General features: G+C 44.8%; 1 protein-coding gene and 5 pseudogenes across 1 annotated transcript in view; 3 read left to right on the plus strand and 3 right to left on the minus strand.

Annotated features, from left to right (window-relative positions):
* The window catches only part of LOC125525355 (putative L-type lectin-domain containing receptor kinase S.5), a 1,077-nt gene extending 717 nt beyond the window's left edge, over window positions 1-360 (plus strand). Inside the window, exon 1 of the mRNA XM_048690357.2 lies at window positions 1-360. This exon is cut by the window's left edge and continues 717 nt beyond it. Coding sequence (XP_048546314.2) covers window positions 1-97 — 97 coding nt within the window. The 3' untranslated portion in view covers window positions 98-360.
* A 2,949-nt stretch (window positions 361-3,309) lies between these two features.
* Window positions 3,310-11,068, plus strand: LOC147956955 (F-box protein At5g07610-like; annotated as a pseudogene).
* LOC147956956 (uncharacterized) lies at window positions 3,636-4,907 on the plus strand (annotated as a pseudogene).
* A 3,204-nt stretch (window positions 11,069-14,272) lies between the features above and the next one.
* LOC147956957 (putative disease resistance protein RGA4) lies at window positions 14,273-24,605 on the minus strand (annotated as a pseudogene).
* A 26,102-nt stretch (window positions 24,606-50,707) lies between these two features.
* On the minus strand, window positions 50,708-51,603 carry LOC147956958 (uncharacterized; annotated as a pseudogene).
* A 1,451-nt stretch (window positions 51,604-53,054) lies between these two features.
* Window positions 53,055-62,087, minus strand: LOC125526540 (disease resistance protein RGA5-like; annotated as a pseudogene).
* Between the last annotated feature and the right edge of the window lie 10,002 nt (window positions 62,088-72,089).

Here is a 72,089-nt window from a genome sequence, read left to right on the forward strand (position 1 = left end):
GCAGGACAAGATATATCTGGTGTTTGCAGGTTCCACTGGCAACTTCACCCAACTGAATCAGATAAAGTCGTGGAACTTCACCATGATAAATGAATAAGCCTGCGTTTCTTTGGCCTTCGGGCGGCAATTAGCGGGAGATGGAGCTATCGGACGTCGGGTTGCTCTTCACGGGAGGGGCTCGACAACACAACAGTTTCTGCTCCATGACCTCTACTTCCATCATGAGGAAGTGAGTATTGTGGAAAGTTGTAGTATTGTATTGAGAGTGTTGAGTGTTCACTATGGTGTGCTTGTGAAGTTGTACGTTACATTCTTGCTTGTTTTCTGGCCGAATAATTTTATACATGTATCAGTTCTTTTTAATCACTTAAACAGGACCTATCAAACCAATGCTCTGACGATTTCTTAGCATGTCCATTTTTTGTCTTTTTACCCTGCTATAAATTAAACTTTTAATATACCAAAATAAGATTCTCAGATAAAATGAAAGACATATTTTTGAGAGATTGCTTGTTGATCTAATTAAGAAAGAGATTGCAATAGGATTCTAGACAGAAGCAATTATTGGTAAATTCAATTGCGACGAAACATCGTGTGCGATTCAACTAAAAATTGTTAGTCATGACCATCATTCAATTTGTTGTGCTCGATGTTTGGCCCCCTTGTGTGTATTTTCTGGCTGACTGGCTCTGCCATTATTCTTGAAGAAATTTAGGGTTTGAGAAATAATAACTTGGTGATAGTTTGTAGCTTACCGACCTGTCCAAATCTTTGTGGCTGTCATGGAAAATGAGTGAAGCTTCTGACGGTACCTGAAGTCTCAAGCTTTTCAATACAGCCAACATCTTCAATTCTTATATATTCCGTACACCTTGTTCCAGCACTCTTCTTGAACAAATAAAGGGCTTGAGAAATACCATCTTGCTACTAGTTTGTAACTTACTGACTTGCCCGAACCTATGGTCGCTAGAAATAGATCAAGCTTCAGGACCGGAAGCTATTGACACCCAACCTGCCAGCCGCCGCCGCACCACCACACCGTCTCGACACAATTTCACCTCTGCTTCACCCCTTTGGCCATGCCGACCAATCGCGCCCACCTGGTGAAGTACCCACACACGGGCTTCTCCCACCATGCGCCGGTAGCGCGCCACCCAACATCTCCATTGGACTAATCCTGCTCGAAGCCGTTTGAAGTATTTCACGGACACAAATTTGAACTAGTAACTACTATCAAACGAGCTGTTTGGTATGCTAATGAGAAGCTCAGAGGATGATAAGCAAGAAATTTACCATGTCAGAATTCCTGCAGCAAGCATGCCAATTCACACTCATACTGAAATTTAACAGCGGTGTGTAGAGCACAGAGAATTCAAAAAATGTTCACAAGTTTTAAAAAATGTGCACGATTTTGGAAATTGTTCGCGATTTTCATAAAAGTACATGAATTGAAAATTGTAGTGATTTGGAAAACAAAGTTTTTGAAAAAAAAACTGTGAATGTGAAAAATAAATAAAGGAAAAAAAAGAAAACAAAAATCAGAAAAGAAGAGAAATAAGAAATGTAAAAGAAAAAAGAAAAAATAATAAAAGAAGAAAACAAAAGAAACACGAAAACCTGGTTCAGGGAAGGTTCAAAACCGGTGGGGAGAAAACCTCTAGAGAAAGGTCAGACAACGAAGGGAAAGGCTCGGAGAAGGTCATCTTCGACCCAGTGGGCCCAAGGATGTTGATGGCGGACGGCGCAGTCGACAGGCTGGCATCACCCCCACATCTTGATAGAGGACGGATTCAAAACAACTGTTTTCACTCTTTAAAAATGTTGCAAATTCAATAAATGCTCATGAATTTTAGAAAATGTTTGAAAATTCGAAAAAATGTTCATGGATTAAAAATATTTCAGGAGTTCAAAAAATGTTTATGAATTTGAAAAGAAGGTCCACAAATTTCAACAAAGGTTCACGAATTTTAAAAATATGCTCATGAATTTGGGAAATGTTCACGATTTTAAAAACATATTTATGAAATAAAAAAATGTCCATGCAGTTCAGAAAACGTTCGTGAGTTTAATTATTTTTCTCTAATATCAAAAAAAGTTCGCATGTCATAAGAAGTGTTCATTAATATCAAAAAATTGTTCATGAATTTGGCAAATATTGTCAATTTCAAAAAATGTTCACAAGTTTGAAAAAAAGTTGGCGATTTAGAAAGCATTTTAGAGAGTTTGATTTTTTTTCATTAATTTAAAAATTACTCCCTTCATCCCATAATATAAGAGCGTTTTTGACACTAGACTTGTGTAAAAAATGCTCTTATATTATGGGACGGAGGAAGTATTATCGAATTTGATAACTGTTCACAAGCTTCTAAAACTATTCACAAATTTGAAAGTTATTCAGATTTTTCATAAAAGTATATGAATTGAAAAAAATCCTTAGTTTTTTTGCATTTTAAAAGGTGTGTGTATGTGAAAAAGGGGAAAATATAAAAAATAAATGTAAAAGAAAAAAGAAAATAAAACTGAAGAAATAAGAAAAGAAGAATGAAAACCCGGTTTGGGGAAGTTTCAAAGCCGATAGGGGAAAAAACCTCTAGAGAAGGCTTGGATGAGTATGGTATGGCTCAGAGGAGGTGCTCTTGGTGGTTGACCCAGTTGGCCTGCTGTCAGCGGGCCGGCATCACCCCTACCGTCTGATGGAGGACGCGCATGAGCACTTCCACATCTCGATGGTGGAGGAGCACCTCAAAGGGGAGGTGCGGCTTGAGGTGGAGCACGCGCGAACGATGTGGCCCTCGTCGAGCTCTACGACGGCCCGTCCCTCATTGATGGAATGCGCGCCATTCTTAAGTCCATCGAGGATGAGTGGGCAGTATCGACGAACCACCGCAGGATCATCCTTGGGTTTTATCTATGAAGAATGAGGTGTAGTTGTAGCTCGTTTGCAATTCTATGTTGTTGCATGCTTTTGCATAATTTTGAAGGGTGAGTTAGACGCATAGGGGCCAAGTAGAGTAAAAAGCCCAACCGGACCAGTTTTTACACCTCCGACCGGACTGGGCTTTTTTTTTCTATCCAGTTGCTACCTGTGGAGAAGAAAAGCTTGAGCGTCCACATTCGTCCTCCGAGAAGCTCGTCGCCGCCGGCTGCATCCCCGCCGCCCGTTGCCGACCTAAACCAAGGTACTACCTTTTCCAACTCACCACGCCGAGGTAACCACCACCGGCCACTACCTGGGATTCTCAATTTCCCTCGGCCTGATCCATGATTCCCTCTCTCCATCTGCAGATCTGACCCCTGACTAGCCCTTCCATGGAGGAGGCGGAGAAAGGGGAGGTCTTCTAGAGGAACGCCAAGCCAAGGCTGGACAGCCATCTGGGGGAGACCTCGGATGGGGCCGGCGTGTTCACCGACGACATCATCCTGGAGATTCTCTTATTGACAAGTGTACATTGTATTCTACTGTTGTACGTAGTATGATCTTATATTTCTGAATCTCTTTGCCCGTTGGCCTGCGTGCCTATTCTCACGGGCCCTTTCCCTCTCTCTCTCGAGGTATATATGTTGTAATGTGTAACAGAATAAATCAATGATAAGGAAACAATCTTTCAACTTGGTATCAGACTCCAGGCTTTTCCATGGCCGGCACCCAACCTCTCTCCTCTGATGCCTCCTCGCCGGCAGCCACGTCGCCGGGCTCTCTCTCCGCCTCGACGGCCCCGGCCGCCCACACCTCCGCGGCCTCTTCTCCGGCCTCGTCCCCACCGTTCATCTTCGGCACTGCTCCCTCTTTTCTCTCCAACTCCACCGCCGCATCTGGATCTCAGTTTGCTCCCCTCTTCACCTCCAGCAACCAACCCCCCACCCCACCCCCAGCTCCTGCCACGCGCGGCTCCATCTTCCACGACCATATCACAAATCACATCAAATTTTTCTTCACCCTGCAGATCACAACTATCACAAGTGGAAGACCTTCTTCCTCATGGTGCTCGTTCGCTATGGCGTCACCTTCCTCATCGAGCAACCACCACCACCCAACGCACCCCCCGCTTACCTTGAGCTGGATGCCCACATCGTCCTGTGGATCTACGCCACTCTCTCCGACACCATGTGCGACAATGTCGTCGGCGCCACCACCACTTTCGCCCTGTGGCACAAGATCAAAGACTACTTCCTTGCCAACCGCGCCGCCCGCTTTATGATCCTCAATCGTCAGTACCGCAATCTCAAGCAGGGGGACCTCTCTGTCTCTGAGTACGCCCGGCGCATGAAGCAGCTCACCGACGCCCTCGCCGACATCGAGCACGGCGTCACCGAGGTGGACCTCACCACGCAGTTCCTTCACGGCCTCGACAAGCGCCTCAAAACCATTCGAGTCATTCTTGGTGACCAGACGCTCCCCTTCGACACCGTCCTCTCCTGCGTCCTCCTGGCTGAGGAGTCCCAGGCTCAACGCGCGGCGGAGGAGAGCGCCTCGGCCTTTGCCATGTCCGGTGGTGGCTCGTCGAGCGGCCCCTCCAACACCGGTGGACGCGCCCTCAGCGTCCGCGCGGATCGGCCATCCGGCAATAGCTCCGAGCGCTCCTCCGGTCCTCCTCCTTCTGGCCGTGGGCGCGGCGATCGCTCTGGTGATGGTGGTGATCGTGGCCGCGGACGCGGCCGCGGGCGTGGGCGTGGCCGTGGTGACAGCGGCGGGAGTGGCCAACCTCGTCCAGCGCCGCTCTCTCCGTTCACCGGCTACTTCGCCCCTTATGGCATGGCGCTCCCGGCCCTGCGCTCCGGCTGGATCCCTCCCAACGCCGCTGGCGTGCTTGGCCCTCGTCCAGGTGCTCACGCCCAGGCCTACCATACCTACTCGCCACCGACGCCGCCTGCACCGTACTACTCTCCACCACTCTTCCTCCCCATGATTTTCGTCTTACCGATATTCTTGTTTCTCCTTCTGTTGTTACTAGCTTAATTTCCGTTCGCAAGTTCACTAAGGATAACTCTTGCTCTATAGAATTTTACCCGTGTGGTTTTCTTGTGAAGGATCTTCGCACTCGGAGGGTTCTCATGATCTCCGTTAGCCATGGTGATCTTTATCCCTTTGTCGGCAATAAAACAGCTCGGGCGTCTGCACTACTCACCCTCACCACCGCGGATTTGTGGCATCGTCGTCTCGGGCACCCCGACGCTCAAACTCTCGCTTCTCTATCTAAAGATTTTTTTCGTGAATGTAATAAGGCTCCCCACTCCCCTTGTAGTGCATGTCAACTAGGCCGACAACCACGTCTCCCTTTTCCTTCCTCTCTTAGCAAAACTTATGCTCCTTTTGATTTAATACATTGTGATTTGTGGACATCTCCTGTTATTAGCTTCTCTGGTTTCCAATATTATCTTGTTGTGTTAGATGACTTTACGCATTTTTCATGGACATTTCCCCTCCGAAACAAATCTGATACCTCCACTGTTCTCCAACACTTCTTCACTTTCGTTTACACTCAGTTTCACACGGTTATCAAAAGCATGCAGTGTGATAATGGCGGCGAGTTCATTAACGCATCCCATCGTTCCTTCTTCTCCGCCAATGGCATCGCTTATCGCTTCTCATGTCCCCACACTTCCCCGCAAAACGGCAAGGCAGAACGTATGATCCGTACTACCAATGACATCGTGCGCACCCTCCTCCTCCAAGCCAACCTTACTCCTCCCTTTTGGGTTGAGGCACTTCACACCGCCACATACTTACTGAATAGACGACCATCCCGTGCCATTGCTCCCCACACACCTTATTTCCTTCTTCATGGCGTGCCCCCCTCCTACGATCACCTCCGTGTTTTTGGTTGCCTATGCTTCCCAAATTTGTATGCCACTATGGATCACAAACTTGCCCCACGCTCGACTCGCTGCGTCTTTCTTGGCTACGCCCTCGAACACAAAGGCTATCGCTGCTACGATCTTACTACTCGCCGTGTCATTGTGTCTCGCCACGTCATTTTTGACGAAACCGTATTTCCGTACACAGCACACCCCCCTGGCCACACACCCCCTACGTCCACAGAAAATCCCCATGCACCACCTGCCCATCTCGCTTTCCCGGATCCCCAGGCGGATCTTTCCGCCGGATTCCCAGGCGGCCCACCACCAGCTGGCTCTGACCAATCGCGCGGCCTCTCCCCAAACCCCGCATCGCCCGTGTCGCCCGTTTCCCCCGCCCATCCCGCCTCGCCTGCCGCGCCGGTTCCCCACGACCCGCCTGCCTCCCCCACGAGCGCACCTGCCTCTCGATCCACCTCGGATCCACCACCCACCAGCCCTGCCGCCCCTTCCAACGGCCCCACCGTATCCACCTCCGATTCCGCTGCGTCCAGTACCCCTTCGCCACCTCTTCCCAAACACGCTGTCCCAGTACAGCCACCCCAAAACTCACACAAAATGTCCACCCGAGCTAAATCCGGCTACCTTATGCCCCGGCGCTTATTTCTTGCTGATACGTCTGTAGGGGAACGTAGTAATTTCAAAAAAATTCCTACGCACACGCAAGATCATGGTGATGCATAGCAACGAGAGGGGAGAGTGTTGTCTACGTACCAACGCAGACCGACTACGGAAGCGATCACACAACGTAGAGGAAGTAGTCGTACGTCTTCTTCCCGATCCGACCGATCCAAGCACCGTTACTCTGGCGCCTCCGAGTTCTTAGCACACGTACAGCTCGATGACGATCCCCGGGCTCCGATCCAGCAAAGCTTCGGGGAGGAGTTCCGTCAGCACGACGGCGTGGTGACGATCTTGATGTTCTACCGACGCAGGGCTTCGCCTAAGCACTACAACGATATGATCGAGGTGGAATATGGTGGCAGGGGGCACCGCACACGGCTAAGGAACGATCTCAATGATCAACTTGTGTGTCTAGAGGTGCCCCCTGCCTCCGTATATAAAGGAGCCAAGGGGGAGGGGTGCGGCCAGCCCTATGGAGGCGCAGGAGGAGTCCTACTCCTACCGGGAGTAGGACTCCCCCCCCCCCAATCCTATTCCAAATAGGATTCCCAAGGGGGAAAGAGAGAGAGAGAGAGAGGTGGCCGGCCACCTCTCCTAGTCCTAATAGGACTAGGGGAGGGGGGAGGCGCGCAGCCCACCATGGGCAGCCCCTTTCACCTTTCCACTAAAGCCCAATAAGGTCCATATGGCTCCCGGGGGGTTCCGGTAACCTCCCGGTAATCCGGTAAAATCCCGATTTCACCCGGAACACTTCCGATATCCAAACATAGGCTTCCAATATATCAATCTTTATGTCTCGACCATTTCGAGACTCCTCGTCATGTCCGTGATCACATCCGGGACTCCGAACAACCTTCGGTACATCAAAATGCATAAACTCATAATTACTGTCATCGTAACGTTAAGCGTGCGGACCCTACGGTTCGAGAACAATGTAGACATGACCGAGACACATCTCCGGTCAATAACCAATAGCGGGACCTGGATGCCCATATTGGCTCCTACATATTCTACGAAGATCTTTATCGGTCAGACCGCATAACAACATACGTTGTTCCCTTTGTCATCGGTATGTTACTTGCCCGAGATTCGATCGTCGGTATCCAATACCTAGTTCAATCTCGTTACTGGCAAGTCTCTTTACTCGTTCCGTAATACATCATCCCGCAACTAACTCATTAGTTGCAATGCTTGCAAGGCTTATGTGATGTGCATTACCGAGAGGGCCCAGAGATACCTCTCCGACAATCGGAGTGACAAATCCTAATCTCGAAATACGCCAACCCAACATCTACCATTGGAGACACCTGTAGAGCTCCTTTATAATCACCCAGTTACGTTGTGACGTTTGGTAGCACACAAAGTGTTCCTCCGGCAAACGGGAGTTGCATAATCTCATAGTCATAGGAACATGTATAAGTCATGAAGAAAGCAATAGCAACATACTAAATGATCGGGTGCTAAGCTAATGGAATGGGTCATGTCAATCAGATCATTCAACTAATGATGTGACCTCATTAATCAAATAACAACTCTTTGTTCATGGTTAGGAAACATAACCATCTTTGATTAACGAGCTAGTCAAGTAGAGGCATACTAGTGACACTCTGTTTGTCTATGTATTCACACATGTATTATGTTTCCGGTTAATACAATTCTAGCATGAATAATAAACATTTATCATGATATAAGGAAATAAATAATAACTTTATTATTGCCTCTAGGGCATATTTCCTTCAACGTCTACCACACCCATCTGACCTATTCCACCCACATACAAATCCGCGCTCAAGGATCCCCATTGGCGCCAAGCGATGCTCGACGAGTTTAATGCTTTAACGAATAACTCTACTTGGTCTTTGGTGCCTAAGCCTGCAGGTGCAAATGTGGTCACGGGCAAATGGATTTTTCTCCACAAGTTCAATACTGATGGATCATTGGCTCGGTACAAAGCACGGTGGGTTGTCCGTGGGTTCACTCAGCAAGAGGGTGTGGATTACTCCGAGACTTTCAGTCCTGTTGTCAAGCCGGCTACCATTCGGGTCGTGTTGAGCCTTACCACTTCTCATTCATGGCCTATTCATCAACTTGATGTCAAAAATGCATTTCTCCATGGTAAACTCAATGAGACAGTGTACTCCTCGCAACCGGCTGGGTTTGTTGACTCCTCCAAGCCGGATCATGTCTGTCTTCTTCGTAAGTCTCTCTACGGCCTCAAGCAAGCTCCTCGGACATGGTTTCTTCGCTTTCAAGCCTTCTTGCTCTCACTTGGGTTTTGTGGTTCCAAGAGTGACACTTCCCTCTTCATCATGCGTCATGGCTCCTCTCTTGCATATTTGCTAGTTTATGTGGATGACATCATCCTTACTGCCAGCAGCTCCACCACACTTCACTACATCATCTCATCTCTCAAGAAGGAATTCGCCATGACCGATCTTGGTGCCCTTCATCATTTCTTGGGTATCAACGTCACCACCAACACCTCCGGCCTTTTTCTCTGTCAACAACAGTACACTCTCGAGCTTCTTGAGCGGGCTAAAATGCTCAACTGTAAGCCCGTTTCCACCCCGGTTGACACCACCGCCAAGTTGTCCTCTCACGATGGCCAACTTCTCACCAACCCCACCCACTACCGTAGCTTGACCGGTGCCTTCCAATACCTCACTCTAACGCGCCCCGACATCACCTATGCGGTGCAACAGGCTTGCCTGTTCATGCATGCACCACGCGACATTCACATGCAACTTGTGAAGCGTATTCTCCGGTATCTCCGAGGCACCTCTCACTTTGGTCTTCAGCTATTTCGGTCACCCTCTACAGATCTCACCGCTTATACTGATGCGGATTGGGCCGGTTGCCCCGATACTCGCAAGTCGACATCCGGGTTTTGTGTCTATCTTGGCACCAATCTTGTCTCCTGGTCCTCTAAGAGGCAACCCACCATTTCCCGTTCGAGCGCGGAGGCTGAGTATCGCGGTGTTGCAAATTGTGTGGCTGAATCTTGCTGGCTGCGGCAGCTTCTTCTTGAGCTTGAGGTGCCACCGACTCGAGCTACTGTGGTGTATTGTGACAACATAAGTGCCTCGTATCTTGCCAGCAATCCGGTTCAACACCAGCGGACTAAACACATCGAGATCAACCTGCATTTTGTTCGCGATCATGTGGCCCTTGGCGAAGTGCGGGTGTTGCACGTTCCCTCCAGCTCAAAGTACGCGGATGTGTTCACCAAGGGTCTCCCATCACAGATTTTCCATGAGTTTCGATCCAGCCTTAACACCCTTCCACATGGTGTTCCGGCTGAGGGGGGGTATTGACAAGTGTACATTGTATTCTACTGTTGTACGTAGTATGATCCTATATTTCTGGATCTCTTTGCCCGTTGGCCTGCATGCCTATTCTCACGGGCCCTCTCCCTCTCTCTCTCTCTCTCTCTCTCTCTCTCGGTATATATGCTGTAATGTGTAACAGAATCAATCAATGATAAGGAAACAATCTTCCAACTCCTCTCCCGCCTCCCCGCCAGATCCCTCCACCGCTTCAAGTGCGTCTCCGTCCCCTGGCGCGACCTCATCACCGACCCCGCCAACCGCAAGAAGCTGCACCAGGTCCTCGTCGGCTTCCTCTACATGTCATTCCGCAGCGTGCACCACCACCACCACTTTGCCAGTGTCTCCGGCGGCGCTGCCCCGTTCGACCTTTCCCTCCCTTACCTGCAGCCAAACAAGTACAAGGACATGGAGCAGGTAGACGCCTGCAATGGCCTCCTTCTCTACCGCGGCTGCACCAAGAATTTGGCGCCCCTTGGGATTGGACAGAGGATGATTGCCGTTTTGTCGTGTGCAATCCTGCCACTGGCAGCTGGGTGGAGCTGCCCCCTCAACCTCAACCGCAAGAGCCGGCGAAAGGGCGTAGCCGTGTCGCAGGTCTGGCTTTTGATCCGGCGGTCTCATCCCATTTCCATGTTCTTCGTTTCGAGGAGGCAGACTCATCGAGCGTGACAGGAGTGAGCATCTACTCGTCACGGACAGGAGCCTGGAGTCATAGGGACAGGGTGATGGCTGAGGAAGTTACACTGTCGTATACCACTAGATGTATCTTTGTTGGCGGCGTGCTCTACCTGATGGGCTTCCTTCCGAGCACCAACAACGACCATGTGCTGCTGGCAGTGGACATGGCTGGGAAAGTGTGGAAGACCATCAGTGTGCCGCATGCCTGAAGATTTGCTATGATTGGAACGTCCCAGGGGTGCTTACACTATGCTATAGCTTCCAATAACAACAACATCCCAGTTTCTGAGATAGAACTCTGGTGCCTCAAGGATTGTGATAATAAGGAATTGGTCCTGAAACGTACTGCCAGCATCGATAAGTCTACAGGCATGACTATGAAGAATTACAGGGTGATTGGGATCCATCCAGACTGCGACACCATTTTCTTGGTTCCATGTGGAGGTCATACCTTGCTACCGTATGATATGCAACATCAGAAAGTTGGATGCATCCTTGATCTTGAGAAAAACAGCACATAACGATTTCTACCCTATGTTCCTTTGTTCTCAGAGTCATTAGGAGATGCAAATGGGCGGTAGCTTTACCTTCAATGCTTCCTCCAAGAATTGGTTTTTCTATCGGCTGAACTATTTGTGTGTACCTCTGAATCTACTTGAATCATGCCACTCAATTTGCTGGTGCTTACACTCCTCTTGCTTGGTTTTCAGTTCAGAGCAATGCCTGGTAAACCTACAGATTAAGCACAATGTTAACTCCAAAGAACACCGTTACTCTTGTTCTTGTTTGCCTAGCACTGGCTATTGTTCTTGACATGCACGTATTAGTCCCATAACAATCAGTTATTATATTGTAACCATCCTTCTTTCCGTAACAATCAGTTATTATGATTATCCCAAATCCTATTGCAGATTGTGAACCTGTAGTTTACTAAAAGGTTCAATCAGAGTAGTTACTGGTGTGATGTCGACTCAACCTTATTCATTCAGTATTTTGCTAAAACACTGCCTTGGAGCAGGTTCTTTTTACTTATATTTGCTGAATTCAGTAGAGCTTTGAATCTGTTAACCACAGAGGTATTGCATTAATGCCAAAAAAATGAAATAAAGGTGCAAGCTTTGATGGGAAGATTTTGTGCTTGGTGTTTGCGCGTTTGGTCCGTTTTTAATAATTCAGGTGATAAGACAAAGGTGTGTAGCATATAAGCTTATGCTTCATATATGAAAAATAGGATTTGGGCAGATGCCAGGACAGGGCATTTACTGTGCTGGAAGTTTGACAGTTGATATGGGTGCTCTTGTTTCTAAATTGAACTCTAAAGTTGTTCGACTCTACCTTTTGTCAAAAAACATATGTAGTGTGAAGTTTCATCCGCTTTCGATGAAACTTCAGCTTGATTCTCTCCAGTGCGTAGCAACTTTGTTTGCAATCTTATTTCACAGTAAGAGAATGAATACAATATTATTTCTGCTTATTTCAGCTACCAACCAAAGTACAGTCAATGCATTTACACCATAACTTGTCAGCCTTCTTAGCTTATAATTTTCGGACCTCATTTTGACAGAGTCGTGCAAGTTAGTGAAAAATGCAACTTTACTTATCAATTGATTATTTCTGCACCCTTCTTACGATGTTGCCTAGGTATCAAGTGAATGGATTCAAGTAGATATATTACCTTTTGTCAGAAAAAAATGGCAACTATCTCAGAACTCAGATTGATGTATTTTTGCGAACAGTTATGATGTTTTGTTTTCATGTTAAGATATGCACTTTAATATTTGGGCGTTCCCATTGGGCCGTTCTGATCTACTCCCTCTGTCCCATAATATAAGAACGTTTTTTACACTACACTAGTGTAAAAAACGTTCTTATATTATGGGACGGAGGGAGTAGCTGCCTGATGATTACCATCGTTTGCTGGTGTACAGCTATTAGCCGTCTGCTGCTACTACTAGTACGGCCACCACCACCAACACTGTTCGGCTGTTGCTGGCATGCCTGAACTATTTGACCCTCCTGAACTCTTAATTTCCATCCGCCGAGCTGCAAATATGAAGTATGAAACAATGCTCCGACTTATCATCTTGTATATTAAGAAGTATGAAGGCCTGGCAGATCGAAACATTGCTCCGACTTACTATCTTGTATATTAAGCTACGTTTTCATATTGTTTTCCGCAACCCCGTTTGCTGACTGAATGCTGATGCTTTTGCAATGTGTCATGGGTCTCTCTGCAGATGATTCTGCAGTCCTGATTTGATGACCGAATGGCATACATCTTTCTGAAGCTTGCTATATAATATATGTGAAGTTATTTTTGCAACCTTGCTTGCTGGATATTCATGCGCCTTTCTGAAGTTCTGCTAGCTACTGTCCGTATTTTCTGCGTGCACGTTGAGAAGATAAAATGTATTATTAAACATGGTAGCTGATTCCTTGTGTTAATTCAATTGGAGCTCTTCAAATGTATTATTTTTGCAAGCACCTGTAAGATGAAGAAGGGAGTGATTGGATAAGCAAAGATTCATGTTGACATATAGTGAGAGCTGCCTATGGGTTTTATTTTATGATGGAATGAGACTATGTTTCTGTGAAATAAACTTCTGGAGAATTTTTTTGAGTTCCCTTGGTAAATGCAGATATATTTTGCACATGTATAAGAACTACTGTCCCACATTATAAGACATTTCGGAGGGAGCACACACCTGGGCAGCACAGAGCAACAAGATCATAGATCCCAGTTGAAATCACAGCAGTCTCGGGAAACCATCTCAGGCTGTGTTTGTGTGTTAGCACAAGAACAAGCAATAAACAGAACCAGTGTCTATCATTGCACAATATTATTACAGACAATTCGAATCTGAAAACAGAACATTATTCCACGCCCCAAACTATTATGATGGAATGAGACTATGTTTGTGTGTTAGCACAAGAACAAGCAATAAACAGATCATCATTTATTGGAAATAAATATATAGCTTCTGTGTTCATCGCCCCAAACTATTACAACCAAACAAATGCAGAGGCCATCATTCCACGACATCACAAACCATATGAAACAAGTGAATTTAGTTGTCATAATTCCACATTGTTACAAACCATATGAAGCAAATAAATCCAGCGTTAAACACTGTTAAAAAACATCGGTTGCTCGCAGCAATGACATGTTGCATTGTCTGCAAACGCATGATATATAGGACGACTTCTATAGAACCTAATGACAAGGTATACGTGGAACCAGAACTCATCACCCGGTCAATCGACAACATATATCCTACGAATGATAGGGTTTCTCCTTTAGCTACATCCACAGTATGAAGCCTGGTATTTCAGTCAGGGAATGTATTAAAAAACTTAAGAAACAATCGTCCTAATGGTTCTTAACTTGAAAAGGTAGGAATCAAAGGCATTTATAGAAGTATATACCTCTCGACCCATCATTTTCAACGGGAGAGCAACTTCATAATTAATGTATAAATTCCTTCGCTTCAACGTGCTGAAGTTTTTGCCAGTTTGGACGGCCTATTTGTTTGCACGAACTCATGAACTCTCCATTGCAGCAAGACACTTTAAACTTCTGAAAGTGATTTAAGATACCAGCATAGCCAAATCGTTAGGCTCTTGAGGAACCTGAGCTTATTCATATTGTCTGGCAAGTGGCCCCAGCAGCATTCAGCAATTAAGAGATGGCGAAGTTGAATGAAATGCTCAAAAAGTTCGGGAGCAGGTCGCAAACGACTGCAGTCGTGGAATATAAGTTCATGTAGGTACTTTGGGCCACCGTTCTACTCACTCACCATCCAACTTGGGTACCTCAGACTTTGGTACCTCCAGATTTCCAGACTTTTAAGATCCTTGGGTGGGCAAAGGCCCTCAAGTACCTGTGCTTGAACTTCTGGTGTGCAAGCTCTATCATTAACCCAGAAAAGTCGCAGTTCGGTCAGCCCTTTCTTATCAGCTAGCTTTGCTTCATGTGCTTCCTTCTTGCTTTCAACATTTTCAAGATTTTGGATCGTCAGAATGGCCCGAAGCTTGTTTAGGTCCCTCAGCTGTTTTAACTCATACCCATGTTCCCTCCTTACATCAAAAGTTTCTATTGTCTGTAGTGATATTAACCTGCCAATGTTCGGAATATGCATTGTTATTTCGCCGCCGATGATATGCCTCAAGTTGGTGAGGTTACCCATGTTTATATCAGATGAAACTTCTACATCACTTGCATAACCAAACATTAGCACCTGCAGATGGTAAAGACTGTCTACTGTTTTTGGTAAATATAGCGCTGCTTCGTAGAACACTAAAGCAAGATACCGGAGATGCTTTAAATGACCAATAGCTGCTGGGATTTCGAACACACTTATTTCATCGATCAATGTCCAGGAGGTTTCAATGGCCAATACTCGCAATTTCTGCAGCTTCTCAAACACTTCCTCAAAGAATTCTTTGTCAGCCGGTGCAAGCTCCATATGATCAATAATGAGAGTGCGTAGGTTTTTCAGTTTAATAATGTCCTCAGTAACCATTGCTCCATTCGCAACGAAAAGTTGGCGAACATCATGAGGAACTTCTCTGCTCGAGCCATTCTCGATTCTGAAGCAATCACTCCCTGCTGCATTCTCGGCTAAATCATGCATAAGATCGTGGACTAAATAGCACAAACTGCCCTGGTAGTATCCTCCTGGTTGCACAAATGAGGTTGCCAGTAACTCATGGAAGTAACCCTGACCAATAGCTTCGATATCCTCCTCTGCATTAGTGCTCTGTATGAACCCCTCTGCCACCCATAGTTTAACTAACTCATCAAGGTTCAAACGGTATCTTTTGGGGAAAATACTGCAGTAAGCAAAGCATCGCCTCACCTGCTCATCAAGATGCTGGTAACTCCACCACAGGGCCCCTGTCGTCTCATTCAGAAGGTCCCGATCTCGAACTTCTCTCCAAAAGTCGACATCATTTTGTCTTTTACGTAGATGCCCTTCCACTGTGCTGGCTGCCAGAGGTGATCCTTTCAGCTTCTGTGCAATTTCAGCCCCAATAATTTTGAGTTCCATTTTTTTTTGATAAAGGACTTTTCATTGAATAGATATATCGAGGTGATACAATCATATAGAAAGAAAGCCCGGCCTCTGCATAGCTAGATGCACACAGCCAAAACGTCCAGAGCACTCTAAAAATAAAATAATTTGATACAATGCCAAGCAATAAATCGTGTCCAGCCTAAGGAGCGGTAGATCCTATCCGTAAATCACACCGCCATCCATGGGGGTAGAAAACCTCCCTGGTCGTACGCTCCAGCCGGGTAGACGCCATCATAAAAAGGTCCCTGTCCTCCGGCTTCTGCAGGATAGACCACGTACGGATCAATCGTGTACAAGCATGAATAACCTGCATAGGAGATGAGACACTTTTGTTGTTAAAAACCTCATTATTCCTGGAAAGCCACATTGCCCAGCATAAGGCCGCCGCTCCCACAAGAATATGTGCAGAAAATTGTTTATCAATACCCCGCAACCAGTTGCCGAACATATTCCGTGCAGTACGTGGTGGGTATAAATTCGAAGCTACCTGGACCACGGCCCAAACTGCCCGCACGAACTTGCACTCAAAAAATAAGTGTTTGATAGACTCGTCATGTTGACAAAAGACACATGACTTGGGCCCATGCCAGTTTCGTCGTGCCAGATTATCTCTAGTTAGAATGACTCCTTTGTTTAGAAACTAGAGGAAAATCTTCACTCTTAGAGGAATTTTTAGCTTCCACAATTTCCTGTTATCTACCGGAGCATCACAATGTACCATTGCATCATACATGGATTTGACCGAAAATTTGCCATTCTGATGCAAGTTCCATCGAAAAATGTCCGGCTCATCTGACAGTTGAATGTCATCTAGGCGAGTGAGTAATTCATTCCATGCTGCCAGACGAATTCCCAAAAGATCCCTACGAAAAGAAATATCGGGGTTTTGTTGTCCTAAGACTTGTTTGATCGTGACAAATTTATGTCTAACAATCCTATACAAGCTCGGATATTGCACCATTAGTGAGTTGTTCCCTAGCCAGGTATCTTCCCAGAAACGAACCTGAGAACCGTCCCTAACCGAGAAGGTCCCAAATTGGAAGAAGAATTCCTTGGCCTTCATGACACCACTCCAAAAATGTGAATCCCCAGGTTTCCAATAAATTTGAGAAATGGCATTGGATCCCACATACTTGTTGCGAATGATTTCTTGCCATACTCCATTCTCAGTGAGTAGTTTATAAACCCACTTGCTGAGAAGAGCAATGTTTTAATCTCAAGGTCTTGGATTCCCAGGCCCCCTTGACTTTTAGGTCTGCATAATACGCTCCACCTAGCCAGTCGATATTTCTTAGTTTCATTATCACTCTGCCAAAAAAATCTGGATCTAAAATAATCGAGTCGCTGTAGAACCCCTTTCGGCAGGTGGAAGAAGGAAAACATATATAAAACCATGTTGCTTAGGACAGAATTGATCAAGATCAATCGCCCCCCATACGACAACAGTTTGGCCTTCCAACTGGCTAAACGTTTCTCAAGTCTCTCTTCCACATGCCTCCACTCAGCAATAGTTAGACGCCGACGGGAATACCCAGATATCGAATCGGAAACTGCCCAAGCTGGCATCCAAAAATGTCGGCATACTCGGGTGCTGATTCTGCAGCCTCGCCAAAGCAAAAAAGTTCGCTCTTATGAAAATTAATTTTGAGACCAGAAAGTTCCTCAAAAGCACATAAGAGCACCTTAAGATTTCTTGCCTTCTCTAAATCATGATCCATAAAAAGTATCGTGTCATCCGCATATTGTACGATGGATAGACCATCTTCTACCAAGTGTGGAATGACCCCACTAATTTGACCATCCAGCTTAGCCCGCTCAACAAGGGTAGCTAGCATGTCAGCCACAATGTTAAACAGAATAGGAGATGCGGGGTCACCTTGACGAAGCCCCTTTCTTGTCTGAAAATAGTTCCCAACGTCATCGTTAACTTTTATGGGCACACTACCTCCAGATACAAAACTCTCTACCCAGCGACACCATTTTTGTGAGAATCCCTTCATGCGCAAGGTTTGCAACAAAAAGGGCCACTTAACTTTGTCGTAGGCTTTCTCAAAATCAATTTTAAGAATGACACCGTTCATCTTTTTCTGGTGCAGTTCATGAACAGTTTCGTGCAGGACGACCACTCCATCTAATATATTGCGTCCTTGCATAAATGCTGTTTGAGTGGGTTTTACGACATGGTCAGCTACATTGTTCAACCGGTTGGTCGCTACCTTCGTAAAAAATTTAAAACTTACATTCAGAAGGCAAATCGGTCTATATTGCTGAATACGACTAGCCTCCTTAATCTTAGGCAATAGGACAATTTCCCTAAAGTTTAAACGGGAAATATCAAGATCCTCGGAATGCAGCTGGTTAAACAACTGAACCAAGTCTTCCTTAATCACGTCCCAAAAGCTTTGATAAAACTCAGCGGGAAAGCCATCCGGTCCCGGCGCCTTGTTGTGTTCCATCTGAAACACCGCGATTCGAATTTCCTCCTCAGAAAACGGAGAGGTTAGGAATTCGTTTTCCGCTTCAGTAACTTGAGTAATATCGTGAGTAATGGATTCGTCCAGCTGGAAATTAGATTCAGGTGAAGGCCCAAAAAGGTCTTTGTAGAACTTAGTGATAAAATTTCTAAGTGGTATATCCCCCTCTATTCGGCCTTCTTCTTGATCAAGGGCGAATATACGCTTCTTTCTATGCCTGCCATTAGCTAGCATTTGAAAGTATTTCGTGTTATCATCACCTTGCACCAGCGAATCTGCTTTGCTACGTTGGTACCATTTAATCTCTTCCTCGCGTAATATGCGGGCAATCTGCGCGTTGAGATTACTTTTTTGCTCAATCTCAACAGCAGACAGAGACCTCACCTCCGCTATTTTATCAAGGGAATCAATTAAAGTAGACAAACGCAATTTTTCTTTTTTGTAAATGTCCGCAGTATGTTTGGCCCATCCTCGGAGGAATCGACGCAAGGCGCGGATTCGATTATTCCATCGTTGAATGGGTGTGTTACCACGAGACTGGCGCGCCCACACCTTCTTAACTAGTTCATGAAATCCCTCTCTAGTGAGCCATCCTAGTTCAAATTTAAACTGGTGACAGTTAGAACTTGGGATTGGTTGTCCAAAATCGGTTAGCAATGGAGCGTGATCCGATAAGGCCTCAATTCTTTCTAGTGCCGGAACCGAGGCTAGGGGATATTTTTATTCCCAGTCAGTCGTAACTAGCACCCAGTCCAGTTTTTCGAAGGTTTGCACCGATCGGTTATTGGCCCAGGTATACTGACGACCACACATCGTGATCTTCCTCAGATCGAGGCTGTCAATAACAACATTAAAGAGGAAGGGCCACCTAGTGTCAAAACGATCATTGTTTTTTTCCTACCGATACCGAAGGATATTAAAATCCCCCCCGATTAACATGGGATGGGGATTATCTCGACAGGTGTTGACTAATTCTTTTAGAAATGCAGATTTAAATTCCTCTAGAGCGGCGCCATATACAGCTACCAGGCTCCAGATGAAGTTGTCGGACTTATTTCTAAGGTGGAATTTGATATGATACTCCCCCTTTGACATGGACAAAAGTTGTAAGTATGTAGAGTTGATACCTAGCAAAATTCCCCCGGACCTCCCGGTCGGTGGTAAGACGTGCCATACGTAATCAAAACCACATGAAAAGTGGTCCAGATCACGTGTTGGAAAATCACGTTTGCCCGACTCAGTGATAGCCACAAAGTCCAATGAATGGTCCTTAACACAATCGGCAATGTGTTTGTGTTTAGCCAAGTCGCCAAGACCTCTCCTATTCCAGAACATGCCTCTCATGATAAACCAACTTTATGTTTAGATCTCTTTACTTTTTTAGAAGATCGCCCTCTTTTCTTTGCTGAGTTAGACTTATTCTTGCGCACCGACGCGACAAGCTCAAAAAGCGTAGTGTCGCGTACTGTATCTTCAAGGTCTACTTCAGTCGCGTCATTAACCAAATGAGAGAGAAGCTTGCCTTCATGATTGGCATCAGCATCCTCCGCCTCCTCATCTGACACGAGAGGGTCGACAAAGCTCGATAACTTCGGAGCAACCGTAAGCCGGTCGAACTCCACTTGTTTTAAAGCTTTGACCGAAAAATCTATCTCATTCTCATTACGTCCTAGTGACACCCCAAGTCTAGTAATATTTGAAGATACTTTGGAATTATCAAAAGACATAAAAGACTTGCGAGAGGGAGTACCTTCGAAGTCGAGGTTACGAGCAACAGTCCTACGCATGGCCTTCACCATAGAATCCTCGTCGGTGGCTGCAGATCCGTCAGCCCCAACATGATGACGCCCGCTGCGCCTCAGCGATGGAGGAGTAACATCCGCCTCGAAGTCCATCATATCGACTCCGCCAGGCATAGTTGGCTGCTGCAACGACGAAGAAGAAGAAAGAAGGGGCTGCTCCTCAGCCTCCTCAAGTCCGGGTGCCGGCACCCCCTCCCCCGGCGGCGGAGGAGTGGATGATAATGTGCGAAGTACAGCCATGGCAGACTCCTGGCCAGCTCGAACGGACAGAGAGAAGATGACACCACGTCGAGTCGGAGAAGCCGGAGTGGGCGATGATGACGACGGCGATGAAGCGGTCCTCTCCGGCGCGGGTTGCCCACGACTCCCCTCATGGGGGTTAGGCGGTGGCGACAAGCAAGCCGACGATGGCGGCATCGAGGACCGGGGCGCCACCGGAGAGGGCGGTGATGACGACGACGCTGGAGTTGTCCCCTCTGGTGTAGACCGCCCACAATTCCCCAGGTGGTGGTTAGGCGATGGCGACCTGGGAGCCAAAGATGGCAGCGTCAAAGACCGGGGCGCTGATGACGAAGGAGAAGCAACCCTGGACGAAGAATCCGACCCCGACGGAGAAGCCCCCCTTATAGGCGGTGAAGCATCCGTGACGGGTAAGCCACTATGAGAGTTCGGAGGTGTGACGGCAATGGCGATCTGCATGGGCACCACACCACCCGATGAAGAAGGCATCGAAGAGTTGTTGGATGATGAAGTGGGTTTGGACCTCTTGCTTGGATCATTGTTCCTCGCTGTGTCCTCCCTGTCATGCCCCTTGTCGCCCCCTGAATCATCGCCATGCTCCCATACTCGAGGCACAAAGTCACTATCAACGCGGAAGTCTGACTTTTCAAGACTGTACCGGAACTCATAACCTTTCCTTTGAACCACCACGTCTGAAGAGAGAGAATCAATTGTGCTGCTTTTAAAAGCATCAAGTTTCAAAACTGCTACCTGGATACGAACAATTCCTCTCCGGCGCAAACAGAGAAGGTCAACATCAAGAGTAGCACCAATCACCGAGCCGACTGCCCAAAGCCCCAAGAAGTGTTGGAGAGCGTGAGGCACCCCATGCACATGAACCCGGATAGGAATCAGCTCGAAACAGTGTGGTATCCTCTCCGTATTCCAAGGCTTGAACTCGATAGTGACATTGTGAGATTTGATGAAAACTGCAAAGCCAGTCACCCTCTGTAACACCTCCTCACTCGGAAAGGACATGAGAAAAGCGTCTTTGCCATGCGGAATGGCCTCCCACATCCACTGCTGCTGATACTGAGCAATCTAGCAACCTCTGCCTCCACGATACTTGGAGTGATAGAGCCACCAGAAATAGATACCAACGCCGTCAATGAATCCTGTGGTGCAAGATCCTCCCTACAAACATTATCAGGCATCTGGAAGAAGGCCATACTTTCAGTTCCATATCCACATAACATCGCCACCTGTTTCGGCATCTTGAGAGCGGGACAGCGCCGCATGGTCATCGGATGATTATATTTGTTACAAATAAAACAGTACTGTTGTGTCTCGCAGTCATCAGATGTGTGCCCTGCAGCCTGACACTTCGAGCACCATACCTTCTTAGGATTAACTATCACCTCGGCTGCCCTTGAATTTTGGTTTATAGGCTGTTGTTGCAACAAACTGGACTGCAAAGGGGTGTTTTGCCCATAACCCACTGCCATCATAGACGAAGAAGCGGGCACCTGCATCAAAGGCAGCATCATAGGGGTCGCCGATGGATTAGCGGTAGGTGGTACAGGAGGTTTGTGTCGACCACCCTTGCCGCCCTTTGGCTTCCGAGGGCGTGCGGCCGCATGAACGCCGGCAGCAGATGGAGCTTGTGGCATGCTGGCATTGAAGCTGGCCGGCACCTGCATCCCGGCAATACCAGAGTGTTGCATGGACTGAAACTGTTGCTGTTGCGCATAGCCCCCCGTTGGTTGAAGAAGGAACGGCTGGTGCTGCACATACTGACCCTGGGCAGTGAAGAACGGCTGCGGAAATTGCGGCTGATACACCGGAGACTGCTGCAGAGGCAGTTCCTGTGCCTGAGGCTGCTGCGCCGGCACGAAGCCACCCGGCGCTAGATGCGTCTGCGCCGCCTGCACCGGTTGATAGACGCCCGGAGCAAAGCCCGGCGCGCCGCCCGTCGACGAAGAAACCGGCTGGGAAGACGTTGCAGGCTGCAAGTGCTGGCGATCGGTGGAGATGGCCGGCGGCGCGGAAGGGTCGCCGCGCATCATCGTTGGAGAGGCGACGACGGCAGCGAAAGAGCGATTGAAGTTAGGGTTCGCCCCCAGCGTTTTCCTGGTCCACATATGACCAAGCCAACGGCCAAGATGAACCATCCGGAGTGGACGCACACGATACACCTGCATGCCTGATGCAGCCGCCGGTGCAGGATCTGAAACAACAGCGACGTCCACAGCCCGTCCAGGATGGCCGGAAGACGACGAAGGCCCAAGGATCACCGGCGGGATTCCTCCATCGGCGAGACATGCTCGCGGTAGAAGATCACCCACGTTCTTGGCGGCGACAGGCGAGGCGGCGGAACTGGGCCGATCCAAGGCTTGATCAGAGGCCTCGACCGGACGGGGACTCCAGAGACACCGCGGGAGGGAGCTGCAGCCGTCTCCGCCACTTTCGAAGAGGTTGCTGCTACGCCCTCCATCGAGACCGGCGCAGAATCTCCATCCTCGGCTGACCTGGAAACAGAAGAAACCTCACCTGCCCGACGAGCTGAAGGTCGCTCCCAAACCCTGGACGCCGGAGTAGGGTAACCGATATCCGCCCAGAACTCATCCGCCAACTCCTCGTCAGTTTTCCTCCGGCGAACTGCAGGAAGGGGGGAGGCGTCACCCGTATGCGTCGGCTCCTCCGCGTCGGAAGAACCTAGGCAGGAAAACCGGGATCCTAAGTTGCCCGGCGACGCCGGCGACCAACAAGGTGCCAGGGTCAGTCGCCGCCGAGAGGCGATCCGCATTTCGCGGTCAGTCAGTCCAGTTCCAACACATTTTCTTGATAATCTGGATCATCTGCATTTGCATCTTGAAGGGCATAATACAGGAACAGTTCCAAGAAGACTTGATCATCCAAGGGGCGTATCGGAATAGCAGTGCGTGCCACACCAGGACCAAGATCTGAAAATGCATCTTTGTGGCGACTTTTCGCAAGGATCTTGCTTCCTCTATTTCCAGATTCAATGGAGAGAGTAACTTTACTAGTGTCTGCTTATCATCATCCTTATCGCACCAGATATCATCTAGTACCAATAGGAGTCGTTTGCCCTCTAGTTTCTTCTCTAATTCGTTTTCCAGGACATCAAGGCTCTTGTAATCAGGGCATGATTTATTGTCCATTGAAGCTGCCTCAAGCATCTCCTTGAAAATGTCACCCACACTATAGTTCTGAGAAACATGAATCCACATAACAAGGTCGAAATAGCCATTAACTTTCTCATACTTGCAAACATGTTGTGCGAGGGTTGTCTTCCCAGATCCTGGCATTCCATGAATGCCAACTACCGAGAAACAGTTACTATCACTTGAGCTTGGATTGAGATCAACATTTTCATTACGAAGCATTGTTGTTATCTCCTTAAGATCCTCATCTCGACCAGTTACCTTTCCTATTGGTGCTGAAGTGGTGCGTGTGCGTATATTTTTGGCAGCAACATTTTTGCTCTTGCTCGACGGCGTTGCCAGTGCAATAATTCCCTGTGCTGCAACAATTAGTTCTTCTATCTTGACCATATTATCCTTCAAACGATGACTTAAGTCTCCTGTGAGAGTCAAACTCGGTTCGATACAAATATCCTGCAAAAGCAGTCTGGGACGGTTGTATCACAGAGTGTGCAATTTGTGTGAGTCTATTGGTCCCGACCTTGGTGAAAATTTTGAAACTTACATTAAGAAGACAGATAGGCCTGAACTGCTCAATACGAACGGCCTCTGTCTTAGGCAGTAATGTTATCGTTCCAAAATTTAATTGAAACAACTGAAGCTGTCCAGAGAAAAAATCATGGAACATCATAAGCAAATCCCCTTTGATAATGGGCCAGCACTTTTTATAAAACTCCGTCGGAAAACCATCCGGCCCTGGAGCCTTATTGTTCTTCATTTGTGAAATGGCCTCAAACACCTCTTTCTTCATAAATGGGGCAGTTAAAATATCATTTTCGTCCACCACAAGTTGAGGGACATCCTCAACCATGGACTCACCTAAGGATACAAAGTTATCCTTCGGAGGCCAAAACAGTTGCTTATAGTACTCTGTTATATAAGCTTTTAGGTTTTCCTGTCCTAAAATTGTCCCCTCATCCTGCTCAAGCTGAAATATTCTCTTTTTTCGATGTTTGCCATTTGCAATCATATGAAAAAATTGAGTGTTGTCATCCCCTTAGACTATTTTGCGAGCCTTAGAGCATCTCCAGCCGTTGAGCCCCCCAGGAGGCATTTTTTCGCTGCCTAGGGGACTGCCGGTGAAAACTTTGGCCTGGGGATGAAACAATCTCTAGCCATTTCCACCCCAACCCCCCAAGCGAGGCGGTGCCCGTCTTCCGCTCTGCGCTCCGCAACACACTGGCGAGGCCGTGAGCGCCGTTGGGGCCGTCGCTGGCCTGGCGTCCCTGTCCAACCACACGCGTGAGGAGATGGTTGTGTGCGATTGCATCGAGCTGCTCCAGTACTCCGTCGACGAGCTCGGGTGGTCACTCGACGCCATGGTTGAGCCCCTCGACGGCGCGGAGGGAGCGTTCGCCCAGAGCTGGCGCGGCGGCCCGAGTCGCTCGCCGCCACGCTCTGCGAGGGGGACCGGGGCACGCCGCTGGCCGAGCTGAGCTCGTCCGAGATTGAGACCTGATGCAGAAGATGCGCGGGGCCCGGCGGCGTCGAAGACGAGCTCAAGCGCGTCCGTTCCTGGCGGCGGAGGCCAAGTACGCGGCTGCCTCACCGGAGCCCTACGGCAGAGGCCAAGTACGCCGCTGCCGAACTCCTCCCCTGCTTCCTATCGTTGTCGCTGCAGCTCTGCTGCTCTGCCGGGTTGCTGCCGCTACACCGAGTGCCCCGCGCCCCGCCCGCACCGGCGCGCGCCCTGGCCGCGGTCGCGTCAAGAACGGCAACGTGTGGCGGCACTACTTCGAGCCGGCGGGCGCGGTGGTGGAGTACGACGGCGTGCCCTTCGTGGCCATCGGCGAGGAGCTAGGGATGCCCGACCGGCTCTACGAGCGCGTCGACGGCCTTCGTGCCCACCTCCTGGTACCTGAGCTCGGCGGCGGCCTTGGTGGTGCGCAAGTCCAGCAGCTGCAGCAGGAAGGCGCCATGCGCGCGAGCCATAGCCAGGGAGGGAGGAGCGCCTGTCGCGCCAGCGGCGCAGCTGAGGCGGCCGGGCGGCTTGGCGTGGGAGGCCCTCCGACGACGGAGAGGAGAGCCGTGCGAGCAGACGGCGGCGTGCGGCGGACCGGCGGGGGCCAGCGGGGGAGACGCGCCACGGAGCGGACGAGCGGGGGCGAGCAACAGCGAGGGAGGCACGTGGTGGGCCTTGCCAGGAGAGAGAGACTAGAGAGGCTGACAGTGGGCCTTTTGCAACTAAAGTTAAACACCGGCGCCCCCAGCTTCCTGGGTTTGCCCTGCGTGTGCCGGCTGTATTTTTTGCTTACTCTGGCGAAAAGTGAGTTCGTGAGGGCACGGCTGGGGCATTTCTATGTCGCCAGTGCTAAAAAAAGGCTGTTGGGGGGCGTCCTGGGGGCACGGGTGGAGATACTCTTAGCTCGCAAAGCCCACTTCAATTCCTCCTCACGAAGGAGTTCTTTCAGTGTCAACTCCGCCTCCACTTTAGTCTCCGGCTCTGTGGTATCTAAAAATGGAGCACTTAGCTTTTAAATCTAGGGATTGAATAAGAACAAGGAGCCTTTCCTTCTCAGCCTCATAAATCCCATGCATATGCTTAGCCCATCCACGAAGAAATCTTCGTAGATGCCTAATCTTATTCTGCCATCGTTCAACAGGAGACCTCCTTCCTGAATTTTTAGCCCATTCTCTTGCTACCAGATCCAGGAACCCTTCCCTTTCAAACCACACTAATTCGAAAGAAAATAAGTTTTTATTCCCCACATGGGTGGCCTCGCCAGAGTCAACTAACAACGGGGTGTGATCCGAGATTGCGTGCGATAGCGCTTGAACTGTTACCAGGGGAAACTTCTGCTCCCATTCGACGCTAGCAAGGACACGGTCCAGCTTCTCAAATGTCGGATTTGGCAACGAATTAGCCCAAGTAAATTTCCTACCAGAAAGCTCAATCTCTCTAAGATCCAAGCTTTCGATTATGGTATTGAATATAAACGACCATCTGCCGTCAAAATTATCATTATTCTTTTCTCCCTTCTTCGAATAATGTTAAAATCGCCCCCAACAAGGATTGGGAGCTGCTCGCTACCACAAATACGGACCAGATCAGCCAAAAAATCGGGTTTATGCTCTGGCTGCACTGCACCATACACTGCCACCAATGCCCAATTAAACCCATCGGCCTTTGATCTAACTCGGAATTTTACCGCAAAATCTCCCATTACCACACTCCGGACTTCCAACGACTCACATGAGCAGCAGCAGTGTGCTGACCTGTTGGAACCTACGCGCCGGTTGCCGGAGATGGGGGAAGTTTCTTACTGTAAGTGGGATGCAATAGCCGGACCGGAGTCTGGAGCAGTATTAGCGAAGGCAGAATGGTAGCTTTGTGGTCGCGGGTATGGTATCAGTCGTTGTAGTAGGCTTGGTCCTCAAAATTTCTTTTCCAAAGCAGCAGGGTAGGACGAAATAAAAAACATAAGCTAACTACTAATCAACGAGAAGACTTGACATGGTTGGACTAAGAATATCGATATGGAGCCTAATAGCAAAAAATCAGATGGACTGTACGAGGCTTTTGACATGATTGGGCTATAAGATTGGTCCTCTGAATTATTGTCTGGCCCAGCAGGGTGGTTGGGTGAACCAGTGGTGGAGGATGGTACAAATTTTTGGCAGGAACTAGTCAAAAGCACAAATTTAATAAGGAGTGCTAATCAGTGTGAAGCCTTGACATTGAGCACCATCGATGGGGACAGCCCATGGAATGTGTGTGTGTTGCTTGAGGATGACCCAGACGACAGATTTTTACACACATTAACCTTGGTCATGGAATGGAAGCAATCATGCATAAATCTCACACTCAAGTTTATGCCGTGAATTCTTCAAGGCCGGCAACTCTGATGGCAGTGTTAGAAATAAACCATGATGGGTATGCACCCAGAGTACGTGTGTGCGTGTGTGTCACGATGGTGTACGTGCGTGTGTGTACAGTCGTGGCCATGGCGAGTTGGTTAGTCCAGCGCATAGTGTTTAGTCCAGGTGGTTAGTTGGTTAGCTAGCTTCGTGGCATGATAGGATAGTCATGCATGTAGTTAGTTAGCTGGATAAGTTGTTAGCTGGCCGGATAGACTTCATGGTTAGTTAGCATGCATCACAATAGGGGAGGTGGCGTGTGTGCCAGCCTATAAATAGAGGCCGATCTGAGTTGGTTGCATGTACGTGGTACGTGCCACAGTTTGAGCTGGAGAAAAACGCTGTTCGTCAGCGAGGCGTTTGTCGCCGCAAAACACCTATGCGTTTACTTCTTCTTCTACCTCTGTCCCCGAAAACCAGTTCGTGCTATCTAGGGTTAGACCCAACAGGCAGATTTGTACAGATATTAACCAACTGGCTGCTGTTTGTACGATCTAAACTATGAACAGAGTGCGCCAAGAACAGAGTGTATGTAATATAATTAACTGAAAAACTAGGAACCAGACGACTCGGAGAATGAATGGATGATAATGAAGACCTCCAGCAGCCTGCGGATCTCGGCTCGCTCCCGGTGACCGTCCAGGGCTGGCCCATATATATACGGGGCCCTGGGGCAAGACAAGAACAAGGGGCCCTTCTTGACAGACAAAAGCCCAGTTGTTTTTCGAAACCAAAGTAAATATGGAGTACATAGTGTTGATCTTTGGACTGTAAGACTGAGAGTACTACTATTTATCCATCAAGAGGACCCTATAATAATAGTAATGAAACAATATAGCTCCAGAAAAAATCAATTTCCTAATTGTCAGTGGACACATCTTTTTTTTGGCAAAACAAATAGCCTTGTCAGAACTGGTTGCAACTTAAAACCTTTCTGTTTTCATGACATATAAAATTAAGGACTGTGATATTTGACACATGTGTGGCAGATAGCAAAACTACCACACACCTCATTTCTTCCATATAATTACATGCAATTAGAGTGACTCACTCTTCATTCACGTTCATTCCTTCCTCTAATTTCATACATGCACTAGATGACAAAAAAACTGACGTCATCCAAGATACTCTCATATTCCAAAAAAATTAAAATGTTTTGTAGCTCAAACCATCGGTCTGATGTAAAAACCGTTTTCATATAAAATATTTTTTGCGACGAGATCTTTGAAACTAGATCCCATGTTGGTATGCTTTGACAACTTTTTTTCGGATCAAAAGTTACCACGCTTGGTCTACATAAGTTACCACACCTGTTCTATGCAAGTTACTATGCTATTTTCAGATAAATTACCAGGGTTATGTTTTTCAACAAGTATTTCCCCTTGGTAAAAATTATTACGGTATTTGTACGTAATCTATTAGGTCAAAAGTTACCACCCATGGGATATGCAACTTATCATGCTACTTTCACATAATTAAGTTACCGGAGATATTTTTTCAACAACTACCTTTTTTCCCCTTGGTCAAAGTTACTGTAGTGTTTGTACGTAAGTTACCGGTTATGCAAATTTTACATTATCGTGCTATTTTCACATAAATTACCGAGCATATGTTTTCAGCAACAACTTCTTTGCATTGTCAAAGTTACCATGGTGTTTTGTACATTAATTATCAGGTACGCGGTTCGTATATTACCGTGCCATTTTCACATAAGTTACCGGGATTATATTTTTCAACAACCTTCTCCCAAACCATGATGTTTGTATGCAGTTCGTTTAATACTGGGCTATTTTCACATGAGTTATCGGGGGTATTTTTCAACAAATCGACCTCCCCCCTTAAGTTACCGCGGTGTTTATACGTGAGTTATCAGGTATGAGGTTCATATATTACCGTGCTATTTTCACCTAAGTTATCGGAGGTATGTTTTTCAACAAAATTTCCCCCTTGGTCAAATGTTACGGCGGTGTTTGTACTAAGTTATCAAGTATGGGGTCCGTATATCACCATGCTATTGTTTTTCAACTTTTTTCCCCTTGTCAAAAGTTACCGTGGTATTTGTACGTAAATTATCGGATATTCGGTTCGTATATTACCGTGTTATTTTCACATAAGTTACCGGGGTATGTTTTGAACAACCTTTTCTCCCGGTAAAAAAATTACCGTGGTGTTTCTCGTAAGTTGTCGGGTATACGGTTCACATATTACCGTGCTGTTTTCACATAAGTTACCACGAGGAAGGGGTTATGTTCTTCAAGAACTTTTTTCCCTTTGGTCAAAATTACCGTGTTGTTATACGTAAGCTATCGAGCATGCAGTTCGTATCTTATCGTGTTATTTTTACATAAGTTATCTGGGGTATATGTTTTCAACAACTTTTTTTCTCCCGGTCGAAAAAGTTACCGCAGTGTTTGTACTAAGTTATCATCTACGTGATTTGTATATTACCGTGCTATTTCCACATAAGCTACTGAAGTTATATTATTCAACAAGTTTTTCTGCCTGTCAAAAAAGTTACTGCGGTGTTTGTATGTAAGTTATCGAGTATGTGTTTAGTATATTACCATGCTATTTTCACATAAATTATGCGGTGTGTTTTCAACTACTTTTTCTCGGTCAAAAACATTACCATTGTGTTTTTCCATGAGTTATCGAGTCTGCGATGCGTATATTAGCATGCAATTTACATAGAAATTATCGGGTTATGTTTTCAAACTTTTATCCCTCTTGGGTTAAAAAGTTATCAGGGTGTTCATGTGCAAGTTATCGTATATGTGGTGTGCATATTACCAATGTGTTTAGACATAAGTTACCGTGATATGTTTTTAAGCAACTTTTTTCCCGGGCCAAAAGTTTACACGCCTAGGCCAAGTAAGTTACCACGCCTACCGTGCATATATTGTCATGCTATTTAAACAGAAGTTAGCAGGGTATATTGTCAAAAAAAAATCTTGGGTCAAAGGTTACCAAGGTGTTCGTGTGCAAGTTATCATATCTGTGGTGTGTATATTATCAAGGTATTAACATGAAATTTACTAGGGTGGGGTTTTGTTCTTAAACAAAAAATTTCCAGAGCCAAAAGTTATACAGAGGCTAAGTAAGTTACTATGCATACAATGTGTATATGATCATGCTATTTGCATAGAAGTTACTGGGAGTATATTTTTGATATTTTTTTCCTTCGGGGCCAAAATGTTACCAAGGTGTTCGTGTGCAAATTATCGTATCGGTACTGTGCATATTATCAAGGTATTTACATAGAAGTTACCGGGGTAAATTTTTAAACATTTTTTTTCCTGGGCAAAAAATTACCATGATGTTTGTACTTGATTTATGAGCTTTGTGGCATGTACATTACCGTCATATTTACATAGAAGTTACACGGTGGTATATTTTCATGAACTAGGTGCGGTACTAGAGCTGCAAGCCATGTCATGCATGAACCAAAAACAACAGCAATTCATCATCATGGATCCAAAAAAAGATGCATGTTACACATCCAAATGAGCGTTATGATTTTGTCTTTACTACTACTGTAATAACCAGAGGAGCACATTGCAAACTGTTGATATTTACATTGTTGATCTGCTCCCTACTGATCTTCTTCCGCATTGACAAGATCAGGTAAATGTAAGGGACACTCATCATCTGCATATTAGCATATGCCATCCCACCATTAGGCACAACAGACAAATAGTTCAGACTTCAGTAGATTCAGAGATCGCATGATCTTCAGTCGCCTTGGAGGAAACAAAATCATGATGAGAGGTCCAAATCCATAGCCCAGCTTCTTTAATTAATCTTGATGGTACCATCAACCAGGAAGACAAGACTCTCGGTTGAACAGATAGTAATGCTCTGAAAACAAACACCTGTTTGAAAGACGGAGAAACCTGAACTTCAGAGAAATCCATCACAGGGACCTGAGTAGAGCAGAGCCACCTCGGGCAAGAGCAGTATATGCATTTGCAGAAGAATGGAATCAGCTTGTGGAACAGCGAAGTAGGAGAGGTCAAAGAGACCAAGTCACCAAAGATTGGAACGTCACCTGGTCGGTCATGGCCGCCCGGTCATTAGCGTCGCCACCGCCACTCCCGCCCTTCCTCTCCATGACAACCCACACTATCATCTCCCTCCGCACTGTCGCAGCAGCTCGCCTGGCCCCGGCATTTTCCTCGCCTCTGTTTGGTTTCAGGGCGAGGTCCATACCTGTCTCTCGCCTACATGCATGTGCCATGCTCCCGACAAAAATCCCCGACCCTTCGCCTCACCGGGGGACTCCGGCCGGTGAAGCCACCCGCGTTGGGCGCCGCCATGGCTGGGCGCCGGCCGGTGGAGCGGGCCGTGTTGGAGGGATTGAGAAAAGGTGCGGGCGTGCGGCGGTAGGAGTCACGCGTGGGGCAGGATGAAGAGGCGCTCGCCGGGGCGGGGGCCAGGGAGCGGATCTGGCTTGGGCACGATGGGGCGTTGGGTCCAGACGCGGCCACGGGCTCAGGCTTGAAGCCTGGGAGGAGGAAGCGGAGGAAGGCGCCGTCGGCTAGGCGTGGGGGAGGAAGACGGGAGGAACATGACCGGAATATGCAAAATCAGAAAACGGGAAAAGAGGATCGTGCCTGGATCGCGATCGAAGGGCTTGGGAACCGTGTGGCAGTTTTGCAATCGGGCACAGGGTTGTCAAATACATATTTCATAAAATGAATGGACGAACTTACATTTGTTTCTGGATCTTCCCTGATCTCGCATGTTCTTCACTCCAAAATTCTTTACCCAAAGAATAACTATCCTGCATAAGTCATAGTAAAGCAAACTGAGTATTTCATGTTTATACTAACTATGATGATCAAAACTTGCAGATTCCTTAGAGGAATTAGTAGTTTTTAAAAAACTTAGCAATTGATCCTTTTGGTGATTCTACTACCAGACAAATACTTTCTTGAAGACATGTTAAAACAGGGATCAAAAGCACCTGGAAACCGATTCATGTGGATGTAGGTGGCTTATCCATACACAGCCGCAGTCAACACGAACAGAAAGACACGCCTGAAGTGCATAAACTTTCTCCCTTCTCCTAATCTCCTTCCTGAGGACTGTCTCACATTTGGATCCAATGAAAAGCAGAACAAGACACATGCCGATGTGATGGATGTGTGATTTCGAATCGTTAGTGCCGGAACACGGAGCTATTTGTCAATCTATCTTTGAATTGAGGAATGAGATTACTGGAAAGAAATAAGAACATGTACCATCTGGTCTCTCCAAAGTCCAGTTGGGGAGCGAGCAGAGCGTTCAGAGAGGAAGGCGAGCTGGTTGGGGAATGAGTTCGCGCCGTAGGTTTCCTTTAACGGCGGCCGCGACTTTGGAAGCGGAGAGGCACGGGAGTGGCGGCGCCGTTCTTGGAGTCTATGATTTGGGCGAGCAGAGAAGTCACTGGTCCATTTGACCGTGAGGTTTGCCTGACGGGTTTTTCCTTGGGCCTTCTTTTTTTTCGTGTATCTTCATTGGGCTAAGGCAGATTATGCTACCTGGAGCGGGGCCCCTGCCTCCTGGGGGCCCAGGGCGGGCGCCCCGTTTGCCCGGCCTATGGGCCGGGCCTGTGGCCGTCGATAGGGGAGAGTCCAGAGGTTGAGCCGCGTGTAGGAGCAGGCTGAGGGGACGATCTCGATTCCGAAGGACGAGGCATTTTTGGGATCCGCGAGCGCTGCCGCCGGCGGTGCGTGGAGCGCGGACTGCGCAGGCGACAGAGGATGCAGCGCTTGTGGGAAGCGCCTCCGCCGGCGGCACATGGTGCGCGGCTGTAAGGCGGCGGTGGCTAGAGTAGTACTGAATGGGATTGCTCTCCAGCGAAAGGTCCTCGAAACAGTGCGTGGGCCTCTTACACTCGCTCTCTAGCACATCTTAACTGGGCCTCTAGCACTCGGCCTGGTTGCTCTTTGATTCAAAAGATTTTTGTGGAAATTTTGAAGGATTCCACTTTTTTTTTGAAGAATTAGAATCCTTAGGAATTTTTCGTACATTGATAGTTTGACATATGATCAAATCCTATATAAACTTTCCTCTAAGATCACTATTCACGCTCTTATATTTCTTTACGAAGGAAGTACTAAATTCTATAGGAATTTTAGTAAATGTACGAGTTTTTTTTCTTTTACAAAACTGGCAGTACACTGCACGCGACATCTAACTCGGGACGGCAAGAGTATATCACATGAGATGAAATAGCTAAATACAAAATAATTGTGAATATATAATTTTATGCAACTTTCTAGCTTAATCAGTCTATTACATATTATTTATTTCTTTTATACCGTATTATAATGTAAAAATACCATTATTTATTGAATTGGTTAATGTATTTTATAAAAATGACCGCAATGTTTTCGATTAGGCACACCCATTACTAAAATCCTTGGTCCGCCGATAATATTTGTTTTGCTACATCGGTATTTTTGAAATGTTGTGCTGTCATGGAAAATCACGGAAGCCTCACGCAGCCACCTCCACCCCCAAAAAGTTTAGGGTTCCTCTGCCTCCCGCTGATCCGTCTCGCCTCCGGTGGCCTTAGGGTCATGGCAGGGTAGTGCATCCCAACCCTTGACAGTGAGATCGCTCCGTTTTTTTAAATGGAGATGAAATAAATACAATACATTTCTTAGACCATGCATGCTAGAATCCTCTATCAAGATATTTATAGATAAAACACGCACATACACATATAAATGCGTCATAATGCTTATAAAATGTCAAGGCACAATTCATATGCAAACCGTGCAAAATAAACCTGACACATGGCATGGTTTTATTATCTCTAACTAAATGGAACTAATTAATCCACAGATGGATGCATGTGATATTGTCATCGATTGTTCTTTGTATTAGATCACTTAAATTTATTTCACCAAATAATCCGAACTAATTGTTTTTGAATAACACAATTTCCAAGATAAATTGGTTTTCTACTTTCCGTCTTGCATTTATAATGATGGAAATTTGTAAATAATATTTGAGTTTTAAAATATTACTAATGCGATTATGGGGGTAAACATTGCAGATGTAATGAAAATATTAGTTACATTTTGTGATAATGATATGTAATAAAGTAAAAATATTTAGTATATATCGGTGAAATGATCACATGTTCATAAGGGCAATATTTGAAGCCAACGGGCAGATGCAACAACGCAATGTTCAAAGATAACACCTAAATGAGATATCATATAGAGGCACTCCTTGCCCACCATACTCTCGAGTCTTTTGACTAGGGGTTCATTTCCCTCCTTAGCCACTATCTTTCTTCAATTCCTCTTCCAATTTGGTCTATTCATCATCAGAAACATCATGTTGCTTGGCGAAATTGTACTTCATAGTTGAAATCCGCCCTTGTGTAGATACACATTCCACCGTTTGTACTCCTCCACTCGTCATGTAGCTTTTTTCGCGTCTTCTAAAGCTGTTGTTCCTTTGAAGATCCAGTCCAGTCCCTAGTCAAAGCATTGATCCGTGCACTAGCATCAGACATGGTAGGCCGCCTTCTTTTCATCTCATTCAGTAGTGCATCCACCGCCTTTTCTTCTACAACTTGATGGATGACTCGCTCATTCTATTTGTAGAGCCTAACACCATAAGCCCCCATGATTGCGCAAATAACCAAGCCGCCAAATTTCCGATGGTGTACATTGCGCTGGCTTATTTCCAATACCAGGGTGCGTACTTCCACAATGGACAGACTGGTCTTCACCTCCTCCAGCTCATGGTGTCCTAGGACCTCAGTTGATACGTCTTTTTAAATATGTCGTGATCATAAATTATTAATGTTGACATTATCCTCGTGATAAATAAGTTGGGAGGTGAAACAATAAACCCTATTTTTCTATGTGCGTGACTGAACTTTTGCTCCATAAATATGTCGTGAGTGTCATCAATCCTCCAAGACTAAATGATAGTTGAGTATGTGAACTTGCCAAGGGAACGAGCTCGATACTGACGAAGGAGGCATTTCTAGGATCCGTCTGAGAACACTGCCGCCGGCAGTGCGTGCAGCGCGTCCTGCGCGGGCGACGGAGGATGCAGCGTTTGTGGGAAGCGCCTCCGCCGGTGGCACATGGTGTGCGGCTGTACGGCAGTGCTGATCTTCTGAGGTGGAGGCAGATGTGGTTTTTTTATTACCTTTTCTTCATCTTAAAAGTGCTCAACACAGTCGTGGGCCTTGCTTCTACTTCAGGAGAGCCCGTCGTAAATAGGCCTTGAGCACTTGGCCTGATTTCTCTTTGATTCAAAAGTATGTTATAGATTGTCTAAAAAAAGAAGTTTGTTATAGAAAATTTTGATGGATTAGAATCCTTAGGATTTGTTTTACATTGGTTGCTTGCACTACTAGGGAAAACCCTAGTAGTAGCGCGGGTTTTGAGGCTATCAGTAGCGCGGGAAGCCGCGCTACCAATAAGGCGCTACAGCTAACTGTTAGTAGTAGCGCAGTCGGTACCCGCGCTACTACTATTGACTATATCTTTTCCAGAACACGCTACTATTAATTAGCTGTAACGATTTCCTAGCCCCGCGCTACTGCTATATCTTTCATCATTTCCCCCGGGCTTCCTACCCCGTTTCAACTTCAATAAACTGCAATTTCCAGATACTAGGTACTAGTAGATATCAATTTCATAAAGCATTATAGGTACTAGGTAGTACTCCCTCGGTTCCAAATTACTCGTCGTGGTTTTAGTTCAAATTTGAACTAAAACCACGACGAGTAATTTGGAACCGAGGGAGTACTAGATAACAATTTCATATAGACTCAACATGCATCATCAAGCAGTAGTAGGTGATATCGACGACGATCATCATATGTAGTTCTACATGATATCGATGACGATCATCATATGTAGTTCTAGATGATATAGCCACGCACACATATGTAGTTCTAGATGATATCGACGATGATCATCATCCTCAAGCCTGGGCGGTGGGTGTTCCTGATAGTAATTAGGATGGCCCGTCAAATACAAAGATTCTTGCCAATGAGGAATCTCTTCCACCCAACCGAGTTTAAGTGTGTGCGACCGTCTGTGTCCATGCGGTAAGTACAGGTGGTGACGGAGCCCCTTGCGGTACGGTGTAGTCCAGCTGAGCCTTCTTCATCAGGCTCGATACCACAACTCACAGATAGGTTCTTTGGCAATTTCTGAATAAGAAAAACATATCAATTAATAAATAGCCTCGCACATACTCTTGCAAATATATTGCTATTAAGTCTAAATTTCTACACTATCAAAAGACACGGTACCACACATTTGTACTAATTAATCATGAATTCTACTAATAAGTATATATGGATTATCTACACTATTAATAGTTCCTTGGATTCTACACTAATAAGCATGTGATCAGACTCTACACTAAAGCATATCATCGACTAGATTCCACAAAGCATATCACTGGACTCTACACTAAGCATATCATCGTATTCACTAAGCATATCATCGGATAATTTGCATTTGTAAGTATAGCAATAAAGCATATATATATATCATCAAATTACTACAGTCAGTAAAACAAACCATTTCATGCTGATTGACCATGGTACTTGTCAGGTGGGTCACAAATGGCACCCCGACGAAGTCATCACATGGCAGAATTATGTCCCATAGGTTGCACACCTCCTCCTCCCTCAGCCTCATTCTTTGAGCTACGATGGCTTCATGAAGTGGGTTTTCATCATCTTCATCGAGTGGGTCCTCATTATCTTCATCATCTTCATCATCTTCGTCATCTTCATCATCTTTGTTATCTTCCACCAGGTTGATATAAATGACAGCCAGCTTGGGTCTTTCTGCTATGAAGGAGAACCTGATCAACTCACCACCAGTAAGACGCATGCGGGCGAGGAAACGGGCCCATCCATCTCCAATCTGCGACATATTGCGTCCTTTCTCGACCTCCATAGTGTACGGCCCCCAGGAGCCTCAAATGTCACAGTGTCTCCTGTCAGCTTATTGAATTTCAACCTCACATTGCATGGGACAATCTGTGTAAAAAAAAAAGCAAAATGACACAATGCAGTAATGCCAATACTAAAAATAAAATAGTTGTTACATTTCATCTAATTTCTTACTGCCGCATGACGAAAACTCGGCTAGAAGTAGATGCCGAATAGCTTGCCAGTTGCAAGGCTGCTGGCGCACCTTGACTTGCACAGTCGACATGGTGGTGGTGGTGGCTGTTGGGTAACGTAGCAGAAATTCAAAATTTTCCTACGAATCACCAAGATCGATCTGTGGAGAAACCAGCAACGAGGGGAAGGAGAGTGCATCTACATACCCTTGTAGATCGCTAAGCGGAAGCGTTCAAGTGAACGGGGTTGATGGAGTCGTACTCGTCGTGATCCAAATCACCGATGATCCTAGTGCCGAACGGACGGCACCTCCGCGTTCAACACACGTACAGCCCGGTGATGTCTCCCATGCCTTGATCCAGTAAGGAGAGAGGGAGAGGTTGAGGAAGACTCCATCCAGCAGCAGCACAACGGCGTGGTGGTGGTGGAGGAGCGTGGCAATACTGCAGGGCTTCGCCAAGCACCACGGGAGAGGAGGAAGATGTGTCACGGGAGGGAGAGGGAGGCGCCAGGGCTTAGATTGGTTTGCCATCCCTTTGCCCCACTATATATAGGGCCAAGGGAGAGGGGGGGCGCAGCCTTGGCCCCTCCTCCAAGGAAGGGTGCGGCTAGGGAGGAGTCCCTCCTCCCCAAGGCACCTCGGAGGTGCCTTCCCCCTTTAGGACTCTTCCTTTCCCTCTTCTCTTGGCGCATGGGCCTCTTGGGGCTGGTGCCCTTGGCCCATATAGGCCAAGGCGCACCCCCTACAGCCCATGTGGCCCCCCGGGGCAGGTGGCCCCACCCGGTGGACCCCCGGGACCCTTCCGGTGGTCCCGGTACAATACCGATGACCCCGAAACTTGTCCCGATGGCCGAAATAGCACTTCCTATATATAATTCTTTACCTCCGGACCATTCCGGAACTCCTCGTGATGTCCGGGATCTCATCCGAGACTCCGGACAACATTTGGTAACCACATACAAACTTCCTTTATAACCCTAGCGTCATCGAACCTTAAGTGTGTAGACCCTACAGGTTCGGGAACCATGCAGACATGACCGAGACGTTCTCCGGTCAATAACCAACAGCGGGATCTGGATACCCATGTTGGCTCCCACATGTTCCACGATGATCTCATCGAATGAACCACGATGTCAAGGACTTAATCAATCCCGTATACAATTCCCTTTGTCTATCGGTATGATACTTGCCCGAGATTCGATCGTCGGTATCCCGATACCTTGTTCAATCTCGTTACCGGCAAGTCTCTTTACTCGTTCCGTAACACATCATCCCGTGATCAACTCCTTGATCACATTGTGCACATTATGATGATGTCCTACCGAGTGGGCCCAGAGATACCTCTCCGTCATACGGAGTGACAAATCCCAGTCTCGATTCGTGCCAACCCAACAGACACTTTCGGAGATACCCGTAGTGTACCTTTATAGCCACCCAGTTACGTTGTGACGTTTGGCACACCCAAAGTATTCCTACGGTATCCGGGAGTTGCACAATCTCATGGTCTAAGGAAATGATACTTGACATTAGAAAAGCTTTAGCATACGAACTACACGATCTTGTGCTATGCTTAGGATTGGGTCTTGTCCATCACATCATTCTCCTAATGATGTGATCCCATTATCAATGACATCCAATGTCCATGGTCAGGAAACCGTAACCATCTATTGATCAACGAGCTAGTCAACTAGAGGCTTACTAGGGACATGGTGTTGTCTATGTATCCACACATGTATCTGAGTTTCCTATCAATACAATTCTAGCATGGATAATAAACGATTATCACGAACAAGGAAATATAATAATAATCAATTTATTATTGCCTGTAGGGCATATTTCCAACAGTCTCCCACTTGCACTAGAGTCAATAATCCAGTTCACATCAATATGTGATTAACACTCAAGGTCACATCCCCATGTGACTAACCCCCAAAGAATTCTGGGTTTGATCATGTTATGCTTGTGAGAGAGGTTATAGTCAACGGGTCTGAAACTTTCAGATCCATGTGTGCTTTACAAATCTCTATGTCATCTCCTAGATGCAGCTACCATGTTCTATTTGGAGCTATTCCAAATAACTGTTCTACTATACGAATCCAGTTTACTACTCACAATAATCTGGATTAGTGTCAAAGTTTGCATCGGCGTAACCCTTTACGACAAACTCTTTTTCCACCTCCATGATCGAGAAAATTCCTTAGTCCACTAGTTACTAAGGATAACTTTGACCGCTGTTCTGTGATCCATTCTTGGATCACTCTTGTACCCCTTGACTGACTCATGGCAAGGCACATTTCAGGTGCGGTACACATCATAGCATACTATAGAGCCTATGTCTCAAGCATAGGGGACGACCTTCGTCCTTTCTCTCTATTCTGCCGTGGTCGAGCTTTAAGTCTTAACTTCATACCTTACAACTCAGGCAAGAACTCCTTCTTTGACTGATCCATCTTGAACACCTTCAAGATCATGTCAAGGTATGTGCTCATTTGAAAGTACCATTAAGCGTTTTGATCTATCCTTATAGATCTTGATGCTCAATGTTCAAGTAGCTTAATCCAGGCTTTCCATTGAAAAACACTTTCCAAATAACCCTATATATGCTTTCCAGAAATTCTACGTCATTTCTGATCAACAATATGTCAACAACATATATTTATCAGAAATTCTATAGTGCTCCCACTCACTTCTTTGGAAATATAAGTTTCTCATAAACTTTGTATAAACCCAAAATCTTTGATCATCTCATCAAAGCATACATTCCAACTCCGAGATGCTTACTCCAGTCCTTAGAAGGATTGCTGGAGCTTTGCATACTTGTTAGCATCTTTCAGGATTGACAAAACCTTTCGGTTGTATCACATACAACCTTTCCTCAAGAAAATCGTTGAGGAAACAATGTTTTGACATCCTATCTGCAAGATTTCATAAATAATGCAGTAATCGCTAACATAATTCCAACAGACTCTTAGCATCGCTACGGGTGAGAAAGTCTCATCATAGTCAACTCCTTGAACTTGTCGGAAAACATCTTAACGACAAGTCGAGCTTTCTTAATGGTGATACTTACCATCATTGTCCGTCTTCCTTTTAAAATCCATATGTACCTAACAGCCTTACGACCATCAAGTAGTTCTTCCAAAGTCTACACTTTGTTTTCTTATATGGATCCTCTCTCGGATCATATGGCCTCGAGCCATTTTGGAATCCAGGCCCACCATCGCTTCTCCATAGCTCGTAGGTTTATTGTTGTCTAGCAACATGACTTTCAAGACAGGATTACGTACCACTCTGAAGTAGTACGCATCCTTGTCATCCTACGAGGTTTGGTAGTGACTTGATCTGAAGTTTCATGATCAATATCATAAGCTTCCACTTCAATTGGTGTAGGTGCCACAGGAACAACTCTTTGTGCCCTGCTATACACTAGTTGAAGTGACGGTTCAATAACCTCATCAAGTCTCCACCATCCTCCCACTCAATTCTTTCGAGAGAAACTTTTCCTCGAGAAAGGACCCGATTCTAGAAACAATCCCTTATTGCTTTCGAATCTGAGACAGGAGGTATACCCAACTGTTTTGGTTGTCCTATGAAAATGCATTTATCCGCTTTGGGTTCGAGCTTATCAGCCTGAAACTTTTTCACATAAGCATCGTAGCCCCAAACTTTTAAGAAGTGACAGCTTAGGTTTTCTCTAAACCATAGTTCAAACGGTGTCATCTCATCGGAATTACGTGGTGCCCTATTTAAAGTGAATGCGGTTGTCTCTAATGCCTAACCCATAAACTATCGTGGTAATTCGATAAGAGACATCATGGTATGCATCATATCCAATAGGGTGCAGTTATGATGTTCGGACACACCATCACACTATGGTGTTCCAGGCTGTATTAGTTGTGAAACAATTTCCACAATGTCTTATTTCTGTGCCAAACTCGTAATTCGGATATTCATCTCTATGATCATATCATAGATATTTTATCCTCCTGTAGCGACGATCTTTCAACTTCACTCTGAAATTGCTTGAACCTTTCAATAATTCAGACTCGTGATTCATCAAGTAAATATACTCAACATCTACTCAAATCATCTGTGAAGTAAGAACATAACGATATCCACTACACGCCTCAGCACTCATTGGACTGCACACATCAAAATGTATTACTTCCAGCAAGTTGCTTTCTAGTTCCATTTTACTGAAAACGAGGCTTTCAGTCATCTTGCCCATGTGGTATGATTTGTATGTCTCAAGTGATTCAAAATCAAGTGAGTCCAAACGGTCCATTTGCATGGAGTTTCTTCATGCATATACACCAATAGACATGGTTCGCATGTCTCAAACTTTTCAAAAACGAGTGAGTCCAAAGATCCATCAACATGGAGCTTCTTCATGCGTTTTATACCGTTATGACTTAAGTGGCAGTGCCACAAGTAGGTGGTACTATCATTACTATCTTATATCTTTTGGCATGAACATGTGTATCAGTACAATCGAGATTCAATAAACCATTCATTTTAGGTGCAAGACCATTGAATGTATTATTCAAATAAACAGAGTAACCATTATTCTCCTTAAATGAATAACCGTATTGCGATAGACATAATCCAATCATGTCTATGCTCAACGCAAACACCAAATAACCATTATTTAGGTTTAACACCAATCTCGATGGTAGAGGGAGCGTGCGATGCTTGATCATATCAACATTGGAAACACTTCCAACACATATCGTTAGCTCACCTTTAGCTAGTCTCCGTTTACTCCGTAGCCTTTTGTTTCGAGTTACTAACACTTAGCAACCGAACCGGTATCTAATACCCTGGTGCTACTAGGAGTACTAGTAAAGTACACATCAACACAATGTATATCCAATATACTTCTATCGACCTTGCCAGCCTTCTAATCTACCAAGTATCTAGGGTAATTCTACTCCAGTGGTTGTTCCCCTTATTACAGAAGCACTTAGTCTCGGGTTTGGGTTCAACCTTGGGTTTCTTCACTAGAGCAGCAACTGAATTGCCGTTTCATGAAGTATCCCTTCTTGCCCTTGCCCTTCTTGAAACTAGTGGTTTCACCAACCATCAACAATTGATGCTCCTTCTTGATTTCTACTTTCGTGGTGTCAAACATCGCGAGTATTTCAAGGATCATCATATCTATCCCTGATATGTCATAGTTCATCACGAAGCTCTAGCAGCTTGGTGGTAATGACTTCGGAGAAACATCACTATCTCATCTGGAAGATCAACTCCCACTTGATTCAAATGATTGTTGTACTCAGACAATCTGAGCACAAGTTCAACAATTGAGCTTTTCTCCCTTAGTTTGCAGGTTAAGAAAATCGTCGGAGGTCTTATACCTCTTGACGTGGGTACGAGCCTGAAATCCAAATTTCAGCCCTCGAAGCATCTCATATGTTTCGCGACGTTTCAAAAACGTCTTCGGTGCCTCAACTCTAAACCGTTTAACTGAACTATCATGTAGTTATCAAAACGTGTATGTCAGATGTTCGCAACATCCACAGACGACGTTCGAGGTTCAGCACACTGAGCGGTGCATTAAGGACATAAGCCTTCTACGAAGCAACGAGGACAATCCTCGGTTTACGGACCTAGTCCGCATAATTGCTACTATCAACTTTCAACTAAATTTTCTCTAGGAACATATCTAAAAGTAGAACTGAAGCGCGAGCTACGACATAATTTGCGAAGACCTTTTGACTATGTTCAGGATAATTAAGTTCATTTTATGAACTCCCACTCAGATAGACATCCCTCCAGTCATCTAAGTGATTACATGATCCGAGTCAACTAGGCCGTGTCCGATCATCACGTGAGATGGACTAGTCAACGTCGGTGAACATCTTCATGTTGATCGTATCTTCTATACGACTCATGCTCGACCTTTCGGTCTTCTGTGTTACGAGGCCATGTATGTACATGCTAGGCTCGTCAAGTCAACCTAAGTGTTTCGCTGTGTAAATCTGGCTTACACCCGTTGTATGTGAACGTAAGAATCTATCACACCCGATCATCACGTGGTGCTTCGAAACGACGAACTTTAGCAACGGTGCACAGTTAGGGGGAACACTTTCTTGAAATTTTAATGAGGGATCATCTTATTTACTACCGTCGTTCTAAGCAAACAAGATGTAATAGCATGATAAACATCACATGCAATCAAATAGTGACATGATATGGCCATCATCACTTTGCTCCTTTTGATCTCAATCTTCGGGGCTCCATGATCATCATCGTCACCGGCATGACACCATGATCTCCATCGTCATGATCTCCATCATCGTGTCTTCATGAAGTTGTCTCGCCAACTATTACTTCTACTACTACAACTAACGATTAGCAATAAAGTAAAGTAATTACATGACGTTTATGTTGACACGCAGGTCATAAATAAATTAAGACAACTCCTATGGCTCCTGCCGGTTGTCATACTCATCGACATGCAAGTCGTGATTCCTATTACAAGAACATGATCAATCTCATACATCACATATATCATTCATCACATCCTTTGGCCATATCACATCACATAGCATACCCTGCAAAAACAAGTTAGACGTCCTCTAATTGTTGTTTGCATGTTTTACGTGGCTGCTATGGGTTTCTAGCAAGAACGTTTCTTACCTACGCAAAGACCACAACATGATATGCCAATTGCTATTTACCCTTCATAAGGACCCTTTTCATCGAATCCGATCCGACTAAAGTGGGAGAGACAGACACCCGCCAGCCACCTTATGCAACTAGTGCATGTTTGTCGGTGGAACCGGTCTCACGTAAGCGCACGTGTAAGGTTGGTCCGGGCCACTTCATCCCACAATGCCGCCGAATCAAGATTGGACTAGTAACGGTAAGCATATTGAACAAAATCAACACCCACAACTACTTTGTGTTCTACTCGTGCATATACTCTACGCAATAGACCTAGCTCATGATGCCACTGTTGGGTAACGTAGCAGAAATTCAAAATTTTCCTATGAATCACCAAGATCGATCTATGGAGAAACCAGCAACGAGGGGAAGGAGAGTGCATCTACATACCCTTGTAGATCGCTAAGCGGAAGCGTTCAAGTGAACGGGGTTGATGGAGTCGTACTCGTCGTGATCCAAATCACCGATGATCCTAGTGCCGAACGGACGGCACCTCCGCGTTCAACACACGTACAGCCCGGTGACGTCTCCCATGCCTTGATCCAGCAAGGAGAGAGGGAGAGGTTGAGGAAGACTCCATCCAGCAGCAGCACAACGGCGTGGTGGTGGTGGAGGAGCGTGGCAATCCTGCAGGGCTTCGCCAAGCACCACGGGAGAGGAGGAAGATGTGTCACGGGAGGGAGAGGGAGGTGCCAGGGCTTAGATTGGTTTGCCATCCCTTTCCCCCACTATATATAGGGCCAAGGGAGAGGGGGGGCGCAGCCTTGGCCCCTCCTCCAAGGAAGGGTGCGGCTAGGGAGGAGTCCCTCCTCCCCAAGGCACCTCGGAGGTGCCTTCCCCCTTTAGGACTCTTCCTTTCCCTCTTCTCTTGGCACATGGGCCTCTTGGGGCTGGTGCCCTAGGCCCATATAGGCCAAGGCGCACCCCCTACAGCCCATGTGGCCCCCCGGGGCAGGTGGCCCCACCCGGTGGACCCCCGGGACCCTTCCGGTGGTCCCGGTACAATACCGATGACCCCGAAACTTGTCCCGATGGCCGAAATAGCACTTCCTATATATAATTCTTTACCTCCGGACCATTCCGGAACTCCTCGTGACGTCCGGGATCTCATACGGGACTCCGAAGAACATTCGGTAACCACATACAAACTTCCTTTATAACCCTAGCGTCATCGAACCTTAAGTGTGTAGACCCTACGGGTTCGGGAACCATGCAGACATGACCGAGACGTTCTCCGGTCAATAACCACCAGCGGGATCTGGATACCCATGTTGGCTCCCACATGTTCCACGATGATCTCATCGGATGAACCACGATGTCAAGGACTTAATCAATCCCGTATACAATTCCCTTTGTCTATCGGTACGATACTTGCCCGAGATTCGATCGTCGGTATCCCGATACCTTGTTCAATCTCGTTACCGGCAAGTCTCTTTACTCGTTCCGTAACACATCATCCCGTGATCAACTCCTTGATCACATTGTGCACATTATGATGATGTCCTACCGAGTGGGCCCAGAGATACCTCTCTGTCACACGGAGTGACAAATCCCAGTCTCGATTCGTGCCAACCCAACAGACACTTTCGGAGATACCCGTAGTGTACCTTTATAGCCACCCAGTTACGTTGTGACGTTTGGCACACCCAAAGTATTCCTACGGTATCCGGGAGTTGCACAATCTCATGGTCTAAGGAAATGATACTTGACATTAGAAAAGCTTTAGCATACGAACTACACGATCTTGTGCTATGCTTAGGATTGGGTATTGTCCATCACATCATTCTCCTAATGATGTGATCCCGTTATCAATGACATCCAATGTCCATGGTCAGGAAACCGTAACCATCTATTTATCAACGAGCTAGTCAACTAGAGGCTTACCAGGGACATGGTGTTGTCTATGTATCCACACATGTATCTGAGTTTCCTATCAATACAATTCTAGCATGGATAATAAACGATTATCACGAACAAGGAAATATAATAATAATCAATTTATTATTGCCTCTAGGGCATATTTCCAACAGTGGCGCCATGTTCCTAAAGCAATATGAGCAAAGGATTAACGATCCACTTCATAGGAAAGTAAAACAGTAGCATGTGATATTTTTGGTTCTTCCGCGAGAAGCAATTTGATGGACAATTATAATCCTATTGCCGAAAAAACTTTTCACAAATATCTACCAAATCAAGGTACCACCTACCAAGACATTTCATCTAATTTTGCCCCTATTGCCTAGGATAATTGATTAAAAAAACAAGTGGAAAATTTAACTAAATTGGCACCTGCTTTTTGCCAAAAAATAACTTATTACAGAAAAACAAAAGCAACTAAATCAACTAGCCTACTAAATCAACTAAGTCAACTAGCCTACTAAATCAACTAAATCAACTAGCCTACTAAATCAACTAGCATACTAAATCAACTAAATCAACTAGCCTACTAAATCAAAATGTAGCAGGGAGGAGGGGTTGTGGATGGAGGAGGGAGGAGGGAGAAGGAGGGGCGACTCGAGGAGGGAGAAGAGAGTAGGACAGAGGAGGAAGACGGAACAAGGAGGGGCCGACCGGCGGCGAGTGGAGGGAGGACAGAGGAGGAAGGCGGCGCGAGGAGGGGCCGGCCAGCGGTGACTGGAGGCAGGACGGAGGAGGAGGCCGGTACCGAGTCCAGCGAGGAGGAGGAGGTGAGGGCGGCGCAGATCGGAGGAGGGGCGACGGGGGAGGACCGACGCGGGGGGTTGAGGGGAAGATCGAGTGAGTGTGAGTGTGAGTGGATCAGATAGAGGAGAGTGGGGGTGGGAGATGGAATGGCTTAGCAGTAGCGCGTTATAGAAAAAAGGCGCTACTGCTAAACGACCTAGCAGTAGCGCCTTTCACAAAGAACGCGCTACTGCTATGTGTCAGCATGTAAAAATAGACATAAAAAATACATTGATCATCAATGATCTTTTTGTGTACAATCTGATTTGTCAATATGAGTCCTGACCAGTTAAGGAACTGGTGAAGACTCTTATTGCGGCCACAAATTCTACACATAGAGTTCAATGAAGATCAAGTGCTTGTGAAAGTTTGAGAAGTAACATATTTAAGGTGGTACAAACTCTCTTCAGGGAGCAAGGTGGGACTAAATTTTTGTAGTAAACTTAGCAGTAGCGCTCTTCATGTTAACGCGCTGCTCCTAGAACTAGCCTCGTGGCGGCGTCGTGGCAATTATAGCAGTAGTGCATCTTAGAGCGGGCGCGCTACTGATACATTTACTTCAGCAGCGACTTTTGTGCGCGCGCGCTACTGCTACTTAGCAGCAGCGCCTTATTTTAAAGCGCGCTGCTGGTAAGATTCTGTGTATAGGCTTTTCCCTAGTAGTGTTGATTCATAGGATCAAATCCTATACAAGTTTCCTCTAAGAATTCCTTTGTACTCATAGGATAGGAATATCATGAATAGAAAAGTTAATGGAAATAAGATGACATGCATCTCAATTCCTTAGGAAAAGTAACTAAATTCTATTAATGTGTGTGAATCTAAGAAGCCTTAGCTAATCATTTTGATCGTTTGTATATACCTCTAAACACTGATAATGAAAATAAAGTGTGTTGTTTATCTAAAAGAAACAAGATACTGCCTTCATAAAACCACATTTTCAAACCACCGAAAATTAAGCTCTGTAAGAGCAACTGTAAGTGATTCCATATAACTTTCAAATTCCAAAATAACTTGTTGTATTGAGAGTTAGCTCACTCTAGTAGATCCCAAAAAGTTGCTTAACCACCGATAGCTCCTATTTTTTTTGTAGTTGCGGAAGTGTTATTCCTATTTTCATAAACTACTACTTCATTATTTAAGCTAGTTGCACTCTCTTTGTTTCATAGAAGGGGAAAAATCATTCTACAAATATTGTGTTCTTCCTCATTTATTTAACTTGTACATCTCTTATTAACCAAGGTGTATTCAGATAGCACACACATTATTACAATTACCAATTATTGTTTTCATCGTACTACATTCCTATTTTATTAAACTTTTACTCCCTATTTTTTGCAGGAAAAATTTCTGATCTAAACTCTTCATGATTGATGGCAACTTGTACTATTGTGTGCTCTTGATCTAAGTTCCGAACATTTTTTTAATGCTTCATTTCTACTTTTATGTCTGCAAAATATTAATTCTGAATTGAACTTATAACAATAAATAAGTCACCTTTTGTTTATTGATGTTTCTCTTCACTAAAATTGCTTAAACTCCTCTAGCCTTACAAACTCTCTGAACAATTGTTTCTTCTCCCACTTCATCATGTTGGTACTAATCTTTGGATCAATGGTTCAAGAATCATTTGCTCAAAATTGGATTCTCTACCTTGATGTCTGCTCGCTCGTAATGTACCAACATCTTATCATTTGAATGTTTTAGTTTTGTAAGTGCATGCTTCTCTCTCTGTCATCTCCTTTGTTTGGATGAATCTTCTACATCTATATAGGTACCCCCCCCCCCACTAACGTATTTCTCATAACATACAAGCATGCCACCTCAGAATGCAACATGCAAGGGAAAAACTCCACCTCAACACGCAACCATGCATAGGAAAACCGTTACTTCAACATGCAATCATGCATGAGAATTTCCATGCTATCATGCTATTTATAGATTGTAATTTTTTTACAACTATAGAATAATAAAACAGAGTAAATCATATGTATTTTTAGTTTTAGTTCTCATATACCTACTCCAAATATTCATGTTTCGTACACCAATATAACTAAAATATATTGCAAAAAATGCTCGCAGCAACGTGCAGGTTATCATCTATTATATGTAGTTTGCATGCATGGGAGATATACATAAATGTTGATGGGAAATAATTAATCCTACCCGGGGTCTCACTTGTCCTAAAATGGCTGGCCAACACAAGTCCAAACCAGTCAACAAAGTCTAGGAGAATGAACAAAAATCCATGCCATTGATTCAAGCAAATTTTTATCACTAAAAGCTAAAAAATAGGTAAAACAAAAAATGCAAAAAATAGCAATTAAAATAAGTAATAAATTTAGCCTAATATGGGCCAAGCAAAACCGTTGGTTGAAGAACTAAACTCATATTATTATTATTTACAGTTGTGCGTGTTGCCCGATTCATTGCCTGTGACATAATCATCCAGAACACGGCGGGTGATCCCGATAACCATCAAGTCGTCGTTATACTAGTCGAGTTTAATTATTCGGTCTTTTTAACCTTGTTAGACTTAAGAGTCTGCAAATATGATTTGCTCAATCGATGTAATCATAACAGTAGCATGACGCTGGCTTCAGTGTCAGTCACCTAATCGACTAATATGTCTTTTATATCTTAGCAATGCGGGCGTGCCACACTATATAGCATAAACGGTGTGGTGTATACGTGTACTGTGTAGTGCGAGATGTGATCATTGCATTGATTTATACTTAATATTTTTACTACTTACATCTCATTATCACCAAATGTAACTAGTATTTTCATTATATCTAACAATGTTTACCCCATAGTCTTATTACTAATATTTTAAAAAATCAAACCTTGAGTGTGTACAATAAAAACTTCCACCATTATAAATGTAATAAGGAAAGTAGAAAACCATTTTATCATGGAAATTTTGTTATTAAAAAATTAGTTTGGGTTATTCATCGAAATAAATTTCAAAGATCCAAGTATAGACAAAGCACAGTAAGTGACAATATCGCATGTATCCATCTGTGGATTAATTAGTTCTATTTATTTAGGCATAACAAAATCGAGCCATTTGTCGGGTTTATTTTGGGTGGTTCGCATATGCATTGTCCTTGCCATTTTATATGTATTATAGCGTGCTTATATGTTGTGCGTGTTTAATCTATAAATATCTTGATTGTGGATTCTGCGATGCACGGGTCTAATAATAGATTCTATTTGTTTCATCCCCAGTTTCGCGTTTAGTTAGGTCATCTTTCGTACTATTATATATCAGCAGTGTTTAGTGATGTCTGATCCATGTGTGGTTACATTGTACTTTATACGCAGTCTAAACAATATAGTGTCTGATTTTCAACCATTGCCATGTAACAGAGTTTTTTTTTTTCATATTAGTAGATGATGTAATAAATATGTTATCGAATAGAAATTATCTCCCTCCAAAATAAAAAATATTCACCAGCGAAGCAGATATAAACTCGCGAGTTCTTTTTGTATAAGAACTAAAATTGGCATGTCTTGGTAGGTATGCCACAACTGTATCATCAAAGTTTAGCTTTAGAGCGGGTATGTGTGATAACAAAGGTAATGCAATTGAATTTAAATGCATTTCCATGAGAGCATGCAATACGCAAAATATCTATTTAATTGTAAATGGGAGTTATCCCCAAAACCCTCTAGGAGTAGTATAATGGTATGAAAATGATGCGACTAGTAAAATTGTAACAAAAACGAAAGGAAGCTAATAGTGAGAAGAGCATAAGTTTTTCGCGAATTCCTTTGCATATATTCAAATTCATCCACTATCTAATTCCACTAATCTATGTTCTTTTTTTTTAAATCCAAATCAATGGATGCTTGAACATGGAAGTAATCCCCTTCCTTGGGGATAGATCTGTGATAATATCTCCAAAGTAGGGGCCGGTACGAAAATATGTGTGGCACATGCTGTGGATTGCGGTTGGGTTTGTTTCTACGTAGAAATCTAACGGAAGACTAACTGGGGAACATTCTCCTCAGGAAGATTCGGCAGCCGCAGTCGTCGAATTATGCAAACAAGGAAGGAAACAATAGCCCACGAGAATCAAGACGGCGGGAGGGGCAAGAGGAAAGGTGGGAGGAAGGGCGTGCGGCAGAGAGGGTAGGTGCGGTGGCCGTGCGCAGCCTAGCGGTCAAGGCAGCCACGGTGGAGGACGTGACGGCACCCCCGCGGCAGGCGCATCCACGCGGCGCCATGGAAGTCGGCGAGGCACACCGTGCAGCCCTCAGGGAGGAGCGCCGAGTCGTCTCCGGTACTGGATGCGGAGAACGCGTCGAAGAGCACGGCCGGGGCGTGCTCCTCAAGCTCCTCGAGGCCTGGTCTTCATGGTAATGCTCCTGGTGGTGCGTCGAGGTAGTGGAGTGGTGGAAGCTGAGGTCATCGTCAGTGCGGGCGCCTGCGGGGCAGAGCAACCAGGAGGAGAGACGGTGGAGGTGATCAAGCAGGAAGACGAGGTTGAGCAGCAGCCTCGGCACCTCCGCGTACACCGGCGCAGGGAACCCCCATTCCCTTGCCGGAGAAGAAGTATCCTTTTGCAAACTTACAGACAAATACAAAAGGTGGAGAGCGAGAGCTAGCGAGAGATGATGATGATAAGGAGGAGGAGGTGTCTCACATGGCAGAAAAAGCTAGCTCTGCCGTTTATAAGGAGAAGAAGCAGCAGCAGCGGAGCTAGGGAGCTAAAGGAGCTGGACGGGGGGAGGAGAAGAGCATTGTGTGGCTATAGGGGTGTGGGTTGCAGGATGGCGACAGGCCGACAGAGATGTACTACAGTCGATGTATAGGTGACACAGGAGTACGTGTCCGTCAGAGCGCCTTAGCCCCGGCTAGGAGATCCGGCGCCACCGCGCCCTGCAAGTTGGGCCGGCCCACGAAACGCGTCGACCAACAAACTCGCGCGAAAAAATGGTTGCTACAGGATTCGAACTCCTGACGTTCATTGCACGTGCGAGCTCCCTAACCACTAGTTACCAGCCTTGAGTGATTTGTAGCAGCCTAAAATACCTAATAACACAGTCGCAACGCTATTTGTTGCACATAACCATGTACAGTATTGCTTAAAAGAATTTGGAAAAAAAATTCGTGATAGTTCATGGATTTGGAAAAAAATTCATCATTTTTGAAGAAAAGTTGTCAAACTTGAAAAAAGTTCATCGATTTTCAATAAGTGTTCATCAACTTTTTAAAAATGTTCATCGAAATTAAAAAAAATTCCATGGATTTTCAAAAACAAATCTACAAATTTGAAAATTTTCGTCAATTTGAAAAAAAGTTCATCAATGTTCATCAAAGTTTGTTGAATTTGAAAAAAAATTCATCGAATTTCAAAAAGTTCATTAAACCTTAAAAAAAGTGCATCGAATTTCAAAAAAGTTCAGCGAATCTGAAAAAAAGTTCATCAATTTGAAGAAAAAGTTCACGAATTATAATAAAAATCATTGATCCTGGAAGAATGAAAAAGAAAAAACATAAACGAATAAAGGAAAAAAAAGAAAAAGGAACTTTGAAATAAGAAAAAGAAGTAAAAGTATGTTAGCGATCACGTTGGGCAAGGTGGCGTGATGGTTAGTGCCGGTTAGCTCGAAGTAGAGGTCGGTAGTTTGATCCCCTGCATGTGAGCTCTTTTTTTTGCGTCTAGATACACAAAGGAACACAGGGTGAGATGGGCCAGCCTAAATATAAGTCTTAGATTCTAATATGGACTACATACTGAGTAAAATGAGCGAATCTACACTCTAAAATATATCTATATACATCCGTATGTAGTCCATATTGAAATCTCTAGAAAGACTTATATTTAGAAACAGAGGGAGTGTTAAACAAAATCTGATTTTTTTTTTGTTGTTGCCACAAACATGTTTTGAGTGTTTTAGCTGCACGCAAATTTCATGAAGAAATGACATTTGCGGAGGTCCGACAGAATGACAACATAGTCTGTGCCCCTATCAGAGGATGATTTACTGAAGCACTTGAGCCCAGTAATCAAATTATATGGGGAATGCTATCACATCGACCCTCCCAAAAAAAATTGTTATCAGATCACAACAGACAGGCAATGTAACAATTATATACACTGGAATAAATGTTAACATCCTGTAAAAGACTTCAATATAACTTTTGAATTTCTTTGACTAAAGCAAGTAATCTTGCATGGAATCTGTTTATTTGTACAAGAATTGCACATTTCGACAGGCAGCAACCAAATCATATGAGTTGGTGTGTGCTCTACCACAGATAAATGAAGGTGATCCAGTTGAATACAATCCATTCCAAGAGTGTGCAAAACACAAAATAACAAGAAATCATGAGGTAGCCCAAACCCCTTGAGAAGATTCGGTCTGATTGCTTGTCCTGCGAGATTATCGCGAAATATTACCATTTCCTTCTGATTCTACCGGTGCGTCAGGCTCGAGACACAACTATTAGAATCAGCTGATGCCGGCATGACAGCTCTTGTCGCATGCGCAGAAATCTCGCCATGCCTCTGGTAATCAATGAAAAGCCGTGCACCGGCGCGGGAAAAGAAGAAAGTGTCGCCCGCGTTGAGGAACTTCCCCTTGACAAAGTGGCTCCACCCCTTGGCCATTATGTACCTCTTGCTGCTGTTTCGATAGGAGTACCGAAAGTGCCAGAGCTTGCCCCCGCGGTTCTCGAAGCTGAGCATGCGACCCTTCTCCAGCGGAAAGTACTTCTCCGCAAAGTGCTTCAGGATCACCAACCGCTTCCGCTCCCCCACGTCGCTCGGTCTCAGCACCTGCTCGAACATGTGCTCCTGCCCCTCATCACCGCCGCATTTAATCTGTGTAAGTTTTGGTGTATTTCTGGAAAATAATGACTGGTTAGTGCACCTTCTTTGGTGAAGTAACTTTATTAACTTGACGGCAAAACTTCTCTAGTAGCACAAGTTGAGCGACAAATATACCTGGAACATGCAGAATCAAAGAGGACTCAGGTGATCTGATTACAACAACCATTTAGCTTCGTTAGAACATGAAGGATTAAATCAGGTCAACTGAAGAATCTAAGTCAAAGTAAAGGAGGGCATATTTCTTCGTTTTTACAAGGAACATTAGTACCTTCGATCAGCTGGCCTATCCAATCTCTTTTCATATTCATCTGGTCGATTGTCGTATAGTTGTTGTTTCTGTTTTCTGCTAGCATCAAACATAATCCACCAACGGCATGTTGATTGTAGGATTGCTCGGATGATTACTAATGAAGGTCCTCAAGGCATACTCCAAATCAGAAGCTGCACCCCCAAATTTTGCGGAAATCTTTCTAAGTCCTGGCATATGTTTGATGCTAATAACTGCAGTACCACATTCATGTTTTATTTTGCATCGGCCCTCGCCAAAAAAGAGAGGTTGGCCCATTGGTGGGATGGCATCGAAAACTAGCTTGAGCTTCAAGAGATTAGGCATTGCATCTGGCTCAAAATTTAGGCAAGCTATACTACTCGTGCACCTCAAATTGAAGTACTTGAGAACTGAGAACCCGGACGCCTTGTCAAAGATGATCTTGTGAATGGGTGCCGTCTCCACATACAGTGACAGAGCAGTGAGGGCGCGCAACCCTCCGAGTATATCAACAAAAATTATCTTTAGTTCCCTAACTGGAATCTTCAAAGTGCATAGGTTGCCATGTTTCTCAATCCAAGGAGGAATTTGTGAGAATATGCAGCAGCTGTGCGGCGAGAACTCAAATCTCTGGAGAAGGGGCGGGGGTGCCATGTGAAACCATGGAATGGTCACTTTTGAAGTGTCAGGATCCACAGTATTTTTAACTGAAGAACCATGAGCCACAACCATAATTTTCAGGTTGCCATGTCCTCCGAGTAAAGAACCCAGAACTTCCACGCTTGTCTGCAGATGGTCAAAAGAAGGTGATATAGAAAAATAAGAGGTAAGGTGAAGATCCTGCAGGTAGTTCAGCTTGCCAAGGCTCCACTCACGGATAACAGAGCCACTCATGCTACCGATCCAATCCAGCAGCTTTGTGTCAACAGGAACAATCAGGTGCAGCAAGTGTGGGAGATGTATAATATCCCATGGAACAGCAGTGATTCTTGTTGCGTCCATAATATCAAATGTTTCCAAACATCTCAGGGCTCGCATACGATTTGGCAGTTTTATGCAGACATCACTTGCAATCTTCAAATATCTCAGGTGAAACAGTTCCGAAATCCCAGTGAGGTCTATGGAGTTGTCATCGTCACCATGACCAAATAGTTGAAGGTTTAGCACACGAAGAAGCTTGAATTCTCCAATAAAAGGCATACACTCCAAAAAATCTAAGTGACCGAACTTGTGACTTTGTGATGTTTGCTGGTGTCTTGGCATATTTTGCATCGCCAAAGACAAGAGATAGTCGACAAACGTTATGAGAAAGTGCTATATTCTTCCGATTGCAATCTAGTACCACAATGAAATTCTCTTCTGCAGACTTGTGTGCAATAAGATCACATACGACGTCATGAACTGTACAGGACAACACCTTATTGTTGTAGTTGATATACAAAGGTTGGATGAATCTTCTATCAATAAGTTCATCGAAATAGATACCTGCAGCTTCCTCTATCATCTCTTGATCTTGCTCTTCCCCTTTTCTTGTGGCAATAAACCTTTCAGCCACCCATTGCTTCACCAGATCATCCTTCCAGACTATGGAGCCCTCGGGATACATATGAAGATACAGCAAAAATGTCTTAAGATAAATAGGAAGATTATTGTAGCTGAGATTCAACACTTGTCTCATTCTTTCTGAAGTAGAACTTGACCACAAATGGAGCTCCTTTACAGTACCCCTAAATGAATATGGGCCCTCCGTTTCTCTTGATCCAACGATTGATGTCTACAGGTACTCCAAGGTGTGTCTGAGAGAGTACCAACGAAAAAAAGTGTGGGAGTACCTCCTGCTAGGGGGTAAAAAGGTAAACTCATTCTTATTATTATTCCCGTATTGGTGCATCACGGCTGATACATAATAGCTATTCGACTCGATTGCTAGAACCCTAACTCTTGTCCCTGAAAAAAGAAAAGAAAAAAGAACCCTAATTCCAATAGGACAGGCGCCAGAGGCCACTGTGGAAAAAGACAACCATTGGGGCACGAACTTGCCAGAATGGCATCGACTGGGAATGGTCGCCGACTAGGGGTGGGCAGCGCCGCCGCCGCTGCCGCGGCGGACGCATTTGCAAGAGCCATCTTTCTTGCGCAATTGGAAACTCGCCCGCGCGCTGAAGCAGGATGAGTAGGGCGAGGCGGGATCATCAGGCTGGATGTAGATCTATCATGGCGGCACTACAGGTGTACGAATGTGCAGTTGATCTGACCGATTTGGTTCAGTATGGAGGGACGGGGAGCGGCTGCTTTGATTAGACTATGTCGGTCTGATGAACGAACTTCTTGCGAGCCTGATCTCTCTTGGTGTATTCCACTATATTTGGGTGTTAATTTCCTTTGTACATGTTAGTTTAGATATTAGGTATTGATAACTCCCGAACATTCGGGTTTTCTGGACATGGAGCCGAACGCGCTCGAACCGTTTGCACAAATCTTGATGCTCTCCCATTGCCACGTCATCACAGGAGACTCGTTCGGGTTGAGAGCGAATTGACGTGAATGATTTTTTACTCCCCTACCTTATCCTTTCCCCAGCGAGCTCTGCCTCACCCACTCCCCATTCTGGCGATTACAGCGGAAGGGTCCTTCGGCGAATGGAGCAGAGGCGTGTGGGGCGCGAGTGCTGCGGCGAGGGTGCGGGACGGCGACGTCCGCCGGGCACCACGCTGCGGCCCTGAGAGAGGAGGCGACGGTGAGGATGCGGCCCGCGGGAGGAGGCGACAATGAGTGCGGCGGCAAAGTTGCGGCCTTTGAGGAGAAGGCGACAGCGAGTGTGGCGGCGAGGTCGCGGCCCGCGAGGAGGAGGTGGCGGCCAGCAGAAGCTGTTCCTACGAGTTGGAGCTCGTCCCGCGCGGGATGCACGACCAGGTGCATTCCGGCATCATGCGCGCGCGAGAGCCGCGTCCCGGAGCGAGAGCAGCGTGGCGGTCCCGGTCGTGCCGGCCACCACATCCTGGCGCTTGCCAGGCCCTGGCAACGCGGTCAGCGGGGACCAGTTCGCGGCGTTGCTTTGCCGGGTCGTGCGAGTGCGGCGGTGAGGATGCACGAGGTCTGCATCTAGCCGGTAGCTATGGAGGCTGCCGCGACACACGAGGGAGGAGCATCTACTGATGGGGGCGAAGGCTGGTTGCTCCCGTTGTCACGCACGGTCGCTGAGGGGAGCCGACGGCTATGGAGGACGTCGAGCGGGGGTGGCAGTCATTCCCGCTTCTGCTCCAAGTGCATCAATGGCGTCGTCAGCCGTTGACCCCCTCCATTTTTGGCACTTCATCGAGGTACAAGATGCATCCATCCATCTCATCAATGCGATAATTGTTGAAGCCGCAAGTCTGATTGATCGATCCACTCCATCAGTGTTGTTTCAGTTCCTGCCATGCTTTGTTTCAATTGTGTTTTTGCACTGCCATTCAGTACAAGTAGTAGAAGTGTAGAACAGATTGCCAAGCATATCGGACATTCATAATTGCTGCTAATCGACCTCATCCGATGTTGCTTTCATGTTGATTCAATCAAATCTAATCGATCGTTCGAGTCAATCTCTATTTTGGTTCTGTAGTGTGATATTTTGGCTGGGTGGTTCATTGCACATGGCCATACAAATGAAGAAGAAACGAAGCCTACAATCATTGACTACATCAAGCATACGATGGCAAACAAATTTTTTGGCCATGGCAATTGAAACTTTTTTGTTTTTGCCATGGAATATTTACTTTTATTGCCAAGACAAAGACAATTCTTTGGCAAATAACCATGGCAAATTTAGTTCATAGATCACGGAAAAGTTTAGTTCATAGACCATGGGAAAAATGGCAAAATTGCCATGGCAAACATGTCAAAATTCTTTTTTAAGACGTTCAAAAACATGACAAACTTAAGATGTTTACAAACATGGCAAACATGTCAATTTTTTTATTATTTTTAAGATGTTCAAAAACATGGCAAACTTGCCATGGCAACTTAAGATGTACAAAAACATAGCAGCCTAAGGTATTCAAAAACATGGCAAACTTGTCATGGCAACTAAAAGATTTTTTTATAGATGTGTTTTTTGCCATGGCAACTAATTTTTTTTATAGATGTGTTATTTGTCACGGCAACTAAAATCATTTCTTGCCATGGCAACTAAAAGAATTTTTTATAGATGTGTTTTTTGCCATGGCAACTAAAAGATTTTTTTTTATAGATGTGTTTTTTGTCACGGCAACTAAAATCATTTATTGCCATGGTTCGTTGTATCCTTGCTAAAGTCTATCCAAGAATGTTTTGCCATGTCAATTACAATTTTATGAGATGATGCAAATAGAGTTCATTGTCATGGCAATTTTTATTTTGTGCATCATGACATCTCTAGCGCATGGACCATGCCAAATTTTTGTAGCAATGGCATGGTGAAATTATTTATTTTTTGCAACATGGCAAATTTAATTTTATAGCCATGGCAAATTTACCCTGTTTTTGCCATGGCAATTTTACCTTTTCTTTTGCCAATGCCAAATTAACCTTTATTATTTTGCCATGGCAACTTACCCTTTAGATACATGGCAATTTACTTTTTTTACATACATGGCAATTTTTTTTACTTTTACTACTGCTCATGCCAAATTTACTTCTTTACTTGCCATGGCAATATAACTTTTACATCCATGTCAAATTTTACCTTTTATTTGCCATGGCATTTTTCAATACACATTATTTTGTGTCTTTAGGTATATAGTAAAATTAACTTTTTTTTATTTTTGCCATGGCAAAAATTACCTTAATTGACATGTCAAATTTTAGCTAAATCACCATGGCAACTCTTAACTTTTATTTCCATGGAAAATTTAACTTTTTTATTTTTACTATGGCAAATTTACCTATATCGCCGTGGAAAATATTTAACTTTTATTACCATGATAAATTTAGCTTGTTTCCCCATGGCAAATTTTTATTTCATTCACTATATAGCATGGCAACTTTTTGGTCGTCTACTCTGGATTTTCTAAATTATTTTTCATGAGTTTTTTGCCATCTCTTTTTCAACAAATCCATGTATCTGTTGCATTTTTTAAAAAGTTGCCATTTGTTTTATTGAAAAAGTCTCCTAATTTTGCCATCTTTTTTTGAAGAAAAACTTACTAAACTTGCCATGTGTGAACGTTTCATTATAGGTAGTGCGATATTTTTTTGAATCCATGGTAAATTTATGTTTTGAGATCGTGGACCGTAGCAAATCCCCTTCTTTTTCTTTAATTTTCATGATGCAAATTTTATTCTTTAGTGCCATGGAAATTGTATTTTTTAAACATGGCAATTTATACTACCACACCATGGCAAATTCCTCACACATAATTTTGTGTTCAAATTGTGCATACAATCTATCGAAATTTAATTAAAAATAGCATGGCATTTTTTTACTATGAATCTTCCATGGCAATTTGTTTTTGTTTCGATGATGGAAATTGCCATGACTATTTTTCTTTTGCTTTTAGAGTTGATGACATTTTTGTTAGGTAGCAGTGCAAAATCTGGGCTTTAATCTGCCACAGCAAAAAAAAAGTTGGGCTTTCTTCAGCTACCGGGCTGTAGGGTCGACAGGTGGGGGCGTGGGGCGTTCGTGCTGGGGGCCTCTCCTCCCGAACGAATTCGTTCGGAGCGATCTACCCTCCAGTATGAACGATTCATTCGGTCTGGTGCCTCCCCAGACCGAACGTTCGGCTGTTATTGGTGTCCATCCGAGAACTTGTAGCCAAGTTTAATCGGTCCAGCGCAAAGAAACCATATCCATCGATTGATTGGTACAACTTTTTTATCCTTCGATTTGTGAGACCAACATGGGTTGCTAACTTGATATCCATCGCTCTCAATCGGTGCCTATGACAAAGAGCAGATGGCAGGCGGCAATGGGTCGGTCCGGTCGTCATGGAGACATAACTACTCTACGGCTGTGTTAGTGATAGGACACATGATTTGATTAAAAATAGAAAAGGGCCTAATTAAGAGGAGGAAAGACTAAACTACCCTTGTAAGTGGAGGGTCAGATTTAAGTGGTACTCCATCTCTGCTTGAGGGAGTACCAGGGTACCGTAAAAAAGCTCCACAAATGGGACCTCAACATATCACGTATGTATGTCAGCAAATCCAGTGATACTGCTGTCTGCTGGTTTGCCAAATGCCTAGCTATGTTGATTATCGCTAGCGGCAAACCACCACATATATCAATAATTTCATTTGAGACTTGTTTGAATTCTGTTGGACAGTCATTTTTAGAACCAAAAAGCCTCTTAAAGAATAGCATTCTTGAGTGATCATCATCGAGAGGTTTCATCTCGAAAACATGCTTCGGGTGATCACAGCAACATGTTAATGCAACATCCTCAATCTGTGTAGTTACTATAATTCTGCTGCCATGGCTTCTGTCTGGAAAAGCAAATTTAATAATGTCCCATACTGATGCATCCCACAAATCATCAATAACAACTAAATACCTGCATGCCAAGAATTCACACCCATTAGATTATACAGATTGTGTCAGGCTAATAGTAAAATTGATGTTTACTGGATTAAAATTGATGTTTACTGGATTAACATAAAGTAAAATAAATAGCATAATGAACCTGGGTTAACAGTACCTTTTATCTTGCAGATGTTTGCTGATGCCAAGCTCATTAGAACTGGCAGGTAGTGGCTGCTTCTGGTGGAGTTGCGAGAACAAGTCAAGGAAAAGTCTCTTCATATCAAGTTTTTTGGACACTCGGATGAAAGCTCTGTACTCGAATTGCATTCCAATTATTTCATACAACACATTGGCAAGTGTAGTTTTACCCAGACACCCAGATCCAAGAATAGATACCACCTTGCGCTGCTGCTGACCTGCTGCGTCATTAGCGGCCAGTGAGTTGATAAACTCATTCATACGGCAATTGATTACAATTTGTGCAGCTTCTTCATAGGGCATTGGAAGCATACTGCCAGTGGACAAGAATCTACGCTTCAAGGTGCTGCAAGACTGTATGCATCGTTCTGATGCAGAGGCCGGGGAGCACCCCCTTTTCGAAAAAAGGTGCTGCAACACTGGAGCTTATACCTGTCATGCCGTTCAATAGCCTCCCGGGCATAGATCCTGAACTCGGATATAGTTTCTGCAATCTTGGGCTTACTAGGAAGACGAGGGACACAAACATGAATGGTTCTACTGGTTTCCATACCATGTTCCGACACTTGCAGTGTGAATGCAACCTGTCTGTATCATCGGCAAATTGTATGCTTTGTGCATCGGCAAATTTTAGAAAATTCCTATTATTTTATTGTCACAATTGACGGGCGCAGCAACACGCGCCATCAATGATCTAGTGATGGAGTGAATGACGAGGAAGCTAATGAGGACATTGAGCCTAATAATTATGAACTTACTCAGGATTCAAAACTATCATTCAGTACCCAGTTTTGTAAAGCTCGGAAAGAGGAACTAAACACTAGGAAAAATATAGCGGAACAGCCCAGGAGATGCTACCGAATAAAGGATAAAGAGGACCACAAGGTGGAATATATTGCCATGGAAAGAGTTGCAACTAAGAATAATTATGGTGAGTCTCACATTCCTAAAATTGTGACATACTCCAATAATAGTCTTGTAATAAGGCGTCATGTGTGGGAGTGGATTTGGGTTGCTCTCTGCACATGATTGATTATAATATAAACCTTATTAAATCTATAGAACAAACATGAATTGATCTTGGGTTACAAGCTAGTATGCAACAATGGTTAAATGCAGCTGTAATACAATTGAAACGGGAAAACATGCCTTAGAGAATTTGCTGACTAATGATAAAAATAGTGATGTTTATACTTAAGGCGGTAGTTGGGATCACCTCAGGCAGGTTTTTTTGCAATAAGAAGAAGAAGAACATATCACCGCACAATTCTGGTTAGAGAGATGTTTTCAATATCAATGGTTTGGGTAAACATGATAAAGTAAAAAACATAGGCAAAATTAAGACTTACACCGGTCAAGGCATACTTTGGACACGTCTCTTCACATATTCGCGTTGCAAGCACATCACAGCGCTTTGTTATACACGAGCAAAAGTAGGGCATTATTTCAATCATGGGAGCATGAACCTGGGTAAATCCTTGCCTGCCGTTATCATCTAACCCAATCGCCTAGCTGTCATACAATATCGAGGGATTTGTCAGATTTAGCTCCGACAACAAGCAAAACCGTGTGCGTCATTGATCATCTGGACATGGAAGTCGATGACCGTCAATACCTTGTCGGCGATAGAGAATTTGTCCGGCTGACCATCGTCATCCAGATCATCCATCACTGCGATGCGCTTCTTTGCCTCTTTGAGAATGAGGCACTACAACATCTTATCCAAACCAAAAGCACGAACTTTCCTCCTCTCATCTGCCGATTTTACATTCGCCCGGTGCCCCCATCACGGCTCTTGTCCGCCATCTCCTCGTGCCAAGGTAGGACAAAGACTGGAGGTTTCTCACCTGGTTGAAGTCGAGCTCGATCCACTGACCGATTTCTCGCCGATGAATGGAGCGAGGTACTTCAAGATCGTGTCGCATGATCGGGAATCGCCTGCATGCCACCTTACCAGTTAAACCCTAGAAAATGGTCTGGGGTTGGCATTTCCCCCTCTTTTTTGGAAATGGAGGCGTACCCCCGGCCTGTGCATCATAATGATGCATGCAGCCATCTTATTAAAAGTTCACAAAGTAACACAAAGTCGTCACAGTATTACAGCTCGCAAGTGGAGCGAAAGAAAAATGAAAGTTGAAGCTGACAATCACAACCGGATGAAAAAATGAAGGATAAGGTCCCTAGACTCCTATCCTGTTATGCAACCGCCATCCGAACCGGTTGAGCATAGCCCGTGCTACCATCTCCCACTGGTTGCACCCAGTAACCAAAGGCTCACTGGATTCCATAGGAGTGAGTAAGGACCATGTACGGATCCATGCGGTAGCTCTGAAGATAACCTGCAAGAAAGTTAAATTGTGTTGTCTATTAAATATCAAATCATTCCTACAATTCCATATACCCCGTAGAAGTGCACATATTTCAATCCGAATACGAGCCGCAGTAGTATGTTCAACCCCAGTTAACCACATTCCAAACAACGATGCAATCTCAACTGGAGGATTTATGTTGAAGGCTATATGAATCGTTCTCCAAAGCTATTTGGCGAGTGGGCATTCAAGAAATAAATGTTGTATTGTTTCATCATGATCACAAAAACAACATGGTGTACTACCTACCCATCGCCTCTTGATTAAGTTGTCCTTGTTAAGAACTACTTGTTTGTGGACAAACCACATAAAAATTTTAATGCGCAAAGGAACCTTAATCTTCCAAATATGCAACGATCTCGAGATTGGGCCAGAATTACTCAAATCCATATAGAATGATTTTACCGTAGATATCCCATTCTTAGCTAATTTCCAATGCGTCGAATCGGGTTGGTCGGAGAGTTGAACATCTATCAATCTCCGAACCAAATGCATCCATGCAGCCCATCGCTCACCAACTAACGCTCTTCTGAACTGAATATTTAAGGGAATAGTATGTAGAACTGTGCCTACGTAATCCTCCTTACGTTGCATAATGTTGAAGGAAATATGCCCTAGAGGCAATAATAAAGTTATTATTTATTTCCTTATATCATGATAAATGTTTATTATTCATGCTAGAATTGTATTAGCCGGAAACATAATACATATGTGAATACATAGACAAACAGAGTGTCACTAGTATGCCTCTACTTGACTAGCTCGTTAATCAAAGATGGTTATGTTTCCTAACCATGGACAAAGAGTTGTTATTTGATTAACGGGATCACATCATTAGTTGAATGATCTGATTGACATGACCCATTCCATTAGCTTAGCACCCGATCGTTTAGTATGTTGCTATTGCTTTCTTCATGACTTATACATGTTCCTATGACTATGAGATTATGCAACTCCCGTTTGCCGGAGGAACACTTTGTGTGCTACCAAACGTCACAACGTAACTGGGTGATTATAAAGGAGCTCTACAGGTGTCTCCAAAGGTACATGTTGGGTTGGCATATTTCGAGATTAGGATTTGTCACTCCGAATGTCGGAGAGGTATCTCTGGGCCCTCTCGGTAATGCACATCACATAAGCCTTGCAAGCATTGCAACTAATGAGTTAGTTGCGAGATAATGTATTACGGAACGAGTAAAGAGACTTGCCGGTAACGAGATTGAACTAGGTATTGAGATACCGATGATCGAATCTCGGGCAAGTAACATACCGATGACAAAGGGAACAACGTATGTTGTTATGCGGTCTGACCGATAAAGATCTTCGTAGAATATGTAGGAGCCAATATGAGCATCCAGGTTCCGCTATTGGTTATTGACCGGAGACGTGTCTCGGTCATGTCTACATTGTTCTCGAACCGTAGGGTCCGCACGCTTAAGGTTTCGATGAAAATTATATTATGAGTTTATGAGTTTTGATGTACCGAAGGAGTTCGGAGTCCCGGATGAGATCGGGGACATGACGAGGAGTCTCGAAATGGTCGAGACGTAAAGATCGATATATTGGACGACTATATTCGGACATCGGAAAGGTTCCGAGTGGTTCGGGTATTTTTCGGAGTACCGGAGAGTTACGGGAATTCGCTGGGAGAAGTATTGGGCCTTATTGGGCCATACGGGGAAGAGAGAGGGGCTGCCTAGGGCAGGCCCCCCCCCCAAGGCCTAGTCCGAATTGGACTAGGGGGAGGGGCTGCGCCCCCTCCTTCCTTCCCTTCTCCCTTCCCCTTCCTTGTCTCCTACTCCTACTACATGGAAGGACTCCTAGTTGGACTAGGAAAGGGGGAATCCTACTCCCGGTGGGAGTCCTCCATAGAGAGGGCTGGCCCTCCCCTCCTCCACTCCTTTATATACGGGTGCAGGGGGGCACCCCATGGACACACAAGTTGATCTTCGTGATCGTTCCTTAGCCGTGTGCGGTGCCCCCCTCCACCATATTCCACCTCGGTCATATTGTAGCAGTGCTTAGGCGAAGCCCTGCGACGGTTGAACATCAAGATCGTCACCACGCCGTCGTGCTGACGGAACTCCTCCCCGAAGCTTTGCTGGATCAGAGCCCGGGGAGCGTCATCGAGCTGAGCGTGTGCCAAGAACTCGGAGGTGCCGGAGTAATGGTGCTTGGATCGGTTAGACCGGGAAGACGTACGACTACTTCCTCTATGTTGCGTCAACGCTTCCGCTTCGGTCTACGAGGGTACGTAGACAACACTCTCCCCTCTCGTTGCTATGCATCACCATGATCTTGCGTGTGCGTAGGAAATTTTTTGAAATTACTACGTTCCCCAATAGTGGCATCCGAGCCTAGGTTTTATGGTTTGATGTTATATGCACAAGTAGAACACAAGTGAGTTGTGGGCGATATAAGTCATACTGCCTACCGGCATGTCATACTTTGGTTCGGCGGTATTGTTGGATGAAGCGGCCCAGAACGACATTACGCGTACGCTTACGCGAGACCGGTTCTCCCGACATGCTTTGCACATAGGTGGCTTGCGGGTGACAGTTTCTCCAACTTTAGCTGAACCGAGTGTGGCTACGCCCGGTCCTTGCGAAGGTTAAAACGGCATCAACTTGACAAACTATCGTTGTGGTTTTGATGCGTAGGTAAGATCGGTTCTTACTTAAGCCCGTAGCAGCCACGTAAAACTTGCAACAAACAAAGTAGAGGACGTCTAACTTGTTTTTGCAGGGCATGTTGTGATGTGATATGGTCAAAACGTGATGAGATATAAGTTGTTGTATGAGATGATCATGTTTTGTTGAAGTTATCGGCAACTGAAAAAAGCCTTATGGTTGTCTCTTTATTGCATAAGATGCAAGCGCCAAATAATTGCTTTACTTTATCGCTATGCGATAGCAATAGTTGCAAGAGCAATAGTTGGCGAGACGACCATGTGACGACATATTGATATAGATCAAGATGATGGAGATCATGGTGTCATGCCGGTGACGATGGAAATCATGACGATGCTTTGGAGATGGAGATCAAAGGCACAAGATGATGATGGCCATATCATGTCACATATTTTGATTGCATGTGATGTTTATCTTTTATGCATCTTATCTTGCTTTGATTGACGGTAGCATTATAAGATGATTCCTCACTAAATTTCAAGATAAAAGTGTTCTCCCTGAGTATGCACCGTTGCCAAAGTTCGTCGTGCCCAGACACCATGTGATGATCGGGTGTGATAAGCTCTACGTCCATCTACAACGGGTGCAAGCCAGTTTTGCACACGCAGAATACTCAGGTTAAACTTGATGAGCCTAGCATATGCAGATATGGCCTCGGAACACTTATACCGAAAGGTCGAGCGTGAATCATATAGTAGATATGATCAACATAGTGATGTTCACCATTGAAAGCAACTCCATTTCACGTGATGATCGGTTATGGTTTAGTTGATTTGGATCACGTGATCACTTAGAGGATTAGAGGGATGTCTATCTAAGTGGGAGTTCTTAAGTAATATGATTAATTGAACTTTAGTTTATCATGAACTTAGTCCTGGTAGTATTAGCATATCTATGTTGTAGATCAATAGCTCGCGTTGTTGCTTTCATATGTTTATTTTGATATGTTCCTAGAGAAAATTGTGTTGAAAGATGTTAGTAGCAATGATGCGGATTGGATCCGTGATCTGAGGTTTATCCTCATTGCTGCACAGAAGAATTATGTCCTTGATGCACCGCTAGGTGACAGACCTATTACAGGAGCAGATGCAGACGTTATGAACGTTTGGCTAGCTCAATATGATGACTACTTGATAGTTTAAGTGCACCATGCTTAAAGGCTTAGAATCGGGACTTCAAAGACGTTTTGAACATCATGGACCATATGAGATGTTCCAGGAGTTGAAGTTAATATTTCAAGCAAATACCCGAGTTGAGAGATATGAAGTCTCCAACAAGTTCTATAGCTAAAAGATGGAGGGGAATCGCTCAACTAGTGAGCATGTGCTCAGATTGTTTGGGTACTACAATCGCTTGAATCAAGTGGGAGTTAATCTTCCAGATAAGATAGTGATTGACAGAATTCTCTAGTCACCATCACCAAGTTAGTAGAACATCATGATGAACTATAATATGCAAGGGATAACGGAAACAACTCCCAAGCTCTTCGTGATGCTGAAATCAACGAAGGTAGAAATCAAGAAAAACATCAAGTGTTGATGGTTGAAAAGACCACTAGTTTCAAAAAAAGGGCAGAGGGAAGAAGGGGAACTTCAAAAACAGCAAGCAAGTTGCTGCTCAAGTGAAGAGGCCCAAGTCTGGTCCTAGGCCTGAGACTAAGTGCTTCTACTGCAAAGGGACTGGTCACTGGAAGCGGAACTACCCCAAGTGATTGGCGGATAAGAAGGATGGCAAAGTGAACATAAGTATATTTGATATACATGTTATTAATGTGTACATTACTAGTGTTTATAGCAAACCCTCAGTATTTGATACTAGTTCAGTTGCTAAGATTAGTAACTCGAAACGGGAGTTGCAGAATAAACAGAGACTAGTTAAGGGTGAAGCGACGATGTGTGTTGGAAGTGGTTCCAAGATTGATATGATCATCATCGCACACTCCCTATAATTTCAGGATTAGTGTTGAACCTAAATAAGTGTTATTTGGTGTTTGCGTTGAGCATGAATATGATTTGATCATGTTTATTGTAATACGGTTATTCATTTAAGTAAGAGAATAAATTGTTGTTCTGTTTATATGAATAAAATCTTATATGGTTACACACCCAATGAAAATAGTTCGTTGGATCTCGATCGTAGTGATACACATAATCATAATATTGAAACCAAAAGATGCAAAGTTAATAATGATAGTGCAACTTATTTGTAGCACTGCCGTTTAAGTCATATTGGTGTAAAGCGCATGAAGACACTCCATGCTGATGGGCTTTTGGAATCACTTGATTATGAATCAATTGATGCTTGCGAACCATGCCTTATGGGCAAGATGACTAAAACGCCGTTCTCCGGGACAATGAAGCAAGCAACAGATTTATTGGAAATCATACATACTGATGTATGTGGTCCGATGAATATTAAGGCTTGCAGCAGGTATCATTATTTTCTGACCTTCACAGATGATTTGAGCAGATATGAGTATATCTACTTGATGAAACATAAGTCTGAAACATTTGAACAGTTCAAAGAATTTCAGAGTGAAGTGGAAAATCATCGTGACAAGAAAATAAAAGTTTCTACGATATGATCGCAGAGGTAAAATATTTGAGTTACGAGTTTGGCCTTCAATTAAAACAATGTGAAATAGTTTCACTACTCACGCCACCTTGAACACCATAGTGTAATGGTGTGTCCGAACATCATAACCGTACTTTATTGGATATAATACGATCTATGATGTCTCTTACCGATCTACCACTATCGTTTTGGGGTTATGAATTAGGGACAGCTGCATTCACGTTAAATAGGGCACCATCTAAATCCGTTGAGACGACACCGTATGAACTATGGTTTGGCAAGAAACCTAAGCTGTCGTTTCTTAAAGTTTGAGGTTGCAATGCTTATGTGAAAAAGTTTCAACCTGATAAGCTCAAACCCAAATCGGAGAAGTGCGTCTTCATAGGATAACCAAAAGAAAATGTTGGGTACACCTTCTATCACAGATCCAAAGGCAAGACATTCGTTGGTAAGAATGGATCCTTTCTAGAGAAGGAGTTTCTCTCGAGAGAAGTGAGTGGGAGGAAAGTAGAACTTGATGAGGTAACTATACCTGCTCCCTTATTGGAAAGTAGTTCATCACAAAAATCTGTTCTTGTCACTACTAAACCAATTAGTGAGGAAGCTAATGATGATGATCATGTAACTTCATATCAAGTTACTACCGAATCTCGTAGGTAAACCAGAGTGAGATCCGCACCAGAGTGGTACGGTAATCCTGTTCTGGAAGTCATGTTACTAGACCATGACAAACTTGAGAACTATGAGGAAGCGATGATGAGCCCAGATTCCGCAAAATGGTTTGAAGCCATGAAATCTGAGATATGATCCATGTATGAGAACAAAGTATGGACTTTGATGGATTTGCCCGATGATCGGCAAGCCATAGAAAATAAATGGATCTTCAAGAGGAAGATAGACACTGATAGTAGTGTTACTATCTACAAAGCTAGACTTGTCAAAAAAGGTTTTTGACAAAGTTCAAGGTGTTGATTACAATGAAATTTTCTCACTCGTATCTATGCTTAAGTCTATCCGAATCATGTTAGCAATTGCCGCATTTTATGAAATCTGGCAAATGGATAAACAAAACTGCATTCCTTAATGGATCTATTAAAGAAGAGTTGTATGTGATGCAACAAGATGGTTTTGTCAATCCTAAAGGTGCTAACAAAATATGCAAGCTCCAGCGATCCATTTATGGACTGGTGCAAGCATCTCGGAGTTGGAATATACGCTTTGATAAGTTGATCAAAGCATATAGTTTTATACAGACTTGCGGTGAAGTCTGTATTTACAAGAAAGTGAGTGGGAGCACTACAGCATTTCTGATAAGTATATGTGAATGACATATTGTTGATCGGAAATAATGTAGAATTATTCTGCAAAGCATAAAGGAGTGTTTGAAAGGAGTTTTTTCAAAGAAAGACCTCGAAGAAGCTGCTTACATATTGAGCATCAAGATCTATAGAGATAGATCAAGACGCTTGATAAGTTTTTTCAATGAGTACATACCTTGACAAGATTTTGAAGTAGTTCAAAATGGAACAGTCAAAGAAAGAGTTCTTGTCTGTGTCATAAGGTGTGAAATTGAGTAAGACTCAAAGCCCGACCACAACAGAAGATAGAAAGAGAATGAAAGTCATTCCCTATGCCTCAGCCATAGGTTCTATAAAGTATGTCATGCTGTGTACCAGATCTATTGTATACCCTACACTGATTGGCATGGGAGTACAATAGTGATCTAGGAGTAGATCACTGGACAGCGGTCAAAATTATCCTTAGTGGAATAAGGATATGTTTCTCGATTATGGAGGTGAAAAAAAGGTTCGCCGTAAAGGGTTACGTCGATGCAAGTTTTGACACTGATCTGGATGACTCTAAGTCTCGATCTAGATACATATTGAAAGTGGGAGCAGTTAGCTAGAGTAGCTCCGTGCAGAGCATTGTAGACATAGAAAATTGCAAAATACATAATGGATGTGAATGTGAAAGACCGTTGACTAAGATTCTCTCACAAGCAAAACATGATCACACCTTAGTACTCTTTGGGTGTTAATCACATAGCGATGTGAACTAGATTACCAAATCTAGTAAACCCTTTGGGTGTTGGTCACATGGCGATGTGAACTATGGGTGTTAATCACATGATGATGTGAACTATCGATGTTAATCACATGGTGATGTGATCTAGATTATTGACTCTAGTGCAAGTGGGAGACTGAAGGAAATATGCCCTAGAGGCAATAATAAAGTTATTATTTATTTCCTTATATCATGATAAATGTTTATTATTCATGCTAGAATTATATTAACCGGAAACATAATACATGTTTGAATACATAGACAAATAGAGTGTCACTAGTATGCCTCTACTTGACTAGCTCGTTAATCAAAGATGGTTATGTTTCCTAACCATGGACAAAGAGTTGTTATTTGATTAACGGGATCACATCATTAGTTGAATGATCTGATTGACATGACCCATTCCATTAGCTTAGCACCTGATCGTTTAGTATGTTGCTATTGCTTTCTTCATGACTTATACATGTTCCTATGACTATGAGATTATGCAACTCCCGTTTGCCGAAGGAACACTTTGTGTGCTACCAAACGTCACAACATAACTGAGTGATTATAAAGGAGCTCTACAGGTGTCTCCAAAGGTACATGTTGGGTTGGCGTATTTCGACATTAGGATTTGTCACTCCGAATGTCGGAGAGGTATCTCTGGGCCCTCTCGGTAATGCACATCACATAAGCCTTGCAAGCATTGCAACTAATGAGTTAGTTGTAATTTGATGTATTACGGAACGAGTAAAGAGACTTGCCGGTAACGAGATTGAACTAGGTATTGAGATACCGACGATCGAATCTCGGGCAAGTAACATACCGATGACAAAGGGAACAACGTATGTTGTTATGCGGTCTGACCGATAAAGATCTTCGTAGAATATGTAGGAGCCAATATGAGCATCCAGGTTCCGCTATTGGTTATTGACCGGAGACGTGTCTCGGTCATGTCTACATTGTTCTCGAACCGTAGGGTCCGCACGCTTAAGGTTTCGATGAAAATTATATTATGAGTTTATGAGTTTTGATGTACCGAAGGAGTTCGGAGTCCCGGATGAGATCGGGGACATGACGAGGAGTCTCGAAATGGTCGAGACGTAAAGATCGATATATTGGACGACTATATTCGGACATCGGAAAGGTTCCGAGTGGTTCGGGTATTTTTCGGAGTACCGGAGAGTTACGGGAATTCGCTGGGAGAAGTATTGGGCCTTATTGGGCCATACGGGGAAGAGAGAGGGGCTGCCTAGGGCAGGCCGCGCCCCCCCCCCCCAAGGCCTAGTCCGAATTGGACTAGGGGGAGGGGCTGCGCCCCCTCCTTCCTTCCCTTCTCCCTTCCCCTTCCTTGTCTCCTACTCCTACTACATGGAAGGACTCCTAGTTGGACTAGGAAAGGGGGAATCCTACTCCCGGTGGGAGTAGGACTCCCCTAGGGCGCGCCATAGAGAGGGCCGGCCCTCCCCTCCTCCACTCCTTTATATACGGGTGCAGGGGGGCACCCCATGGACACACAAGTTGATCTTCGTGATCGTTCCTTAGCCGTGTGCGGTGCCCCCCTCCACCATATTCCACCTCGGTCATATTGTAGCAGTGCTTAGGCGAAGCCCTGCGATGGTTGAACATCAAGATCGTCACCACGCCGTCGTGCTGACGGAACTCCTCCCCGAAGCTTTGCTGGATCGGAGCCCGGGGAGCGTCATCGAGCTGAACGTGTGCCAAGAACTCGGAGGTGCCGGAGTAACGGTGCTTGGATCGGTTGGACCGGGAAGACGTACAACTACTTCCTCTACGTTGCGTCAACGCTTCCGCTTCGGTCTATGAGGGTACGTAGACAACACTCTCCCCTCTCGTTGCTATGCATCACCATGATCTTGCGTGTGCGTAGGAATTTTTTTGAAATTACTACGTTCCCCAACAAATGTTATACAGGGTGGGATATTGTATGGCCAAGGGCATCTCTCCTAACCACGTATTCTCCCAAAATCT

This window comes from Triticum urartu, chromosome 7A, assembly GCF_056163025.1.
Source record: "Triticum urartu cultivar PI428250 chromosome 7A, HENAU_Tu73, whole genome shotgun sequence".
Lineage (NCBI taxonomy): Eukaryota > Viridiplantae > Streptophyta > Magnoliopsida > Poales > Poaceae > Triticum > Triticum urartu.